Source organism: Myotis yumanensis, unplaced genomic scaffold, assembly GCF_028538775.1.
Source record: "Myotis yumanensis isolate MYYU_CA2020_CCGP unplaced genomic scaffold, mMyoYum1.0.hap1 SCAF_1, whole genome shotgun sequence".
NCBI classification, from domain to species: domain Eukaryota; kingdom Metazoa; phylum Chordata; class Mammalia; order Chiroptera; family Vespertilionidae; genus Myotis; species Myotis yumanensis.
Window position 1 is genome coordinate 93,382,401 of NW_027223752.1, and position 72,089 is coordinate 93,454,489.

Sequence of the window (72,089 nt, forward strand, 5' to 3'; positions counted from 1 at the left end):
GAGACACTCCTACAGAGCAGGACTATCTTTTCACTGAGTGGCTCTTGTCACCTCCGATAGCCCTGACCTCTCTGACCCATCAGACTCAGTGTACTTATTTACCCAAGAGGTCAGTAGCCTTCCATATGGGAAAAGTTCCCATCTGGTATTTTTAGAAAAAAAAGAAGAAAGAAAAAAGTTCTGGGCCTTCCACATAACTTTGACTTCTACTCAAGGTATCTCTTAGCAGATCATCTCACCTGGGACCTGGGGAAAAAGATAAACCACAAATATCCTGGGACCTTGAAAATCAGCCTTTGTCTGGCTGAACCTCTGAACAATCCACAGGGATAGCTTCATACCCCCAGAAAATGATACACCCAGGGCCCTTTGATTACAGAAGGCTGCCCTGTACACTATGCCCACTCAAATAAGAAACTGCTTAGGGCTGAGGACTGGTGTCCATACAGTCAAAGCCACTAGAGCAATCCCAGACCCTAACTCCAAATTCTTTTCCCAACCAATTTGGATTTCAACTTTGACTTGCCAATCAAGCTGCAGCTTGTTCTGCTCAGGTCCTTGACTCTGTTTCTCTGAGCATGATCGCTGCCTGTCTATTCCTCTCACTTTGTTGGGGTCATGTCACTTTCCTGAGACACAACTCCCTCATGAGCCCTTGTCTTTAACCCTTGCTCACTCTGTACCCCATCTCCATCCCATACATGCCTATTTTGTTCACTCCCAGCTGCAAAAATCCAAATTCTCTGTGGATGATCAGGCTCTGTCTGCCTCCCTTTCTCACGTTCTCAAACATCTCTACCCAAACACAGTTCACTCAAGCAGATCTTTAAAATAGAATATATTTTATTTGCATTGCAATTGCCTCTTTCTTTTTCCACTCTTCTCTCCCACTCCAACTTGACCTCTGCAAATATATCCTTCTGAGTGGGTTTTTGAATGATGATGGGAGAAATAAAATAGGAAAGATGACATTGAAAATCAAGAAAAAGAATTTAGAGAGTAGAGTAGATTGGAGGTTCTGTTTTCTGTTGGATTCAGTGAGACAGATGGAAGCACTAAATATTGTCTCTTGGCCCTCAGCATCTATTTCCACCTCTTTCTATGGGTCATGGAGGCTGGAAGGATTTAAACCACATTTTCCTGACTCCTTTTCTGCTAGGGTTTTAGATGTGATTTATCTTCTGCCATTAGAATGTACTCATGTGCTATCTGGCATACAGAAGGAAGTGGAGGTCATTCTTTCTGGGGCAGTGGTGACTGATGAACATGCTCCCACAAACATGACCTTTTGCCATTGGCCAAGATTCTACACTCCACTGTCTGATGGCCCATCTCATGGGTATTGGGCCGCTGTCATTCTGGCAACAGTTTCCTGACCTCTGGGTAATAGTTGAGAATAGATAGAAAAGAGAAAGAAGTCTTATTGGATTCAGTAAGATGGAGCAAGGCACATGCCCTTGGCTAGAAGAGTTCCAGTTTCTTACCCACTAACCTATTCCCCCAAAATAGGGCCAAATAACTGAGACACTATTCCTTATAAATGAACTTTAAAATCAGATAGTATTGAAATGACTGCTGTTCACAGGATGCAGGGTTCATTCATTGCTAAAAAAGCAATCAATGTAACAGACCATATTAATAAACTAAAAAGGAAAAATCATGTGACTGTATCAATTTATGCAGAAAAAAAGCATTTTATAAAATTCAATAACTATTCATGATTTTAAAAACTCTCAGAAAACTAGAAATATCAGGAAACTTCCTCAATTTGACAAAGGACATCTACAAAAAAAATCTACAGCTAACATTATATTTAATTGTAAAAGATTGAATGCATTTTCCCTAAGATCAGATACAAGGTAAAGATGTCTGCAAGGATGTCTGCTCTCACTACTGCTCTTCAACTGTGATCTAACCAGCTCAATAAGGCAAGAAAAGGAAATAAAGATATACAGGTAAGGAAGAAAGAATTAAAACTACCCCTTCCTTGCATATGTCATTATGGTCTACCTAAAAATCCCAAGGAATCTTAAAAAATATTTCTTGAACCAATAAGTAAGATCAGCAAGGTTGCAGATACAAGATCAACATACAAAAATCCATTGTAATAAGAGAAAAAGGAGTTGTGTTTCTATATTCCAATAGTGAAACAAATTAAAATATAACATTATTCATAATCATCAAAAAATATAGCAATGGAGTGAGTGCTGTCCATGGGTCTTTTAGCCAGTTCTGAGGTAAGGCACCTCTCCATTTTGACTCTAGTAAAGAGGTCAGGAAACCTTGAGTAAAGTTGCAGGTATTAATTTTGGGTAGTTAATTACATTCTTTCAGCATTCATCTCCCTGAAGTTTTCACTGGGCAAATCCTTTAGGAGGACATCCCCATTAGCTATTCATTTTTCTTTCTCACTGACTGGAGAATGAAGTGATTGTTGGCTGTGTCACACAACTCGTTGAAATTCACCCCTGGGTGAAGTGATCCTCAAATAATTATCAAATGTAGTTCAGGTAACTGAATTAGTGAATTACACCAGCTCCTTTGAGATGAAAGACTCTTTAGGAATGTGAAATACTTTGGCTCTTTGTTATTAATAACCTGAACGATGAAAGAACCCAAAGTAGTACTCAATATGCTCCAGGAATGGAAAGACTAAAATTAAAGAATGCAATTGATTTTCATTTTCCATACTTTTCATTTTCTCTCCTTTTCATTTCAATAGTCAAGACTGAATATGACAAGTCATCAAATCCCCTCTGATGTTAATAAAGCATCAACTATAGAGCTCTAGCAAGAGAAAAATTCAGCTGAAGTGTGGCCAGTAGGTGGTTTTCCTCCTTTCTATAATTTATTACAATTTCCTCTCACCCGCTCTATTACATGCTCCACAGATGAAAACTCTTTACATTGACCTGCTTCATCTTCTGCCTTAGTCTAATTTTCCAAAAGAAACTGTCTCAACTACTCCTCCACCCTCAGACAAACAATTGCAGTCATCAATTGTGCCCACCAGAGGAATGTAGGATTCCATAACCTTAGTGCTCCAGCCTGGGTGTGAAGAAGACAGAAGCATAGAGAGGAATCCCTGGCAGATAGCTTGACCTTGGAACAGGGGGAATGGCAACTGGAGGGGAGGGGGATAAGGGCTGGCAACTCTCTACCTGAGGATGGTAGAGAGCTACACATGGATGGAAATGCTAGGCCCTCCTCATGCTTGATAGGGGTGTGCTGCATTTATTGAATCAGATTTGCATTGAGAATTTTTCTATTTCTCTTTCTTTCAAAAAATCTTTTTGTACGTGTTATTTATTTATTTTGGAATTGGAATAGGTGATACACTGAGTGGCCAGATTATTATGACCACCTGACGTTTGTAGGCAAATTAGCTATAATTTCGCGCTGAAGTTGCTAGAGGGCCAGACCATTATAAATAGGGAAGCAGGTTGTTTACCATGACAGTTACCCAAGCACAGGAACACAAGGATTGGACAGTCCAGCAATGGAAAAAAGTCACGTGGTCTGATGAATCACGTTTCCAGTTGCATCATGCAGATGGCAGAGTGAGAATTTGGCGGAAACAGCATGAAAGCATGCACCCCACATGCATGAGTACAACCCTTCAAGCTGGTGGGGGCAGTGTTATGGTTTGGGGCATGTTTTCCTGGCATGATTTGGGCCCTTTAATTCATGTGGAACAACGTCTGAATAGCACAACATACCTAAGTATCATTGCTGATCAAGTTCATCCTATCATGTTGATGGCGTATCCCAATGGATATGGCTTCTTCCAATAAGACAATGTGCCATGCCACAGTGCTCGTATTGTGCAGGAGTGGTTTCAAGAACATGAGGGAGACTTTACCTTGCTTAGGTGGCCCCCGCAATCACCAGATCTCAATCCAATTGAGCATTTGTGGGACAAAGTTAAAAGAGCCATCAGGCAGCTGGTTCCACAACCATCAAATCTCACAGAACTAGGCAGTGCTATTCATCAGGCATGGTGTCAGATCCCTCGCATCACTTTTCAACATCTCGTGGAGTCAATGCCAAGAAGAATCGCCACAGTATTGAAGGCAAAAGGTGGCCCAACGAAGTACTGATGGGGTGGTCATAATAATCTGGCCACTCAGTGTATATTGATAAGTCATAAGTCAAAGGCATACAATTATATAGTGATGTCTCTCTCTTACCCACATGCTCTAGCCATGCAGTACCCCTTCCAGAGTCATCAATGTCCTGATTCCTACTTTTCCCACAGAAATATACAAGTGAATTTGTATAAGGAATCCCCTGCCATCTTTTTTTACACAAATGTCAACTCACTATTCTGCTCTGTACTTGCTTTTTTCACTTAATGTATATTAGAGATCATTTCACACAAGTACACAAAGAGCTCCTCAATCATTTTTATGAGGACTAGTAATCATTGAATTAATGTAGCATTATTTGTCTAACCTCTCATTGATGAACATCTCCATTATTTCCAATTTTTTGATACTGCAAACAATACTGCAATTAGTAACCTTGTTCAAAAAGTGAATTCCACATATAGGTGTATGTCTATAATCCTATATAATAAAAGCCTAATATGCAAATATTCCACTGGGAGTTTGACCGCTTGACCAGTCGTTATGACACACACTGACCATAAGGGGGCAGGCACTCCAACCAGTAGGTTAGCTTGCTGCAGGTGCTGGTAAGCTGGACTGGAAAGTGAGGTGTGAGGTGAGAGCCCTCAGGAAGCTCCCAGGGTTTGACCTGAGCCAGGAGGGACGGGATGGCACGGGAAGCTGCTATAGGTGACCTGAGAGCCGTGGACTGTGCAGCCCTCTGCAGCCTGTAGGGTTCTCAGTGCTCAATTTATAATCTCCAGAGCTGCTTCTTTTTATTTGTTAAATTTCACTAACTACTCCAGGAGAGTGGGTAGCACATTACAGGGGGACGGGCCAGGCAAGCCTGCCCGAAGCCAAGGGGTGGTCTTGGGCTCCTGGGGATGAAGCAGAGAGGGGGATGGGCTAAGTCGAAGAAACCGAGTCCAAAACTTGAAAGGAAGCAGGAGGCAGCAAGGTGCAGTGGGCGACAGCTGCACAGGGGCCTAGAAAAGCTGCTGGGTGGGAACAACCGAGGAGCCCGGTGCCTCTCCCACTGGACAGGCTCCACCTCCCTCCATCCCCTCCCCCTCCTCCTCCCCGTGACCCATCACCCCAGCTATCCTCCAAGGCCCCACCTGGGCTCACCCCGCACAGCCTTTGGGGAGCTCTGCCCCTGGAGGAGAAAGGGCGGGGGCTACAGACAGGAGGTCGCAGGAGGAGGGGGCAGAGCAGGGCCCACCAAGTTAGGTGGAATGGAGGGAGGGAGAGACCCCACAGGACTGGGGACAGAGATGGGCGGGGAAGGATGGCCGTGCAGAAGCATCGTCCTTGATTGAAGTAGAAATCCTGACCCATTTTACAGACCCCAGCAAAGTGTGTGTATGTGGGGGTAGGGTGCGAAGACAAAAGAGTGTATGAGGGGACTGGATGGATGGAGGTTCGATTCATGGCCTATTTATTTTTATTTTTGTTAATATGTTTTTATTGATTTCAGAGAGGAAGGCAAGAGGAGAAAGAGAGAAAAACATCAATGATGTTTGTGGCAATTTGTTAAGGCAGCCCTAAGAAATTAGCACATTGTTCTATATTTGAATCAAAATCAGGCAACTTGTGCTCATAGGAAAAGACACCCACTCTGGTTAGTTCAGGAAGAGAGAAATTTATTTTCAAATGCAATCTCCCAGAACACAAAGGTAAGCCTCCTGCTTCTGGAGCTGGAAACCAGGGTTGGGAAGGGAAGTGACGCTCCATTTCTAAGAGCCACCTAAATTCTCTCTGAGTCGCTCCTTCCCCTTTCTCACCCTCTCTCCTGGCTGGCTTCCTTTGTTTCATATGCTCTCTGGGTAGACATGGCTCATCAAGATAGCCCACGTCTCTATTAACTTGAAGCTCACTCCCACATCTGACTGACTTTGTCTTTCAGCATCCTGATTATAGATTTTTCAGATAAGAAACTGGGTTGGCTCAGCTTAGAGTAACCCGAGGATTGGACTCCTGGCCGGCTATTGATGCCCACCCATCTCTGGCCCAGTTATCCCACATGAGAGGTGGAGTCCTGTGTCATGGAGCACTGCCCCTTCCGCAGGCTATGGGCCAGTCTTCCCCTGGAGCGGCCACAGGAATATGGTTAAAGCTTGGCCTCTCTGATGTAATCTGGTCATTTTTTGCCTCCCTTTCCTGCCTGTGAATCCCTTGAGGACAGGAAATTTAAGTTTTATTGTCTTGCTCTGTTCTTATTCATAAGTCTTCACTGAATATGGGTCTCAATGCCTGAGACCATATAGATATTTCAAGATGTTTGTTTAATTAAAGTTAATTAGTTGTGCTTTATAGAATTGCATCTATTCAGCAGACCAAGAAAAAGGTAAACGTTTATACTGCTTGCTTTATTCTTTCTTGACAAAGTGGTAATTTTAAAGTTGACTTCTTTCCTTTAGGTCATTCTTGGAAATAGCAAAGAGACTGGAAATAGCAAACAGTCTATCTCTATATATTTTATCAAAATGGCATTCATAAATCCACACAACCTCACCATGGTCCAGGATCCGTGTCTCCAAGATAAACAGTTCCCTGATCTATACTCTCTCTTTTGGTGTCCAAACTTCCATACTCTGGCCCACATTAAGTTCCTCCTTGACACACAAAGAGGCTATTTGGACCATCTTTTCTGCCTGTAGTTAATAGTTTCCTTTAATTTCCTTTTTTTTTAAATGCATTCTTTTTCCCCCAGAAAAAAAATCTTATTTTGACAAAAACAATCTGATGAAGTTTCTTTAGGAGCCTTTTTAGCTTTCTAGAAACTTCCTTTGCTTTAGCTATAGCTGGTGTGTTCAGGCCCTTTCCAAGTAGCCTCTCTTTTGGGTTTAACCTTCCCCAAGTACACAGGGCTGTGCTAGGGCCTGTTGGAGATCAGAAATTAAAAGTGGCTAAAAGACCTACCTCTGTCATCACAGAGCTCACAAAGTCTGAAGACCCTGCTGGGCCACCACGCAGAGAGGACCCAGGAAACATCAGTGCCTCATCAGAGTGAGATTCGCATACCAAAGGGTCGGAGCCTGAGAAACCATCTGTCAGTCTGGTGGGAGGAAAATGATCATGACAGTGCTAATCACATGGACAGACTTAGCCATGGGCAGCAGAGGAGAGAGAGGCCAATTTCTGAAACCATTCTCTTTCTTCCAAGTCAGGAATCCCTCTTGCCTCATATAAAGACCTCACAAGGTACTATTAACGCCAACCCAAGGGAGAAATATTAGGTAGAGAGCATGTAGAGACTGCTTTATATCCTGTAAGGTGCAGACATCATAATTCCTTCTGTGATGAATTAGAAGTGCAGAAACCTAAGTCAAATACTTTCTGTCCCCAAACCACAGCTGTTTCTAAATTTAAATGTTAATAATCTCCTCTCCTCTTTATATGTAAGAGTCCTGGATGCTGTCAAAGGGCTATAGAAATGGTAAACCCCATGCAAGGTCAAGACATTATTGTAACCCTCACTCACAGTTGTGTATACACACACACACACACACACACACACACACACACACAACGTATACACACATATTGCCTGCACCTGTCCAGAGAGATGAATGGCTCAATTGCCCAGCAACCCGTGCCTAAGTCCAGTTCCACGCTGGCTAGATTTCGAGAGAGCTAAAACCCCTGACCACTATTAATAATGTGTTCACTTCTTCATTTACACCCTTAGTTCACCGACGAATGCCTAAGGGAGACTGGGGTCCCCTGCATTTGGATAAGGGATAGTTGCCAGGGTCCTATCAGGTACTGAGTAACTGTGAATGAGTGGACCATATGAATGAATGGGGCCAATGGGCAGTTTGACCAACATTAGGACAAAGTCAAAACATTTTGTTCTGGAGTCATGGGCATCCACCTAAGGGCCTACGGCATGGGCAACCGAGATGGGATTTGGACCTCTCCTCCCTGAAAAATTACCCTTCCACCCTCACCCAGCCCTTTCCCAATTCTCCCCTCGCTCTGGTGAAAACTCCCAGCCAGCCCAGACAGGGTCCCACCTACTCCAGCTCACTTCCCATTCATTTGTTAATTAATTCAACATACATTTAGGCTCCTACTGTGTGTCAGTCCCTGTGCCAGGCCCTTGACATACAGGCTTAACAGATAGCCCTGCTGGGGATGGGGTAGGAGTGTCCCTCTGTTCCTCTCTTTCCAGGCACATTCCACACAAGGTCATCTCTTCAGAGAACCATGGCTTCTCCATGTCTTCTTTCTGAGGCCTCACCCCAGTGCAGTAGCAGTGGCTCAGAAAATCTCCGTCCTTCCACTTGCATTATAGGATTTTATTTTTACAGCAGCAGCAGGAGTGGCAGGAGCCTTACCTTCCAAGAAGCCTGCGGCTTAGGCTAATATTTACATGTATTTGCATTTTCTTTGTACACACGGGTTGGGAAAGGATGGGGAAGGGAGTTTTGCCAAGGAATGAAAATGCACTCTGGGCCAATCCTCAAAGTGCTACTGCAGTTGCCAATTTAAAATCAAGAAGCAACTTGTTTAGCTAAAATTCAGGCAAGTTCTGTTGCTCCCACCCTGGCTCTTCTTCCCCTGCAAGCTCAAGCTCCTTAAATGGCCTGCGCATCTGGTCGCATCAGGCGGGTGAGCTATATTTTGTCTTGGTCTTACATGCACTGGAAATTTTCTCTCTCCTCTGATTTTTCAGGTTTTGGTCATTTTCAGAGAGTGCCATGGGCACCCTCTGGTGGCGGACTAAACATTTTACCTGCAAAAATGGTAGTTTCACAGGAATGGCTTGATTGTGCAGTGGGGCTCTTTAGTCAGATGTTAAAAATTGTAAGTTTATTTGCTGTACTTTGTATCACCTCTTTCATCACAGGATACGTGGGCCTGGCACAGTAGCTTGGCCCCTCAGGGGGAATGGTACCTTATGGAAAGGGCAGAACCAAGAAACAGGCCATGATCTGTGGGTTGCAGCTTTTCCAGGTCATCCTGTGTGAGGAAGATGAGGGAAGCCCTTTGGGTTCTCAGAGGACTCACCCGCAAAGGAAAACCTGCTGTGTTCCCAGAGCACACCAGCTGCTCTGAATGGTTTTCTTCCCAGAATTCCTGCTCCTCTACCAGCTGAGGGTACCAGGCAGATATTCCTGAGAATCTTCCTGGTCTCTGGAGAAGGGTGGGGCCAGGGAGGGAGGAGTAGAGGCAGGAAGGAGAGCCATCCACCTTAGGGTGCCCCCCAGGCCCTAACATTAGAGGATCTGATGAGCATCCCTTCTCTGCCACACAATAAATGCCACCAGCTGCTGTTCCTTAACTCTTTCTCCAAGGATCTCTTTAGTCTCAGGATACTCCCCAATTCAGTTAATGTTGCCTTCATTTGCAATTAAAAAAAAAAGGCTCAAGGAGCTTAGAAGTACTAGTGGGACTTTACTCAGCCTGTCAGCACGGCCAAGACCAGAGTTTTCTCTCCTTCTGGGCGGTGCTCCAAGATATATATCAGTAGCTGCTGTGGCTCTCAGCCGCCTCCCCCACCCCCTGCCGTTGACTAGCGGATGGAGCAAGCCAGGCTCGAACAGGCAAATGATGAGGAGACTTTTGTAAGGCTCAGTGGTTTAGCAATGTCACAAGTGGGTTCCAGAAGCTGGAAAGAGGACCAGGTTGCTCAGATTCCACAATCTTGGGCCTAAGCCTTATCATTTACCTGGAAACAAAGAGGCATTGTCAACCAGGAGCAGTCTTCTTTATTGCCACCATTTTTCACTTGCTTTATTTCACAACCAGGCCGCAGGGCAGAAGGGAAGCCCAGCTCCTGGTGAGCCATTAGTCACCCCACATCACAGTGGCAGCCTTCAGCTGGCTGGGTCTGAGAGTGTCGCTGGGGGACGTGGGGGTGGGGGGCAGAGGGGGGTGGGTGAGGTTGGGAGACATTGTCTTTACTGCGCTCCCAGAAGCTGAGATATGACTGGAGCAGAACAAAAACCAAGGAGGCCAGTATGACCACACCTGTGGGAACAGACAGCTCAACTACCCACAGAGTCTCCAACCTGGAGGCAGGGCAGTCCGGGGATCTCCTTCTGAATCTGAATTGAGCATGTCGGTCTCTCCTTCTAGCCTGTGCTCCCAGCAGAATGTGATACTATGGCAAGTTACTACATACCAAACGCCCACGCTGGAATGTAGCAGGCTTCATGCTCGCTAAGTGCAGCCACCACCCACTCTAAACTCTTTACATAGATCAACTCCTTAGTCTTGGTGACAACCAAATGAAAGAGGTGCTGCCATTACCCCCAAAATAGAGGACACCAAGACAGAGGAATTAAATAACTTGCCCTACATCAGTGATGGCGAACCTTTTGAGCTCAGCGTGTCAGCATTTTGAAAAATCCTAACTTAACTCTGGTGCCATGTCACATATAGAAATTTTTTGATATTTGCAACCATAGTAAAACAAAGACTTATATTTTTGATATTTATTTTATATATTTAAATGCCATTTAATAAAGAAAAATCAACCAAAAAAATGAGTTCGCATGTCACCTCTGACACGCGTGTCATAGGTTCGCCATCACTGCCCTACATCATATCGTCAGCGGTGGAGTCAGGATTCAAACCCTAGCCATCTGGCTCCAGAGCAATGGTTCTCAACCTTGGCTGCACATTAGAACCACCTGGGAATCTTTTTAAAATGCTGATTTCTGGGCCTCATCCTCCGGAAATTCTGTTTCTTTGTTATGGGGTGAGTCCACAACATAAGTAACAAAAAAATAGAATTTCCGGAGGGTGAGGCCCAGAAATCAGGATTTTAAAAAGATTCCCAGGTGATTCTAATGTGCAGCCAAGGTTGAGAACCACTGGTCTATGGTATGAGCTCATTACCCTTCACAAAAGCTGCACATGTGTACTAGTCTTCCCATTTCACTAATGAGAAAACTAAGTCATAAAAGAGTTAAATAAGGTTAGACAGCTGATAAGATACAGAGCCAGAATTTGAGTCTAGGTAGCTAAAGTCCTGACCCCCAGCTCTAATAACCATCTAATCATCAATCCCACCACCCTGTAAGCCAGGGCAGTTTCCAAAACTTCCACTCAGTAGGTTTTGCAAAATTCCTGCTGGACATGGGTGAGCACCACTTGGCTTTGCGGCTGGCCCAAAAGCCCAGGGAGTGGCCTGCTGCCCTGCAAAAGGCAGGTCTGAAGGGGCTCCTCTCTCTCTCTGTGTGTACCCCTCCAGGGATCTCTTCCAGATACTAGTGGGTTCATTGCCACCAGCCTCTGACAAGCAAGGTAACACCAGTCTTCATTCTGTCCAGTCACCCAGAGAGCTTCTATCTCAGGCTACCAGCCCTCTCTTCCTTAACCAAATTATTCCAATTTCCCTGGAAGCACAAATATTTATTTTATGGGATGTAAAGGCATATCATGCTCCTCAGACAGCCACTCAGGAAATTGGGGAGTGGAGAGCTCAGTCCTAACGCCGCTCCTGAGGGGCCAGCACTCATAGGTTATTACTGCATCTTACAGCCTGCCATAAGATGCCTTACGCAAATTTTTCTCCTTTCTGGCTTATTAATCAACTAGAGGCTCAGTGCACAAAATTTGTGCGCTCGGGAAGTCCCTCAGCCCGGCCTGTGCCCTCTCACAGTCTGGGACCCCTCAGGGGATGTCCACCTGCTGGCTTAGGCCCACTCCCCAGGGGATTGGGCCTAAGCTGGCAGTCAGACATCCCTCTGGCAGCCCGGGAGCCCTCGGGGGATGTCCACTTGCCAGCGGGGAGCAGGCCTAAGCTGCAGTTGGACATCCTTAGCGCTGCTGAGGAGGCAGGAGAGGCTCCCACCACCACTGCTGTGCTGGCAGCCATCAGCCTGGCTTGTGGCTGAGCAGAGCTCCCCCTGTGGGAGCGCACTGACCACCAGGGGGCAGCTCCTGCATTGAGCGTCTGCCCCCTGGTGGTCAGTGTGTGTCAGAGTGACCAGTCATTCCCAGTTGTTCTGCTGTTAGGGTCAATTTGCATATTACCCTTTTATTATATAGGATAGAGGTCTGGTGCATGGGTGGGCCGGCTGGTTTGCCCTGAAGAGTGTCCCAGATCAGGGTGGTGGTCCCGCTAGGGTGCCTGGCCAGCCTGGGTGAGGGGCTGAGGGCCGTTTTCAGGCTGGCCACACCCCCTTCAGGGTGGAGTACCCCACTGGGGTGCCTGGCCAGCCTGGGTGAGGGGCTGATGGCTGTTTGCAGGCTGGCCAAGCTTCCCAGCAGGGACCCTCACCCCATGGGGGTGTGGCCAGCCAGGGTGAGGGGCTGAGGGCCATTTTCAGGCTGCCCACAGCCCCTTCGGGGGGAGGGGGTCCCACTGGGGTGCCTGGCCAGCCTGGGTGAAGGGCTGATGGCCATTTTCAGGCTGGCCATGCCCCCCGGCAACCCAAGCTCCCAGCCTCTCCTTTTTTTCTTTTCTTTTTTCAGCGCCTCCTTGAGTGGAGGCCAGGGTGGGCTGGAAGCAGGTATCTGTGATTTATTTATCTTCTATAATTGAAACTTTGTAGCTTTGAGTGGAGCCTAGGGCCAGCCAGGGCAGGTGGAAAGCTTGGCTTCCTCCATCCCTGGGAGCAACCCAAGCCTCCTGCTCACTCCAGCTCTATGGCCGCCACCATCTTAGTTGGGTTAATTTGCATACTCACTCCTGATTGGCTGGTGGGCGTGGCTTTTGGGTGTAGCAGAGTGGTGGAGTGATGGTTAATTTGCATCTTTCTCTTTTATTAGTGTAGAATGCCTGGCTACCTTCCAAAACTGACACTGGCTTTTGTCACTTAAGGTTTGTGTTCTACTGTGCTGAGCAGTTGAGTTTTATCAAATGGGATCAATGCCATGACACCAAGTTCAAATTGCCTGGTGGCAGCACTGGGTGTCTTCCATTTGTCCCTCCAGATGGGGTATCCCCTTCACACTCTTCCCGGGGGCTGGCCTACAAGGACAGCATCAACAGGTCCCTTGTCTGGCTTTCACTGGGTTCATCCAATGGAGGCTACTGGCAGGAAATAAGCAGGCAGGAGGAGAGAGGCATGAGCATTTGTCCTGACAAGTTACATGGTCCTGCCAGATTATCATGGGTTACCTGTGTCCCTCCACTGGGCCGATAATGCAGATATCCTGGTATCTGTTGATCGGTAAGAAACTACCTCAACAATAATCATTAATTTTATTGATGAACTCATCACTTGGACAGGGCTTGGTGGCAGCTCATCTCTGAGCCATGTGACATAAGCTGCGCACTTGACTGGTGCTAGAGAATCCACTTCCAAATGACTAGCAAGTTAGTGCTGGCTATCACCTGGGTGAGTTCTTTCAGGCTGGTGGCAAGACCTTCAGTTCTCCAGGAGGGCCTCTCCGTGGCACAGTTAGACGTCCTCCCAGCAAAGTGAGTGATCCCAGGGAAGCTGCCAGCCTCCCCAGGCCTGGGCCTAGAACCCGGCACAGCATCCTTTCTGCCACGTCCCATTGGTCAAAGGGGACTCTAGTCACCCAGAGAGTTTCTATCTGGGGCTTCCAGCCATCTCTTCCTTAACCACATTATTCCAATTTCCCTGGAAGCACAAATATGTATTTGATGGGACATAAAGGCATACCATGCTCCCAAGGTCTCCCCTGGCTCTGTATCTTGTTAGCTGTATAACAAGCCCCTCTTGACATAAGGAGTATCAAAGAATGTTAGACCATCTTTAATCCACTACAACTGAAAAGTGGTCTCCCCTACAGCTACCCTCTCCAGCTTCCAATAACTACTCTCTCCTCTTGCTCCATCCAACATGGGGTAGAGCAGCCACCTCCTTATTAGTGCTTCTCTCAAGGTATAGATTTGATTTAACTACACCCAATCATATATTTGGAATATTCTCTTTTAACCCCCCACCCCTTCAAAATGTCCCATTTCAGTGTGCCCAGGTATTTTCTGGGACTCTGGCAACATTTCTCTGCCAAGTTCCTACTTGACCCCTCAGGAATATTCCATGAGACTACCATCCTCAAATCCTCTCTTCCCTAATCCCACCAGCCTCCAAACTTCCCACTCTCCAATCTCCTCTTAAGTTTGCCTATCGCTTTCCTCTGGCCTTTGGGAGATCTTTGCTCAATCAGGAACAGCTGGTTAACTTATCAAAATAATTCATGCTCCCAGGGTACGCATGGCTTCACACCCACCTCACCCAGAAAAATGACTCTCAGGCCTTCAATAGGGAACTGTAACTGGTAAGTTCAGGGCCAAGGCAAAAGGGTATATTTACTGTCCTAGCTGGTTTGGCTCAGTGGATAGAGCATCAGCTTGCGAACTAAAAGGTCCCGGGTTTGATTCCGGTCAGGGGCACATGCCTGGATTTCGGGCTCAGTCCCCAGTGGGAGGCCAGCAGGAGGCAGCTGATCAATGATTTTCTCTCATCATTGATGTTTCTATCTCTCTCCCTCTCCCTTCCTCTCTGAAATCAACAACAAAAAAATTTTTTTAAGGGGGAATATTTACTGCCCAATGCCTCATTTTATTCAAAGACAAATATATTTCTCCAGCAGGGAATAAAGGAGCAAAGTTATATTTTTATGACATTGCAAAAAGAGTGATTTCTGGGTTCTTACCTGGGATTCTGATACTTATGGTATCTGCCATGCACTTAATCAGCAGATTCAGAAAAGGCAGCATCGAACATATTTCTGAAGCATTTTCTTGTTTTCTAGTACTTCCAGAACATTTTTTTTGCACTGTGTAATTGTTTTATTTTCTGCATGTTAGTGTTTTACCAATACTATAGCCATTAAGAACACAATTCCAGGTACTGTACTTTTTAGTTTGGGGATATCAGCCTACAGACTCATCTACACTAATAAAAGAGAAACATGGTAATTAGCGTATGACCGCTACCCTTTTCATTGGCTAATCAGTGAGTATATGCAAATTAACTGTCAACCAAGATGGTGGCCGGCAGCCAGGCAGCTGGAAGCGAACATGAGGCTTGCTTGCTTCAGTGACTGCAGACTCCAATGTTCCCCGCCTCACTTGCCGGCCTCTCAGCTGCAACTCTAAGCAACTATGTACTATGTTGCAAATAAGAAGCTAAACAAAACCCCAGAAACCGGCTTTCATTCAGCCGGGCTTTAGCAACATTGTATCGATGTTTTCATCGGCGAGGCCTCAGAGCTAAAGCTGGCCCAGAATTTAAAAAAGGAGCGGTTGGAAGCTTCAGTCACTCGCTTCTGGAAAAGAGCCCTCAGCCCCTCACCCAGACTGGCCAGGCACCCCAGTGGGGACCCCCACCCTGATCCAGGACACCCTTCAGGGCAAACCAGCCAGCCCCCACCCATGCACCAGGCCTCTATTCTATATAGTAAAAGGGTAATATGCCTCCTGGCACCAGGATCAGCGTGACAGGGGGCAGCGCCCAAACTCCCTGATCGCCCTGTGGCTCTGTGTGTGACAGGGGGCAGGGCCACAACCTCCCTATCTGCCCTGCTCTGTGCCTGATAGGGAGGAGCTCCCCAATCCCCTGATTGCCCTGGGGCTCTGTGTTTGACAGGATGCAGCGCACCAACCCCCTGATCGACCCTGCTCTGTGGGTGACAGGGGGCGGTGCCCCAACTCCCCTATCGGCCCTACTCTGTGAGTGACAGGGGGGAGCTCCTCAACCCCCTGATCAGCCCTGCTCTGTGTGTGACAGGGGGCAGCACCCAACCCCCTGATCGGCCCTGCTCTGTGCATGACAGGGGGTGGTGCCGCAACCTCCCCATCGACCCTGCCTTGAGTGTGACAGGGGGCAGTGCCCCAACTCCCCAATCGGCCCTGCTCTGAGCCCGACCAGGGGCTGCACCTAGGGATTGGGCCTGCCCTCTGCCACCCAGAAGCAGGCCTAAGCCAGCAGGTCGTTATCTCCCGAGGGGTCCCAGACTGCGAGAGGGCACAGGCCGGGCTGAGGGGGCCCCCCCTCCCCCCGAGTGCACAAATTTTTGTGCACCGGGCCTCTAGTTTACTTATATTAGATAAGATTAACTTCTTTCAAAACTAATTGCAGTTTATAAATCCATATAAATACAGAAGTTGATGCAATTAAACAAAAACTTCAGGATCTCATTTTAAAAATTCTTAGATTATAACTGTTATTGCAGGCTATAATTACCTGTCCCATGATCAGCAATTGTTATTGTTCAATTTAACTACGAGTATCAGCCTTTTATATCCTTTAAAAACATGTCAGTGAAAATTACAATTTCTTACCAAAAGGTTTAGGATTTTCCAAATTTCAAATATTTGCTCCCCCCCCCCCCCGCCCCCGTCAGTTATTTGACATTTCAAATAAACTAAAATAACCACATCTCACCTGCAACATTCAACAGCAATCACTTGATATACTAGTATAAAATTTTAACTACGCCCCATTATTTTAAGACACACAAAATGGCTGCCTATCCACCTAACTCCTAAGTTAGAAATACTACATTTAAGAATTAACATGAGGGTTTCAAGTTTCCTCCAGTTTAAGCATTTATACCATTGTTCTTGTCTTGCTTCACAATGTTATTATAGCATTGATATTTGTATTACCCATGTATGTACCTTAATGTAATCACTTAAAACACTAAGAATTAATTTATGGTGGAGCCTTGGGAATCTTAAAAGCAACTAAAATGTTCTTAGATGTGGCTCCCAGCTTCATGTCTAGAGTTACATCTACTAAAGTGAAACTGAGAATTTTATACTTTTGTTGCATTTTTAATCAAAAGAGAACTTTTTAAAATTAATTCATTACAGAAATACTTATTTGAACACTTATTGTATGCAATGTACTAAGCATTAGGCATCATAATAAGCAAAATCTGATGGACTGGAAGATGCATTACTCAGAGAATTACACAAATAAATGTGAAATGACAAATGTGATGCCAGTTTCTTTGCAGTGTGTATAATAGGGACATTGTCATAATGAGGGAGGTCAGGCATAGGAACCTGTCACCTTTAAGTCCCACTAATGCTTTCGCCCTCTGCCAAGCTCATTCCCGCCACTTACCAGCTATGCGCTAAAGTGAAAGTCAGTCCCTTTTGCTTACAGCCCTGAGCTGTTGAGTATTAGGGACTTCCACCTACAGCAGCCCTGTCAGCTCTCTTGTCCAACCAACCCATCCTGAGATATCAGGAGCTCTGGGACACAATGGAGGGGTCTGGAGTGGGTGTTGATAGGAGGCTTCTTCTAAAACAGAGTGAACCTTGTCTCATGGTGGCGTGGCCAGGTATTCTATGATACCTACCAGTTGCCTTGCCAAGCTGCCCAAGGACTCTACCTAGCAGTCCCAACCCCATCTACTAGGATGCCTCAAAGGCAATGTTGCTGAGGTGTCAGTGGGGTATCTGGCTTAGCTCTTCATCTACATTTTTTAAGAGCTGGTTTCTGTACCTGTGCTGAGTTGATGTGCTACAGGACTCTATGGAACTCTTCCTGCCATGTGTCTGGGTATTATTTCTTCATATTTACTTTTAGTAGCTTCTTTACTTATAACTAATCATGGGGGAAACTACATGTTTAGTCACTACCCAAGGTTCTCTGTGCCCCATGTTCACTCTGTTTTCTAATGAGAGCCAAGTGCCAGTGACAGCCCCTGGGGACTTCTGTGCCCTCCAGAAATCCCTGTCACTAGAGCAGACACCCCAGCAAGCTCGGCCTTCCCGGCTCCTCCCTGCCTGTACGTACAGAACGTTGCCTATCTCACAGCTGACACCCACATGTTAGAACAAACATTCCCATTTGAGGATGCTAGTCTGGTCAGGCAACAAACAATAGCCGAGGTAAATGTGACTCAGAATTGAATTTAGATGCAGGTTCTGCCACTTGCCAGTTATGTGCATTTGGGCAACATATTGAAACAGCCTCAGTTTCTTCATCAACAACCAAAAAAAGGAGGTAATTTTCACCTACCCAGAATAAATAACAGCAGCCGTAGTCCAGTTAGTGCTTGGGAACCCAGAAAGTGCTTGACAAATGTTAATTTCCTTTCTGTCCTGACAAATCTGCTATGGCAAAACATCCTCCAACGCAGCCATCTGCTCGGAGACAGAGCAAAGGTACAGAATATTTGTTGCCATAAAGCTAATTTGCTGAAATAGAGCCCTCTTTCCTGGAGAGAAGGACCATATCCTGAAGAAGGAGAGACAGAGAAATCAGATCCCACAAAGAGTGGATGGTAGGGGCCAGGCGAGGCTTTCAAGGAAATCAAAATCTGGGGAGGGGGTGGGGATGTTACCAGAAAGGGGACCAGGCCCTGAGCAGGTCTGCCTAGGGCCAGCCAGTAGTGTGTGGGTTCTTGACTTCATGCAGGAAAGATTTCACAATGTGAGTCCAGGTGGTTTTTTGAGGATGTTTATTAAAGAGGAGGACTGAAACAAGGACGGGCCTAGGGTAGAAGGTACAGGAGAGGCACTCAGTGGGAAAACGAGCCTAGGCTGGACTGCTTGGTCTCACTAAGAAGTCGGAGAAAAGGGGGCCTTGGGGCCAGGTTCTGGGGGTTAGGTTAGGTCCAGCTGCCACTGCCCATTACTCCCTGGTTGCAAATCTTGTGGGGCCCCTTAGAGTTTCAGAGATGCATGCCTGTGGGGGAAGAAGAGAGGGAAGGGAAACGTGTGGACATGCGCTTGGACCTTCATTTTGAGAGGTTTTAAAGGCTGGAATTTTAGGGGAGGGTTTAGGGGAGGATCTCAATAGAATATTCATCAGTTTTTTGCTGGTGTGCCATAAAAGATTTATTCCCTGAACTTCATCTGTCCTTAGGTGTGGTTGGCACAAATGGCACTAATTGGATTTCTGCTCTCTATCTCCCTGAGTAGGGTGACTTACACCATTTACCCTCTGGAGGGGGAGAAGTATAAAGCACTTACTCTAAAGTGTCCTTGGTTATAGAAATAGGATTGTTTTTATTGACTAGGTGGCTATAAACTGCTTAGTTGTCTAACTACCTGTCTCAGTTTCCCTATTCCACTTGTCCTGGCTTACTAGCCTGCCTCCGGGAGGGCTACATGGTCTAAGACCGTGGTCGAGAGCCACATGCTGCTCTTTGGCCCCTTGAGTGTGGCTCTTCCTAAGCCTTAGGAGTACCCTAATTAAGTTAATAACAATGTACCTACCTATATAGTTTAAGTTTAAAAAATTTGGCTCTCAAAAGAAATTTCAATCATTGTACTGTTGATATTTGGCTCTGTTGACTAATGAGTTTGCCGACCACTGGTCTAAGAGATTCCTTTAATCCTGAGGGAATAAGTGTGGGTATCGGAAAGGTTTCAAACAGAGCCAGCCCACTGCCCTAAAATGCACAGACCTGACTCAGACCAGTGACTCCATGCCAAGCCCCATTCCATGAGACTAGAGGAGGGAGTGATAACTGCCAGGGACTCCGTCTCTAGAAAAAGCAAGCTAATACCTCCGAACTGCTCCAGTCAGAACAGGGTCTGTGAAAGGACCTGATGTCACCAATAGTGCCATGCACGAATTCACAACCCCTCCAAACTGAGGCAAGAATTTAAGAGACGCCCTCTGCCCAGCTTGGAAAGAGGCTGTGACAGTGTGCACAGGGCTCACTGCAGCCCTGACAGCCTCCAGAGTGTCTGAATAAATGCATGTTGTTCTACAAGCCCAGAGGACAAGACTGCCTCTCCTTGGGTGACCTTGCTGGCAGCAGTGGCTTGGTTAGTGTGTGGACTTTCATCATATTCAAAAGATTCTACATTTTAAAAGAGTTAAGCTGGAGGAGGCTGGGAAAAAAGGAGTCAGAGAAGCCCCACTGGGGTAGCATAAGCCTTCAACTATTTGTCAGTTGGGGCCTGAGTGGGTAGTCACAAAGAGAGCTTCTCTCTCACACATACTTCTCCAAACACAAGGGGTTACCATAGTAATAGTGATAATCCCATTTATTGAGAGTTGACCATGTGCCTAGAACTCTCCTGAGCACTTTATATCTGTCCTTTAGGAGGTGGGTATTATCTCTGTTTTACAAACAAAGAAACTGAGGCGCAGAGATGACAAATCACCAGCCCCAAGTCAAAACTGTTAACAAGTGGTAACGTAGCAATTCTCAATTTGTGAAGAGCAATAAAGAAAAGTGTGTCAACTTAGAGTTCCTCCAGGAAAAGGGCTTCAAAGTAATATACTCTGTGGATTAAAAGGAATCTTCAAGACAACTCATTCCCTCACCCCAGGTTTCTTTGTCTACCATTCACCAAGGGTAGGAGGAATGAACCCCTGGGCCCTCAATGAAACATCAGCTCTTCCCAGCGAGCATTTGGCACATGCTATAAATCGTGCTGCGGAGGGTTAAGGCCCTTCTCCTCAGAGCCTATGAAGAATTTCTTATTTAGGAAGGTCAGAGCCCTGTGACCTGTGAGTCACTCAAGGCCCCTTGCTTAAGAGAGTACCATGCTTCATTTACTGCTCTGCTATGCTGCCTGGAACTATTATTAATTTTTTAACAAGGGACCCTGCCTTTCTATTTTGTAATTGTGAGACAGGCCAGTAAGCCAGGACACGTGGAATAGAGAAACTGAAATAGAGAATTAAACAAGTAGTTTGCAGCCATCTAATAAATCTAGATGCCAAGCAGTTTGCAGCCAACTAGTAAATCCTATCTTCCCTAAACCAAGGACACTTAAGAGTAAATGGTTTGCACTTCTTCTCACCAACCAGAGGGTAAATAGCTTAAATCACCCTACTTGGGGAGATAGATGGCAGAAATCCAATTAGTGCCATTTGCCAACCACACCCAAGAATAGATGAAATTAAGGGAATCTCATTTGGGCACATCAGCATAAAGCTAATGAATATTCTGTTGAGATCCTCCCCCTAAGATCTCACCTAAACTCCCAGCCTTTAAAGCCCTAAAATGAAAGTCCCAGTGTGCACTCTCCCTCGGAGTACACCGTGCCTTTCCCCTCCGTCTCTCTTTTCTTCCCCCACAGGCCTGCATCTCCTACGTTCTGAGGGACCCCAGGAGGCTTGCAACCACGAGCAATGAGCAGTGGCAGTTTGTCCCATGAAAACCCTTAACTTGTCCCCAAAGGCCCCTTTTCTCTGACTTCTTAGTGAGCCAAAGCAGCATTTCCCCAACTAGTCCTTCTCCTGTTATCCTCGGCCCTTCCCTGTTTCACTGTCCCCAGCTTTAATAAACGTCCTCTGAAATTCACCTGGACTCATGTGAAATTTTTCCTGCACAAAGTTAAGAACTCACACCCTACTAGCTGGCCCTAGGCAGACCTGCTTAGGGCCACATCCTCTGACCGGTAATAACTGTAACTCTGCAGACTCCATTTCTTTAACATGACCCTTTCTCCTTTCTGTCATTCCACTCCCTCTCTTAATCATTAAGTCCTTAGGATTCTAATCAATATCAAACTATCTAAGAACACAGCCTCAGGTCTACTGACCACAGGAACAGAGTTTCAGTCAAGCTAAAGATAACATCTTGACTTCAGTTGCTTTTCAGCCTCAGGCCCATGAAACCAGGCAGACCACACTCTCAGGAAGCTAGACCTAACAATACCATGACTGACATTAGGACCTGATGTCCCAATGATAAACTACTCCCTACCCTGGCCCCACCGAATCAGTAGAGCCCACGACCCCAACTCCTTTAGCCACCATGATTAATGATTCCCCCCTACAGAGCCCATGTCCTGGAAGCCATCAGGTCTTTCAGCACTAGCTTCCTTGTGATTCCAGGGTTGGCATCATTTCCTCAACTAATAAACCTCTACTTTCTTTGATGCAAACTCCTGTTCGTGTTTGATTGGGCTTTGATGCCCGCAGGTGAACAGACCTCTTTAGTTCGGTAATGTAATGAGCCTCACAAATTCTGTAGCTGGTCCTGAACAGAGCTTTAGGGCTAGGGCAGGGAAAGGCAGCCAATCAAACTGTGGCAGGCAGTTAGACAGACAGGAGCACAGCAAGGACGACGGGCCAGGTATAGAGGGTCACCAGGGTGGAAAGTCCCTGCTGCCTAGCAAAGGACAATTATAGGGTTACCATAGTAATAGTGATAACTCCCATTTATTGAGAGTTGACCTTGTGCCTACCCGAGCACTTTACATCTGTCCCCAGACTGACCTTTCCTTCCCTAGCACATAATTGGTCATTCAGTTTGGACCCTCTGATCTTTCCTCCCTCGAGATAACATCTAGGCCTCAATTATGTTTCAGCTTCAGGCCCAGAAAAAGAAAGAAAAAATAACAACACAGCAAAACCAGACAAGTGACCCCACAGCTGACCTCAGGACCAACTGCACGGGATAATGACCCCCTGTCCTGGCAACAACCAACCAATCAGTGGAGACCTAGACCCTGGAAGGACACACCTGGAAATCTGCTGAACCTCCCCTAAAATCTCCACCCTTAAAACCCTTAGGATGGAGGACCCAGAGCTCTCCACCCCAGCAGCGCGCCAGTGCCCTTCCCTTCTCCCTCCCACTCCTCCCTCCTCCCAGGTGTTATTATTACCTTCCTCATTCTCAAGCTCCAAGTGCCCTTCCTTTTCCTATACCTTCCTTGTTTCCTCAGCCCATTTCTTCTATGAATTACTTCTACCTCTGTGATTTTATAAATAAATATTCTCTTATCATTTGAGTCTTGGCTCCAAATTCTTTCCTAGCCAGAACTCAAGTGTCAAGGTTGCTAAACCCAGATCCAGTCTGACCCCATCTGCCTAACATCTGGTGCCATTCCTGCAGCCTACAACACTATCACCTGGCTAGAATGCTGCACTTGATGGACCCCAGAGAGCACTGATAAACTCCAACAAGTGCAGGTGAAACAGTATTTAAAATTTATCAATATTGAAGAATTTCACTGGTGAATGTGTTTTTTCAAAAATGTAACTGTGTAGTACACAGTACCAACTACTAAAACTGGCCACTATCTATTTCAGGTGCTGGGGAGGAACAAACTTTCCTCTACACTCAAGGTTTGCCTGGCTGGTCTAATAATACATGAGATAGATTAGCAAGAGAAAATAACCAAATTTAATACATACATGTGTGTGAGAACCCCACATATATGACAGAGTCACATGCAGGAGAGAGTCAGAGATAGAAAGGGGGATGGAGGTATATAAGACATCCTGAACTAGGGATGAGATAATGCACTTTGGGGTCTTCAAAGGGTCATGGCAAAATGATAAGAAGAACAGATGTTTAGTAAATAAAAGTTTTCCCTGCCAAATAGGTGAGTCCAAAAAGTTATCACTGATAATCTCTTATTATGGGCCAGGCATCTCTTATTATAGGCAAGGCCCCTAATTCAAGTTCTTCTAAGTAGTTGGAGGGGCAGAAATTTCTCTTGAGCCTGTGGCTAAGGTTGCCTTTAGCTCAAAACTTAATAATTGCCTATCACAAAGACACATCTTGGAGTGACTCATTCTGGACCCCCACACAGGTTTTATTCAATTTCATAAAAACAGCAAAGAGCTTCTCACTCATTCCTCATCATTGCTGAGCTCAGGAATTTCAAATGCACAATCATAGCAATTACTACAATTTTGCTCAGATTTCCACAGCAATACAGAGGATCATAAGGAAGAAAGGGAGCATTGTTTGCTGCCCAATTAAGTGGCACATGTAGAAACAGGGTTGTATGTCCTGATGTCAAAAGCCCTTGTGTTTACCATAACCTGTGCTTCAGGTTATACGTTAGTGTACAGTGGTCAGGAGCCAGATGCCTGAATAAAGGGACACCAGGCCTTACTCATTTTTCTAGGACCTAAAGACAAAAAGAAACATTCAAGCAGAGTATCTGTGTTTGTGGCGAATCAGGCTTCTCCAAATCTTGAGGTAGGTATATGAGCCCCAGTAGATGTAAAGTACTAAACTAAATCAAAATTAAGTTTAGTTTCCAAGGTGTTTTTTTAAAAGAGAGGAGAAACTATTTTGACATATTGGTCTATTAATATGTAAACCACACACTACAATTTTCCTACCTTCAACTAAAGACTAGAGATTTTTTTCCTCTCTAGGTTTAGGTGCTGGAATAGCTGACACTAGTGATGATTATTCCAAATCATCATTCATTCATTCATTCATTCACAAGGCCAAGTAAAAAAATGTGGGTACCCTGAATAAACTAATAAATTAGCATCCCTTTCACCAATATACTTTTACTATTTGTTCAGCATCTATTTAGTGGAGGTAGAAAACCTGATTTGATATTAATAAAAAAATTTAAATGTCTGTTTATAACTCACATATCAACTACCCTCTCATCCTCCTCTCTGAGTATTTTCAAAGTAAACCTCCACTTGCAGAAGCACGTTGGTGAGCAATGTAATTTACTGACACATTGAAGCGGTGATATAGAGAGGTAATGACATTGCACAGCAGACAGTATTTCATTTTTAAAAAAGAAATCTCAATACCGGATGTGTAGGACACCAGGTAGACAAAAAAGGTTCCTCGAGGCAAGAAAAAATATGTTTAAAATAAACCTGCTCCTTTGTCCTCACTTTTTTTATTATTACTATTCCCCTCACTTGTCTTCTTGTCTTCAAAAAGTCTTCCACATACTAGTATTAGGGGATCCTTGGTTAACCCAGCCAGTATGACTGGGAGGCAGAAAAAAAGCAGCAACCTCTTCCATGACCTTTGTGAGCCAAGACTGGCAGTCCCAGGGTGCTGGCAGCACCTATAGTAGGCTCTCCTCTCCTGCACATCTTTTCCACCTTCACACACACACACACACACACACACACACACACACACACTCATTGACCCATTCATTAAGACAACCCACCTCCCCAAAGGCCCACTTTCACCAGAAAAGTCAGACTTTGACGAGTCTCTTAGTGTAACTCAAAGGGAATGTTGCCTATCTTGTAGTTGTTTGAACCTCCTCCATCAGGGTCCCTAGGGACCACTTTGAAATTGCTTCTAAAAACTAGATGGATGATTCTCTCTCATAGCTCATCTTCATGTGGGATCTCTTCATTAGAAGGCCTCCTGGGATAGAAGACCATGAGTTCTGAAAATAGAAGATGGAGAGCTAGAACCTAATCGGGATTCTCTGGGCACCAGGGAGAAAAGCCTCCAGCTGCCTGTAGGAGTGGGGATAGAGACAAGAGTGATGTAGACAAATCTAGGAGGAAAACCTCCTGAGAACAGACACATGGCAGGTAAACAGAGAAGCTGTTAGAGCTACTACTCCCTCCTCCTTCCCATTCCGGAGCTCTCCTGAAGAGTCTTCTAGGATGTGCAGTAAGTGGGTAGTGAGAGTTTCTCGCTCCAATTTACTCCTTGAACAGTTTCCTCTCCTATCCATAGAGTAAGATACTCCTTAAGCCTTTTTTATTGGGAGTCAACAGTGATTATTTTTTTAAAAAAAAATCACTAACCAAGCCTCATAAGGAAGACACATTATGAGAACATTTAAATATCTTCAGGAAGCCCACAAAGTCCTCTTCCTTATGTCATTTATATTGAAAGGCTGTTACCTCCAAACTTTAAATTATGTTAATATACCTTTCAAGTTACTTTCCTCTCTGTTTAAGCCCTCTATTGAACCAACCCTATCTGCCATCCTTATCACCATTGCTGATGCCCTTAAACAGTACCCACTCTCCCCACCCCCACATTCTAGTTGGAGGGAATAGAGCTGAGTGGCAAAGATTGTGAGGCAAAAGGAAGATCTACCAGAGAAAAGTGAATTCCTTAGTCCAAAGTACTTTGTTCATTCAAGATGGACACTCAAGACAGTGGTGTGCTGGTAAATGTTTCACAATTAGATCTGATTTGTAGACTTTGCCAACTTTTATGATGTAAATACTTCCTCCATGGCCCATTTCTTCTTGTTGGTTTGTTTGTTTTGTTAATCCTCTCCTGAAGATATTTTTTCCATTGCTTTTCAGAGTGGAAGGGAGGGAGGGAGGAGAAGAGAGAGGAACACCAATGTGAGACACATTGACTGGTTGCCTCCCATACTCGCCCAGACCCAGGCAGGGGACTGACATGCAACCCAGGTATGTGCACTTGACCAGGAATTGAACCTGAAACGCTTTTGTCCATAGCCAACACTCTAATCACTTAGCAACATTGGCCAGGGGCCATTGCCCATTCCAAGCTACCAACATGATATCACTGAACACATAGTTGGAAAGACACATGCAAAACTGGCTCTCCCCAAGCAGGTACACGTTGGCTCAAGCACACTACAAGATCTCTGATTCCTACTACTTAAAGGTAGTCAAGTTTCATTAGCCCCAAGCAGCACTTTTCAAAATGGAGATGAACTGATACAGAGAATCAATCAGCCTCATCAATGCCTGATGAGCTGTTTCCATATATAGAATAAGGAAGTTGGCCTACATTTAGTATTGCAATTCCCTGAATACTGTTTATAATATCTGGTCTTAGTATTCCCTTAGTCTTAGTATTCCCTTCTGTAAAGGGAAGGGCATTTTATCAGCCTCTACTCAACCTTTTGGGCTAAAGACAATGTGCACCAGCCCAATCTACACGGTCCCCACCTTTGCTGATCCTCTGATAGCACCTCCCTAACTTCTCTTTGGATTTTCCTGACAGCCCATGTGGGCCACCTACTGATTGTATCCATTCATAGTGCTAAAATGGCCTGGTAACCTGTATAAATATAACTCCTAGAAATAAAAATACCTCAGGAATCTCTGAACTCAAAGCTTTTTTCATGCTGCACAGAGAAGTGGGAAATATCAGAAACACAGTTAGGGTCCGGGGCACAACACTTATAGGAAGCTCGGGTTTCCCTGGAGACCAGCATTATTCCACTTCCCTTGGATAGCCAACTACAAAAAGGATGCTACTGTATGGGTCAAGCCACAGCAACACTTCAGGACCTATTGCCAGTGCAGGTAAGGTGGTGGGAGGTGACTGGGTGGGGTAAAAGGGAGCCTATGGGGTGGAGGTGAGACCGTGTCTCTAGTCTTTGAGTCTTATATAAAGGATTTGTCTTCCATCCACAGGTTTAAGTAGAAAGGACTGAAAGTAAACATTTCCTTCACCCTCTTCCAGTTGGGAATGGATATATGTAGGTTTTCTCAGAAAACAAGATAAGCTAGAAACAAGATGTGAAGGTCCAAAGATATGTCCAAAATTAATGTGAATATATATGTGAATATATATGTGAATTTTTTTCTTTTTCATTCAAATCCTACTCCCAATTATTTTTTAAGACCTTGGTTATTGTACAATTGGAAGGAAACATTCTAGGTGGCTGTTCTGAGACCTAGTCAATAAATCCATTTATAATTTCTTGGAGGGATTTGAACTATACAACAATTCTCTCTTTCTCTTGGCCTCTACACTTTGCTTTCCAAGTGAACTGAACTAAATTCATTATGAGAGATTTTATTGTATTATACTCCACGTTGCTAAATACCTGACTGATTTCATTGTTTTCTCAGGCCGTGTACCTAAAAACCTAATTGACAGAGGGATGTGTGTTCTCTTTGAGTTGCACATTCGTCCCACTTGAGGGGTTTCTGAGTGTTTACTACCATTCCAGAGTCCCTGCTTATTGGCCTGATGTCGCACAATTTTCCAGTAACGATCTTAATCACGCAGACATAAGTTAGCTGAGAGTCTTCCTGAATATTCACCAGGTAAGAGATGCAGGTGGCTTCTTTGACTAGAAAAGCCTGCAGGCAGTCGCATGCCATGTTGGAAAAGGAAAGAGATTTCCACTGGGAGAGCTTATCTTTCCTTAAATATTTATGTTTGTTTTCTGTTATAAAATTACCACATCCCTCGCAAGAATTCCACCAAATATGTCTATTGTCTGAAGGGACTGTTTTTTTCTTTTACTACAGCTTTCAAGATAGTACATACATGACTCTTTTTAAACTCACTGTGAAAAGTCAGGGGGCTCTCTTTTGTCACAGGAGAGATATGGGGGTTCATCAATTTCTTTAATGTTTCTCTTTTTCATAACTGCATGAAAACACTACTATACACATTCTCAACACTCTTCTAGGAAGCACAGCTATGACAATAAAAATAACTTAATATATTTTTTTAAAATATATTTTTACTAGAGGCCTGGTGCATGAAATTCATGCGCAGGGGGGTGAAGGAGGAGCAGGGGCATCCTTCAGTCCAGCCTGCACCCTCTCACAATTTGGGACCCCTTGAGGGATGTCCGACTGCTGGTTTAGGCCCGATCTCTGCCTGCCTGCCTGATCACCCCTAACCACTCGCCTGCCTGCCTGATGGCCCCTAACTGCTCGCCTGCCTGCCTGATCACCCCTAACTGCCTCTGCCTCAGCCCCTGTCAGGGCAGCTTCGTCCAGAAGTACGTCCAAAATGACGTTTGGCTGTCCAGTCTAATTAGCATATTATGCTTTTATTATCATAGATTGATTTCAAAGAGAAAAGGGAAAAGGAGAGAGAGAGAGAGAGAGAGACCAATGATGAGAGAGAATCATTGAATGGCTACCTCTTGCACACCCTACACTGGGAATCGAGCCTGCAACCCAGCATATGCCCTGACCAGGAATCAAACCATGACCTTCTGGTTCATAGGTTGATGCTCAGCTACTGAGTCACCAGCCAGGCAAGAATTTAATATTAAATATACCTCATACTTATTGTTTATAACCGTTTTCCTTCTGTTACTTGGAGCAAACTCTTAAGATTTCTGAGTCAGATGAATTTGTCTGACGTGACCGTCACAATTTATTTTGCTATAAGAAAAATGGAGAGAGACATATCTGCTCCTACCCCACAATGAAGAAAGAATGGATAGCTTGGCTTCCCTGAGGAAAGTGGCATTCCACAGAGCACAGGGTAAGTGCTGGTGGAGATGGAATAAAAGGTCCTCCTTCCCAAGTAACTTACAATCCGGGAGCCCAAGATGGACCAAAGTCTGTACAAAAGCTCAGAGACAAGTCCATTTACTTACACTCTAGGATAAGACCTCCATCTTCCTTGCTTAATATCCCAAAGTGCTTAGCACATTTTTATGTCCAATAAATGTGGTTGACTAACTACATGAAAGATGAACAGTCAGCTTGATTAGTGTCTTATCTTTGGCTGACATATTTGGTCCTTCAAAAACTGAAATGGAACGTTTGATAACTTTTGCTTTGAATTATAAAATGCCCAAAGATCCAAATGAAAAGCAGCTTAACTAATTTTTTTTATTATACAGTGGGGCCTTGACTTATGAGTTTAATTCGTTCCGTGACGGAGCTCGTAACTCAAATTACTCGTATGTCAAATCTTAAAGTCAATGAGTGAGACACGTGATGCTGGGCTGATGTTGTGGCGTTCACTGTGACGTTTGCTGCGCCAACTAGCGGTGGGGTATCTGAAGCTGGCTCGTAACCCGAATTTTAGCTCGCAACTCAAAGCAAAAAATCGGCGGAGACACGGCTCGTATCTCGAAAAACTCGTTAGTCGGGACACTCATAAGTCAAGGCCCCACTGTATCTCAATTTTATCCCATTAGAGAAATCATCCAAAATTATTTTGAGGTCTCTTCTCTAACCATTTTGGAGACACCTCCTTAGCAGGGTAGGTTTCTTAATGACCAGAGAGCTCCCTGGCCAGGACACTAACTGGATTCTTGTCCATAACCCTGATAGGACATGCAAAGCCCCATTTAGGCTGACTATATCAATACCCTTCAAATGGGAAGGTCTCACCACTGAAAGCCTAAGACTGAAGTAACACATTGCCCAATTTCCCAGGAAGTCTGCAGCACCACTCTAGCATTACCCCTCACCTCATGCTTTTCTTTGCTTCTAAAGATTTTTAAAAGTCTTCCCTATTTCTACAGACCTTTGAACTGGATGAAACCCTGCCTTCTTTGAATACTGTCATCAGGTAAGGTCACAAACGTCACAAGTATTTAATTAATAGCTGATCAAATTTCTCATGGCTTTGCCCAAATCTAGTCATAGTTCTGGGATGTATGCCCATGACAAATCTCAGGTTTTCTCAAGGTCCCCTGATGGGGGACAGCCACAAGGAATGATGGTAGTGATGGCAGAAGGAGCAGTAGCAGTAGTAATCACAGGAGCTATTAACAGATACAGAAATCAGGGCACAAAATGGCCATGTCATGAGCAGCCATAATTCCAAACTTCACAGACAACAACTGGTTGATGCTGATGCTTATATTCTAATCAGTCCACGGTCCACTTCAGTGAATGCATCCTTTGTGAAATGTGTCTTTTTAAAATTGACATTCACACTCATCTTTCATACCATGCCTTTCGACTTCCAGCTGACAGTGGGCATTTCAAGGTATTGCATGGAGCTACAGCAAACCCACCAATGGTTTCCTTTTGGCGCCATTACCTTCTTTGAATGGTTTACTGCAGTGGTTCTCAACCTTCCTAATGCTGCAACCCTTTAATACAGTTCCTCATGTTGTGCTGACCCCCAACCATAAAATTATTTTCTTTGCTACTTCATAACTGTAATTTTGCTACTGTTATGAATCATAATGTAAATATCTGATATGCAGGATGTATTTTCATTGTTACAAATTGAACATAATTAAAGCATAGTGATTAATCACAAAAACAATATGTAATTATATATGTGTTTTCCGATGGTCTTAGGCAACCCCTGTGAAAGGGTCATTCAACCCCAAAGGGGTCGCGACCCACAGGTTGAGAACCGCTGGTTTACTGTATAATAACTTGTTTGTTTGTTTGTTTAAGAAGAAAAAAATGAAAAACAAAATACAAGTGCCAGTGATGCAAAGCACATATTTTATAAACTTAGTCAAATTTAGTTCAAGATAAAAATTATTAGTGATGCCAAAAACAAAAACAAAAACCTCATAACATTCAGCTGAAAGTCTCCTGAGCACTTGAGGAAAAGAAAAAAAAAACTGTTTCTAATTCCCAGCATCCTAGACAGACTACCAACCTTGTCGAAGGCTGCTGGTTTGGGCCTAGTAGGCCACAATCAATTAAGCTCAGAGCAATCAATTCTCTATCTCACCCATCCACAGAATCCTCAGGCTTCCTCCCCTGGAAGGAACCCAATCCCAGAAACCAGAGAAAACATTCAAACAAGCTCCAAAATTTCTTTTGAGCCAAAATTGTATGGGTTTCCCCCCTTCAAAATCCAAATTAACTGGGGGACTTTCCACGCCTTCCTTCTGCAAACACAGGCTTTTTGAACTCTTTGGAAGCAGAGCACCTGATAAATAAACCATAACATAATAAATTAAATTTGTATCACTGCATCTATCTCCTAGTAGGAAAGGAGCTCCTGGTCTTATTCTTTAAAGGTTTATATTTCAAGGCAAAAATTCAGCGTAATTTAGAAAGTTCCTTTTCTATTGAGTCAATTTGCTGTTTTGAAATATTGTACAAATAACTCAAATACACTGTGTTGGTGGGTGAATAATCTATCTTTTGATGAAAAGCGTAAGTTCTTTTTAGAAGGAATCATTTATTTCTGAACATCCCCAAGGCAAAAACCTCCCAAGATAAAGCTAGGACTCTTCCCCTCTCTGACTTATTTGACACTATATTTATAAAATAAATTCTCTAAATCAAATGATTGTCAACATATGATTTTGGAGGTTTGTGCTCTTCACCTCCTAAAGAAAGCTTTTTGGAAATGTTTATTCATTCATTCAATCAATCATTCACTAGACAGTCACCAGCAGAGCACTGTGCTGGTGGTGGCACTAAAGGATGGGGATGAATAAAAAGATGAATAAGAAAGAAGCCCTGTGCATTGGGAGTTCAGAAGCTTCTAATACATGAACCAAGAACTAAATACAAGGAGCAACTAAGAGTCAGTAAGCTTCCCAAATATGGTTGCACACCAAGATATTTGAGAAACCAATTAAAAATAAAGATCCCTACCTGCTGGGCTTGGATCTACTAAATCAGAGGGGCCTACAAGAACCTGAGAACTTGTATTTTTATAAATACAAGATGTGAGGCTTAAATAATATTCTAGTGGCTAAGAAAGCCCACACAGCCCCTACCACAGCCACCAGAAGCATTTTGTTTTGTGCTCACAGTCAAGATCAGGGTCACTGAGATCTTCATTTTGCAAAGGCAGGAAGCTAGCCTACAATGAATGGTCTGACTTGCCCAAAAAGACTATCCAGGAAGAGAAGCATCTTTGACAAGGGAGGCAAAGGTTTCTAGCTGTCACTATGTTGTTAGGAAGTCAAATACCTATTTTGGCAATATGCAAGACTATTCCCATGGAACCTCAGCTCACCAGAGCTAGGTGAACCTTAGATCAGAGTTCACAAACTGAAATGGTTACAGGGCCCAGGCAGTAACATATGTGATTGAAGCATGCTGGGGGAACAGAGGCTAAAGGAGTTGCCTGGTACTCCATTCTAGCTGATCCTGGCGGAGAAAGAATGTGGGCCCACTGTGCCAAATTTTAAAGAGAAGCCAGAAACCTCAATATGAAAACTATTCATGCAAATAAAAGACACTGCAGACAGAGTCAACCTAATTCCTGGTCTAGCCCATAGTCTTCATTGACATATGAGAAAATAATCTTGTCCTACTCCTCATCTCTTTTCAGTTTGTCCAGCCATAGAGAGGAGGGAGAGTTGCTATTGAATTGTTTTGCTTTTTTCCCCAGGTGTGAATTTTTCAATTGTATTGATTGGTCTAGATGTTCAGAGGCAAGTCTGCTAAAAGCCCCATGCAGTATGTACTATGCTATGCTGCCCAGAACCCCATTACCCCTGTTGGCAGGTCTCAGCTCTCAGCCATCTCCTGCGGTTGCCTTCAGCTGCCTCACTCAAGGGTATCTCTCCGCCCCTGGACATCAAGCATCCAGTGACTGAAGGATACTCATGCTTTACAAGACCAAAATTTTCACCCAACTCAGGACAACTCTGCAGGGCCATCCCAGCTTCAGAGCTCGCCGTGGCTTCAGCTAAAGCCTTGTTGTGGCTGCATCCCAGCCCAGTTTCTCCCCATGCTCAGTCCTGCTTCTCCTATAGGTGTGGATCCCAGAGTGCTCCCCAGCACACTTTCTGCACAGATTCTCTGTCTTCCAGTATGTTTGCAAGGAACCAGACCTGCACCAGTAGAGCCTGGAAAGGTTGAGGATGTTTGTACTGATGAGGGCCAGTGGATTACTGCTTCAGTCTCCTGGCCTTCGGACAAGTCTTTATGGCAAGGCGCTCCCATTACACACCCTGACGTGGACTTTGCTCTTCCCTGTCTCCCTCTCCCTACTCCTTCACTCCTCTTCCTGGGATCATGTTCCAAATCAACTACACAAGTCCTCCTCCATGGGCTCAGCAGTAAGTGGGACCCAGACGAAGACAGCCGCATCCTCAATTTTTAAAAACTCAACAATACAAAAAAGTCTAAGAAGAAGGAAAAAGTCCATTTTGAATCATCCCTCCAGTCATATTTCTATGTATTAATGCCCCCTTATAGGTAACTTTAAACAGACTGGATCAACACGGAGACTCTGGTAACTCTGCAGGTCCCTTCAAATACTGGTCTTACTGAGTACATTTAAAATTACTTCCATAGCCTGGCCCTGTGGACTGAGGGGTCAAGGGACAAGGGCACACACTCTCACCACTCCTGTTCAACATAGTACTGGAAGTATTAGCCATTGCAATTAGGCAAGAAGAAGGAATAAAAGGCATCCAAATTGGAAAAGAGGAAGTAAAACTGTCCTTATTTGCAGATGACATGATATTATACATACAAAACCCTAGAGACTCCATCAAAAAGCTACTAGACTTAATACATGAATTTGGCAATGTAGCAGGATACAAAATTAACCCCAAGAAATCTGAGGCATTTCTATACACCAACAGTGAACTTTCAGAAAGGGAGATCAGAAAAACAATCCCATTTACCATCGCACCAAAAAAATTAAGATACCTAGGAATAAACTTAACTAAAGAGGTTAAAGACCTCTACTCAGAAAACTACAGGACGTTGAAAAAAGAGATAGAGGAAGACATAAACAGATGGAAGAACATACCATGTTCTTGGATTGGTAGAATCAACATCATTAAAATGTCCATACTACCCAAAGCAATCTATACATTCAACGCACTTCCCATTAAAATACCAATGGCCTTCTTCAAAGATCTAGAACGAACTCTCCAAAAATTCATCTGGAATAAAAAAAGACCCCGAATAGCTGCAACGATCCTGAGAAAGAACAAAGTAGGTGGGATCTCAATGCCAGATATCAAGCTGTATTACAAAGCCACTGTTCTCAAAACTGCCTGGTACTGGCACAAGAACAGACATATAGATCAGTGGAATAGAATAGAGAGTCCAGAAATTAGCCCGAACCAATATGCTCAATTAATTTTTGACAAAGGAGGCATGAACATACAATGGAGCCAAGATAGTCTCTTCAATAAATGGTGTTGGGAAAATTGGACAGACATATGCAAGAAAATGAAACTAGACCACCAACTTACACCATACACAAGAATAAACTCAAAATGGATAAAGGACTTAAATGTACGACAGGAAACCATAAAAATTCTAGAAGAATACAAAGGCAACAAAATCTCAGACATATGCCAAAACAATTTCTTCACTGATACAGCTCCTAGGGCAGTTGAAACTAAAGAGAAAATGAACAAATGGGACTACATCAAAATAAAAAGCTTCTGCACAGCAAAAGAAACCATCAACAAAACAACAAGAAAACCCACCTCGTGGGAAAACATATTTGCCAACGTCATATCGGATAAGGGCTTAATCTCCAAAATTTATAGGGAACTCATACAACTTAACAAAAAGAAGATAAACAATCCAATCAAAAAATGGGCAAAGGATCTAAATAGACACCTTTCAAAAGAGGACATTCAGAAAGCCAAGAGACATATGAAAACATGCTCAAAGTCACTAATCATCCGAGAGATGCAAATCAAAACAACAATGAGGTACCATCTCACACCTGTCAGAATGGCCATCATCAACAAATCAACAAACGACAAGTGCTGGAGAGGATGTGGAGAAAAAGGAACACTTGTGCACTGCTGGTGGGAATGCAGACTGGTGCAGCCACTATGGAAGGCAGTATGGAGGTTCCTCAAAAAATTGGAAATGGAACTCCCATTTGACCCTGTGATCCCACTACTAGGAATATATCCCAAGAAACCAGAAACACCTATCAGAAAGGATATATGCACCCAGATGTTCATAGCAGCACAATTCACCATAGCTAAGATCTGGAAACAGCCTAAGTGCCCATCAGTAGATGAATGGATTAGAAAACTGTGGTACATCTACACGATGGAATACTATGCTGCTGTTAAAAAGAAGGAACTCCTACCATTTGCAACATCATGGATGGAACTGGAGAGCATTATGCTAAGTGAAACAAGCCAGTCAATGAAGGAAAAATACCACATGATCTCACTCATTCATGGATAATAAAGACCATTACAAACTTTTGAACAATAATAGATACAGAGGCAGAGCTGCCTCAAACTGATTGTCAAACTGCAGTGGGAAGGCCAGAGAGAGTTGGGGGGCAGGAGGGAGGGGAGTAAGAGATCAACCGAAGGACTTGTATGCATGCATATAAGCATAACTAATGGACATAAGACACTGGGGGGTAAGGGAGGGTAGTGGTTTGTCAAGGGCGGGGGGGGGGGGGGGGGAAAGGATACTTATGTAATACCCTTTGTAATACTTTAAGAGGAAAATAAAAGAAAAAAAAAAAAAAAAAAAAAAAAAAAGGGACAAGGGCACATACCTGGGTTGCAGATTCAATCCCAGACCCTGGTCAGAGTGTGTTCTAGATGTTTCTCTCTCTTTCTCTCTCTCCCCCCACCACCCTGTGTTCCACTCTCTCTGAAAAGAAATGGAAAAAATATCCTCAAGTGAGGATTAACAAAAAATATATAAATAAATAAAATAAAATCACTTCTACAATTGTTGTTGTGAAGGCAATTCAGGGTGGCAATCTAGGCCTGTGCCCAGTCAAACCTGCATTCTAGTGTGTATGTGTACCAGCCTATAATTAAGCCCCAAGCCCCTTTCCGCTTGTGTCCTAGCTAGCCTTGCAAACCCTGTTTCCCTGAATGCTTATCTTAACAGGAGCCATAAACCACACACAGCCCCACAACGGGGTCTGACTGCCAGCGCCAGACGGGGTCTTGGTAGCTGTCTCACTTCCCCCCTCACAACCATCACAGGGGCTACAAAAGCCCGGGAAAAGTCCGGAAGCCTAGTCCATATTTGGGAGACAAAGAAACTAGGGGGATAAAAGGGAAAGCCCCGCCACATTCAGTGCTCAGCTTTGGGTACCGATTCCCCTGAGCCAGCACCGGTGCTTCCTGTAATAAAAAGTGCATTTTCTCAATCTTCTGAGTGCCTGGTTGTCTGTCTTCCTGCCGCTTGGACTTTGCCATAGCATTGTATTCAACCATCCATTCATTTAACAAATGTTTGTTGCAGGCCTTCTATGTGCCAGGCACAATGCTAAATACTGTAGATGGAACAAGGACATGGCCCTTGCCTTTAGGATGTTTATATTCATTTTTTATTGAATTTTTCAGGAGTATATTGATTGAACAAATTAAGGCACACCTGTTTTCTAAAACCACATTAGGACTCTGAAATCGAATGCCGTAGGCTTTAATTACTAGAGTTTTCATCCAGGTGGCATGTACAATAATGGATTCCTGGGTTCAAACTTTGACTCTGCCACTAAGCAGAAGTGTGACCTTGAGCCTCATTTTTCTTTTATGCAAAAAGGGAATTAATAATAATAACTTTCATAAATAGTTGCAAGGATAAAATGAGATAATCAATATGGGAACTTGGCATAGTGCATGACAGAGTAAGTACTCAACACATTTTCACTATAATAGCAACTAGAGGCCTGGTGCATGAAATTTGTGCATGGGAGGGGTCCCCTCAGCCCAGCCTGCATCGTCTCCAATCTGGGACCCCGTGGGATCAGGCCTAAACCAGCAGTTGGACATCCCTCTCACAATCCTGGACTGCTGGCTCCTAATCGCTCACCTGCCTGCCTGCCTGGTCGCCCCTAACTGCCCCTCCCCCGCCAGCCTGATTGCCCCTCACTGCCTCTGTGTGCTGGCCTGATCACCCCTAACTGCCCCCCTTGCCGGCCTGGTCGCTCCTAACTGCCCCCCTTGCTGACCTGGTCACCCCTTACTGCCCCCCCTGCTGGCCTGGTCACCCCCAACTGCCCACATCTGCTGGCCTGGTAATCCCTATGTGCCCCCACACCCGCCGGCCTGGTCGCCCCCAACTGCCCCCCTGCTGGCCTGGTCGCCCCTCACAGCCCCCCGCCAGCCTGGTCGCCCGATGCAGCCTGCTGTTCAGTCATTTGGTCATCCCTCACTAACCCCCCTGCTGGCCTGGTCGCCCCACGCAGCCTGCTTGTTCAGTCATTTGGTCATCCCTCACTAACCACCCTGCCGACCTGGTTGTAGGCAGCCATCTTATGAGGGCGTGAGGGTTAATTTGCATATTACCTCTTTATTATATAGGATTATTGTATTCATCTAACATTAACCTCAGGTCCACCGTGTGTGTACCATGGATCAAGTCACCGTGGGAATTGAGCAAAACAAATTAGAACTCAGAATATAAACTGTCCAACACTGTTCCACTCAGCACAGTTTTATCAGCTCGTAGTCCTGTCACTGTCACTGGGGAACTAAGGGACTAGGGAAGCATCAGGTTCACCAGGCCACTCCCTGGAACCACAGAGAGATTGGGCTCACCTGTGGAGTTGGTACCAGTGCACAGCTGCAGGTGCTGATTTTGCCACACCTGGAGTTTTCTCCAGGCTCCTGCTTCCTGCACACAGTATTTACCAGTCCTGTAGGGAAAACCCAAACCAGAAGAATGCAGAAGGGATGTAAATACCAGATTTGCTCAGCTGCCTGAGCAAATATCCTGCTGGCATAGGAATTCATTTGCATTTCAACTCCTCAGGAAGTATTAGGTCAGGCCTTCACTCCCTAAGACAGGCTGTGCCCTCAATCTGAGGGGCATGTTCACAAGGAGCTGCTGTCTTCTGTCTTCTGTAGTCCTCCCAGCATTCAGTATAGCCTTAATCCTCCCAGATGCTATTTGTCCACTGACTGACGGAGTGCTTGTGGATCTCCTTGAATCTTATCCTGGCAGAGAAGGAATCTAAGAAGCGTGGAGAACACCTGACTCTCCCAAGACTTCCTGCTGATGCTTTGGAAAGTGCTTTGGGAAGAGAGCAAGCACACACAGATAAAATCAAATCAGCCTCACGACGCAATTGTGTGTCTCTAGGAGGGAGTGGAGCAAGGGTGAAAGCAAGAGCAGGATATCTGCCACTCCATGCAAAAAAAGTTTTGTTTGAATTGTTCATGTGTATGACAACAACAAAATATTGTATTAGAATTAAATTAGAAACACTAGAAACATCAGGTCAAAATTCTAGAAGGTAATTATACCTCCGTGAAACTGGAAATTGCTTGCTCTGCTCTAATTTGTCTCTTTCCTCTAACTGGGATGCAAATGTGATGGTTTCCAGTTACCGAGGCCCAAAGGAATCTGAGTCTATCCCTGACATAACAGTTGGCCTTCTCAACCTAACAAACTCTGCCCTTTGAGAAGCCTATTTCCTATGACTACCTCCAAGCATGTGTTAGAAGCATTGCCTACACAGATTCTATACCTTTTTTCAAGCATATAAAGCAGCACCAGAAACCTGCTACTGTGGAAAGGCTGCTGGAGAGGATTTCAGACCTTCCTGCCAAGTGAGACAACCATGCCTGGTACTTGCTCTTTGCAGAAGACTTTACAATGCGTGATCTTAGTTGATTTTTATTTAATACTAGAGGCCCGGTGCACAAAAATTTGTGCACTCGGGGGGCAGGGGGGAGGGGGGGTCCCCCAGCCCAGCCTGTGCCCTCTCGCAGTCTGGGATCCCTCAGGAGATAACGACCTGCTGGCTTAGGCCTGCTCCCGGGGGGCAGAGGGCAGGCCCAATCCCTAAGTGCAGCCCCTGGTCAGGCTCAGAGCAGGGCCGATTGGGGGGTTGGGGGCACCGCCCCGTCATGCACAGAGCAGGGCGGATCAGGAGGTTGCGATGCCACCCTCAGTCACACTCAGGGTAGGGCTGATTGGGGGGTTGGGGCACCGCCCCCTGTCACACTCAAGGCAGGGTCGATGGGGAGGTTGCGGTGCCACCCCCTGTCACGCACAGAGCAGGGGCCGATCAGGGGGTTGGGTGCTGCCCCCTGTCACACACAGAGCAGGGCCCATCAGGGGGGTTGGGGCTCCGTACCCTGTCACACACAGAGCAGGGTCGATCAGGGGGTTGAGGAGCTCCCCCCTGTCACTCACAGAGTAGGGCCGATAGGGGAGTTGGGGCACCACCATCTGTCACACACAGAGCAGGGCGGATCAGGGGGTTGGGGCGCTGCACCCTGTCACACTCAGGGCAGGGCCAATGGGGAGGTTATGGCTCTACCTTGTCACACACAGAGCAAGGCCCGTGGAGGGGGATTGGGGCGCCAACCTCTATCACCCACAGAGCAGGGGCCGATCAGGGGGTTGGGGCACCACCACTGTCACACTCGGGGCAGGGCCGATGGAGAAGTTATGGCTCTACCCTGTCACACACAGAGCAGGGCCCGTTGCGCGGGGGGGGGGGGGGGGGGGGGGGGGGGGGGGGCGCCACACCCTGTCACACACAGAGCAGGGCTGATCAGGGGGTTGGTGCGCCGCACCCTGTCAAACACAGAGTCGCAGGGCGATCAGGGGGTTTGGGCGCTGCCCCCTGTCACGCTGATCCCGGTGCCGGGAGGCATATTACCCTTTTACTATATAGAATAGAGGCCTGGTGCACGGGTGGGGGCTGGCTGGTTTGCCCTGAAGGGTGTCCTGGATCAGGGTGGGGGTCCCCACTGGGGTGCCTGGCCAGTCTGGCTGAGGGGCTGAGGGCTGTTTTCCAGAAGCGAGTGACTGAAGCTTCCAACCGCTCCTTGTTTTCTTTTTTTTTTTTTAATTCTGGGCCAGCTTTAGCTCTGAGGCCTCGCCGATGAAAACATCGATACAATGTTGCTAAAGCCCGGCTGAATGAAAGCCGGTTTCTGGTGTTTTGTTTATCTTCTTATTTGCAACATAGTACATAGTTGCTTAGAGTTGCAACTGAGAGGCCGGAAAGTGAGGCGGGGAACGTTGGAGTCTGCAGCAAGAAAGCCTCATGTTCACTTCCAGCTGCCTGGCTGCCGGCTGCCATCTTGGCTGACAGTTAATTTGCATATACTCACTGATTAGCCAATGAAAAGGGTAACGGTCGTACGCCAATTACCATGTTTCTCTTTTATTAGTGTAGATTGTGAGATAGATGTGTCATATAGAACTATTATTACCATCATTCTCCTACTTCACAGTTGAGGAACCTAAGGTGCTAAGAAAGCAAATGACATACTCAAGGTCATCTGCTGAGGCTTGAATTTGTGTCTCCAGGTTCCTAGTCAGACTCTCTCCTCTATACCACAAGATGCCATCTGCTTCTGTACCTGTGAGGGAAGATTTTAAATGGCTGACACTCCCTGGAGACAGAGTAAGTAATGAGCTTGCCATGTCTTTTGAATCATTTGTTAAATTTATTTCATTCATAACACTTTGTATAAACATTACAGAAATTGTTTCAGCAACTTCCTCTTCAACTTTGGACTCTAGCAAAATTTGCACTGTCAGTCCCAATTCTGTCTGGGAAGAGATTCAAGTTGACATAAGTGAATCTTGATGCAGCCCAGTTCCCTCCCATATACAGCCTGCTGTGGAGACATTTGCTAGTGACCCAAGGTCAAACTGGTTGGACATGATGAGCTCATGGTGTGTGCCACGCCTGGGTCAGTCCTTTGTACCTCCACAGTGTTTGCTTTTCATTAGGAGCCTCAAAAATGAATGCAATAATTCAATGAATGCAGTCAATGTTCACTAGTGCTGATATATTCCTGGTGCTTTGTGTAAAATGTCTCACTGAAACCTCACAGAAGCTCTGCAAAGAAGGGATTATTCTCAATTTAGTCAAAGTATTCAAGGTTCTACAGCTTCAAGTAGCATGACTGGGATTCAGAGCCAAACCGATCTCTCTCCAAGGCCTGTGGACTTCATACTGGTCCACTAAGCCTCCTAGATGAAGGACCTGATGGGAAAATGAATATAGATCAATAATAATCTTCTTAAAGCATTGTGCAGTCACCTTTCTGAACGAAACTGTTTTCTCAGAAATAGGAAGGAAGGACAGAGATAGAGGCAGAGACAGACAGCCAGTGTAGCTATTGATTAGAACACTCTATAGATGGCTTAAGTACCTGAAGACATGTCCTATGTTTTAATAGCTACTGGTCAGTGCCCAGGTCTGAGCACAGACAGGCCCTGGGAACAGCAGCCAAGAAGTGAGAGGAAAACTGGATCAAGGTGACCCAGCACCATGCCAGAGAGGAGATCCTGGCCCTTCCGTGCCAGCACGGCCAGCCTACTTAACAGATTGCTCTCAGCTTTTCATTTTCATATAATGATTAAGCACTTTAAAGATTAGCATTTGGAGCTGAAGGTAAAATGCTAGATTTTTTGCTTAAAACAAAAATAAACTTGCTTTTTCCTCTTCCTCCTAAAGTTTGTCCCAGGCTGCAAGTGCAAAGACGCTTGGCCCCTGAGGCTCAGGTGGCTCCTTTCACCTACTATTTGCAGGAAGGAAATGACAGCTCCACATGAAAGCAGCCCTCAGCTCATCTTCCTTCTTGGCTACCAGCGTGCATTTCCAGCTTCACCTCACAGCCACCTGTGAGCTAAGCCCTGCTGCCCGGAACTGCCTCTGAGCCCACATTTGCAAGTCAGTGTATGTGTACGTGAGTCCCTCCTCGTGCTGCTATTAAAACTCAGAGCAACTACTATTTTCAGCCTGAGCAGCTGCCAGATCTTCACAGCCGGGTTGGTGGAGGTGGCTCTTTCTGGCCATGCTGCCTGGTGTGAAGCATGAAGAAAGCATCTGAGGAGGTCAAAGCTTTTGGGAAATAGGAGTTTCAGATACTGCACGTCAGTGATGTCCCTATACAAATAGACATTTTCCTTATTGTCAAAGCCCATTAGAAGGAGCCACTAGCAGGTTGTGTCATACACAGGTTTGCTGAAGTGCCAATGTGATGGAGGGGCAGCGGTTAGGGTGTCCCCATCCTGTATATTTATATACAGGATGCTAAGGGGAGAAATCAGCACGCAGAATATGGTGGGCTCTAGCTCAGGGTCCCAGCCCAGGCAACAACTGTGACTCCTAGAGCAGGACTCAAGATGGGGGACAACTTTGACTTTAAAGATATGACTCAAGTCACTAAAGGACCAGGCCTGATTTTCCCTTTTGCGCTAAGATGGCCATAAGGAAAGAGTGAAGGTCATTGAGTTCAGAGATTCCTCAGAAACAAGTGTGGACTCAACTATAAGGTTCAAGTCAATGGAGTCCCCTGCCTGACCCAATCAATAGGGTCGGCTGCCACAAATGCTTTGCCTGGGTCATGCTGACCCAGTCCACATCTGGGGTGGGACGGAAGGTTGTGTGCTTCCCATAAAAGGGTGTGAAGTACAGCACGGTAGTGAGAAGATGGTCTAAGCCAAGCCATGATGTACCTGGATCAGCAACCTAAGTTCCACCCCAAAACCAAAGCTGCGTTCATGCTACTCCCAATGGTGTTCTCCTCCCAGCAGAAACCCGGGAGTCAGTCTGACAAAACAGAGACCCAGTCTGGGCCAAGGCCACCTCGCTGCCTGTAAAAGGGAAGGGAAGCAGAGGGGGCGGATGTGAGGCAGGAGTGGGGAAGGAGGGTTCATTTTGAGCTCCATGAAGAAGAAGGCTGGCCTCTTTGTGCACAGGCCATGTCCTCCACGCTGCTCTCGGCACATTCTATTGCCCCAGCCCAGCCCCTGGGATTGCCCAGGGTTCTTTCTTTGGCTACAAGTCTTGGTCTTGCTCAACTTAGGGATGTCAAGAGAGGTTCAGTAACTCACACCAGGCAACCTGACAGAGCTGGCTCAGAGCCCGGGTCTCCTGACTTCTAGCCCAGTGGTCTTTCCCACCGGGACATAGATGACACTGTTAACAAAAACATCCCAGGACCTCTAGTTTCCTTCAGTAATATTTATAATCATTCCTTGAGCTGACTGAGATCCAACTCCAAGGACACATGGTGAAGGACATCCATCTGACTCCTCTCCCCTTTATAAGTAAATTATAGAGGAAAGAACACCTTCCCACTTGGCAGAGCCAGCTGAAGCAAGAGGTCTGAAGTGACTGGGCCAAAGGTCACAAAATCCATTGAAGCTGGAGATGAAAGGTGGCAGACAACTACCACACCCCCAGATCACAGCGAGCCTCACCTCTCACCCTGCAGGCAGCTCTGCAAGCCCCGTCTTCCCTGATCCTCTGAGCACCCAGCCAGATAGCCTTTCCTCCCCCTGTTTAAAATGTACCATCCTGCCCTGGCTGGTTTGGCTCACTGGACAGAGCGTCGGCCTGGGGACTGGAGGGGTCCCAGTGGGGGGTGTGCAGGAGGCAGCTGATCGATGCTTCTCTCTCATCGATGTTTCTAACTCTCTAACCCTCTCCCTTCCTCTCTGTAAAAAATCAATAAAATGTATTTTTTTTTTAAAAATGTACCATCCTGACCCTGCAGGGGGACCAGCCGGCTGATGCATTTAGTAGACTCTAAGGGGAGCCAGACTTTTATCTTCTTGTAACATTCGGGTCAAAGTTTTAATCCGAATAAATGTTGCCAGGACTTAGAAATTTCAGGGTAAGTAGGAGAGGAAGACTCAGCCCTGGCATCTCCTGGGAGGCTGGGCTTGGCTCCACCGGGGCAGGAACTGATGCTGGGGACTCGTGGCTCACAGCTTTGCAGGGGGCTCTGTCCACAGGCCCGGATCACCTCCGGACATTTCTGACCAGCAGTGAACTCCTTTGCACCTAAGCGTGGCTTCTTGAAGTGCAGAGCGAACCCTGCTGCCTGACACGTCCGCCCTGGCTGTTTGGCTGCTTTGCATGCCTATGGGGCAAGTAGGCTATTTTTGAGCAGATTTCATAATTCCCTTTTGTAGCTGCTGCGGCTGCTGATTGCACATGTGTTTCCAGCGCCGTTCCTGTGGTGAGGATGTTTAACAGAGACGGCGCCTTGTTAGAGAATGTAGAGAAAGCAAGATTGAGAGATTAGGAGCACAATTTCCATGTCTAGACAGTTTGCACAGCTAGCATCTGCTCCAATCGGGGTCCCCGGAATTTAGCATCTTGTGCTGTCACTCTCTGAACCAGCCATCCTATCCCCAGAACCTCGCTATGAAATCTCCGAGGCAATATCAGGGAGCGAGGAGGGCTCTCTGGCCTCCTTCCTGAGAATAAATCCAGGTGCACTTTGCAGTGCTGTGGGAGGAAAGCAATCAAGGTATTAGGAAAGTCTGTAAGAGTCTGCATACATTTTTCTTTGTGGTCTTTCATCTCAAGCCCAATTCTAGACTCTGTGACAAGCTGTCTGGCACTGTCTCGGCTGGGAGGGCTTTCTTCATCACTACGGTGGTTACTCATTTATTTACCCCACTCTGCTTCCTCCCCCTTTGCTTACCTTCTCAGTCCTGTCAGCCTGGTGACAAGCCTGCTCGCTTATTTTGTTTTTAATCATCCCTCGGCTCCTCTTCCGCCTTCGCCCAGTGTGCTCAGTCAGAAAGCACAGTTGCCCTGTTACACTCAGCTTTCACTCGGAGCCCCAGCATGTTTGAACAACTAACCGGCCCATGGCTTCTCTTTTTGAAACGTTGATTCCATTTGTTACGTGTCCCTTTCACCCTGTTCTTCTCTCCTGGCTCCTGTCATGTCCTGTGTCACGATTGCCCGTCATAAGCTACCTCGGGGCAGGATATGTGTCAACTTACCTTTATCACCACCCTCACGGCTTTCTGGGATGGTGTTTTCAAGAAAAATAACACCAGCCAAGAGTTGAGACCACACAGCAAGCACAGAACTAAGGCTCTACATGCACTTCTTTATTCTCACTTATTCCTCATAACATCCTTGGAAGAGATGGCTGTTCTTTTCCCAACTTTACACCTAAAGAACCTGCAGCCTCATTTGCCCAAGAAAACACAGCTAACTAGTGGCAAAACAAGCTTCAGATTTAAGTCTGCTTGACTCTGGAGGCCAACTGCTTAAAAGTTCTTGAAAGAATTTAGGGATGAATAAATGCATTTTCAAGATCCCCAGCTTTCTGGTCATTTTGTTTCGCATATTTGTTTCTGGTTCTTTTCTGGCTTTCTAGGGAAGTAAAAACCAAGAGAGTTCTAGAGTCTCAACTCAGAAACCAACCCCCATTTCCCCAGCAGCAGCTGGGACTTAATGTATCTTTCCTCATGCAGCCGGCAGCACACAGACTATGGCCTCTGCTGAGATCCTGCACCCGCCTCCCTGCCCTCCTCACGGGTCCCCCGAGCTGGGCACACAGCCAGGGCAGGCCTGGCTCCAGGCTCAGGGGAGCATGCACAACACAATCACTGCTGAATGTGGGTAAACTGAGGCAAGACCATGATTTCCCCCAAAAAATCAGAAGGGAACCCAAGGAAACCAACAAAGATAGAAACAAAGTTCCTGAAAGAGCCCGTGCTCCTCCCATTTACAAAATAATGAGCCCATTTTCTGAAAAAGTGACTGCAGAAATCTAACTTTCTCTGAAATTCTTCCATAAATCTGACTTCTGTGAGCTAAAAAAAAAAAAAAAAAAAAAAATGAAGCCAAAAGCAAGCAGCTTCTTACAGTTGAGCCACCAGTCTGCTAGGATAAGAGCTTAAATTCTAATCTTAACCCCACACCCATCTCCTGCCAGAGTTTTCATGCTCCAACAGGGGAAGGCCTCCCAGTCCTTCTTTGGAGGCCACCACCAGCACAGGGGCAGGGGCGGGGGCATGGGGTGGTGATGTGAAAAGGATCAAGGACGCCTCAGGGACACCCTCTGCTGTCATCCTCCTGAGCCCACCCCAGCCCAAGCGATGGCCTGTGTGTGAAATGTGCCTTGCTGACCCTGACTGTGCCTTGCGCCTGGTTCCTCAGTGTCGATTCTATTTAGCAGAAGTGTCCCCAACTCCTCCAAGGTGCCCATGCCAGTACTGGTCACTTCAGGGAACAGAGAGGCAAGATATTGAAAAAGGCTATAAAGATTAAGAAGTCAATACTCACAGTGTCTCTACTCCTTGCTATATAGAGAATCCTGAATTCCTACAGTTTTCCCCTTCCTCCTCCCTCTTAAAAAGGAAGGATTCTTACTTTCTACAAAAGAAGCTAAGTGATGTATGTACTAAAAGGAAGAGGGGAAGGAAAGAAGAGAAAGGAGAGAGCTGGGGGGAGGGAGGGTGTGAGATGGTCCAGAGTAGCTTCCAGAGGCTGGAGGACTGGAGAGAGATGGAAACAAGTAAGTCTCATCCACGTGGCTTATGAACTGGATCATGTTTAGTACTCTTAGAGAGATCCAGCAAATAGCTTGTCTTTAAAATAACATATTTTAGTGGCACTTCTGTTGAACTCTGTTGCTTTTGATGTGGTTCCATGCAAAAACAAAGTCACATGCCTCTACTTTCAAAAAATATGGAAGGAAGTGTTTTGAACTCCTTGATATCTTTTTTAAAAATATATATTTTATTGATTTTTTTACAGAGAGGAAAGGAAAAGGATAGAGAGTTAGAAACATCGATGAGAGAGAAACATCCATCAGCTGCCTCCTGCACACCTCCTACTGGGGATGTGCCTGCAACCAAGGTACATGCCCTTGACCGGAATCGAACCTGGGACCTTTCAGTCTGCAGGCAGATGCTCTATCCACTGAGCCAAACCAGTATAAACTCCTTGATACCTTTAATACAGAAAGATGATATTCAGTATGCAGTCATGGTTGCCCTCTTGAGTCTGATTCCTTGCTTCTTCCCTTTCCTCCTCCCTAATTAGATTAAGAGTGGAGGAGAATGTGGCTCCTTGAGGACAAGGAAGATTTCTGATCCACAGTGGTGAGCCCAAAATATAATGCAAGTTTATTGAATTTAATTAAGAATTCAAGTGCCAAATATTTCTTATTTTGAGGCGCTCACAAGATTATGTCAGCCCTAACCGGTTTGGCTCAGTGGATAGAGCGTCAGCCCTTGGACTGAAGGGTCCCAGGTTCAATTCTGGTCAAGGGCATGTACCTTGGTTGTAGACTTTATTCCCAGTAGGGGTTGTGCAGGAGGCAACTGATTGATGTTTCCCTCTCATCGAGAGAGAAACTCTCTATCCCTCTCCCTTCCTCTTTGTAAAAATTAATAAAATATATTTTTTAAAAAAGATTATGTCTTCTAGCCCTAGCTGGTATGGCTCAGTGGATAGAGCATTGGCCTGTGGCTAGATTTGATTCTAGACAAGGGCACATAGCTTGGTTACAGGCTCCTTCCCAGCCCAGGACCTGGTCAGGGCTCATGCAGGAGGCAACCAATCAATGTTTCTCTCACATCAATGTTTCTGTCTTTCCCTCTCTCTTCCACTCTCTCTAAAAAATCAATGGAAAAATATCCCAGAGTGAGGATTAGCAAAACAAAAAAAGATTACATCATGTAATAAAAGAACAATATCAAATGAGTTATATCATATAATCTCTATTTTCAAAAAGGAAAATATGTATGTACCCACATCCTTCTATACTAATAAAAGGGTAATATGCTAATTAGACCAGACATATTCTGGATGTCCTTCAGGACAAAGCCGCAGCAGCTGCCTGAGCCTTGGCCCTTGCAGCCAGGCTCAGGCAGCTGTGGATGGCGGCTGTTGCTGTGAGGGCCGGGCCGAGGCTCAGGCAAGCCACAGATGGCGGCTGCAGCTGCGAGGGCCGGGCCGAGGCTCAGGTAGCTACAAGGGCCAAGGCTCAGGCAGCTGCGGCAGCCAGCAATGGCAGCAGCAGCAGTGTGATGGGGGCATCGCCTTCCCCTGATAAACCCAGTCACCTCCTGCAGAGGGAGGTAAGACTGAGGCTTAGCCGTCAGTAGGACATCCCTTGAGGACTCCCAGACTGTGAGAAAGGGCAGGCCATACTGAGGGACCCCCCCCTCCCAGTGCATGAATTTTCATGCACTGAGCCTCTAGTCCTATCTAATAATAGACAAACATAGTAATTAACCATACCTCCAACATGCTTCCCATTGGCCAATCAGAGTGATATGCAAATTAACTGCCAACCAATATGGCAGTTAACTACCAACAAAAATGGCAGCTAATTTGCATACTACAGGAAGGGTGGGACAGCACAATCCCACCTGCCCCACTGCCATCCGGGCCTGCTATCTGCGACCCTGGTGGCAGGCAGCCCGCATGGGACCACAGCAAACCGTCAAAGGTCACGCCCACAAACGGCCCTCCTGTGGGGATCCGTGGCTGGCAGGTGCTAATGCACCCATCAGCCACCGGCTGCACCCACAAACGGCCTTCCCTGGGGATCCCGGATTGGCGGGTGTTAATGCACCGATCAGCCACCAGCTGCACCCGCAAACGGCCTGCCCGGGGATCTCGGGTTGGCCGGTGCTAATGCACTGATCCGCCAATCGCAATGCCCTCAAACGGCCCTCCCGCAGGGATCCCAGGTTGGCGGGTGCTAATGCACCGATCAGCCAATGGCCACGCCCACAAACGGCCTTCCCGTGGGGATCCCAGGTTGGAGGGTGCTAATGCACCCATCCGCCAATGGCCATGTCCACAAACAGCCCTCCCGCGGGGATCCATGGCTGGCGGTTGCTAATGAACCAATCAGCCACCGGCTGCGCCCACAAACGGCCTTCCCGTGGGGATCCCGGGTTGGCGGGTGCTAATGCACCGATCAGCCACCAGCTGTGCCCACAAACGGCCCTCCTGCGGTGATCCCAGTTAGCGGGTGCTAATGCACTGATCTGCCAACACGCACACCCAGGCCGCCTTTGCCCTGTGCATACTATGCAGCTGGGAGAGGGGAGTGGGGCTGCTGGGAGCAGGGCAGGAACTGCCCAGGGTTTGCGTCAGGCAGCCAAGAGCAAAGTGCAAACTATGCAGCCAGGAGAGGGGCGAGGAGCCGCTGAGAGCAGGGCAGGAACTTCCTGGGGTTTGCGTCAGGCAGCCCAGAGCGGAGTTCGAACTATCCCAACTGGTAGCTGCTTGCTCATTCACTTACTTGCTCATTCATTCACTCATTCACTCGCTCATTCATTCACTCATTCACTCACTCTGCAAACCCTCTCAGGTCCCTGGCACCAGGCCAGGTACTGAAGTTGAAGCAGGATAAGACAGAGCTATGTCCTCAGGATGTTAGTAATTCAGTAGGGCGAAGCAGGCACATGAATGAGGCAGTTGTATGCACAGATGCACTGTACTGGGTTCAGTGAGGGTTGTAACTAAAGCCGACTTTGTTCTCTTGATAAAATGGGGCCTCGGGAGCCAGGCCACCCCAAGCCTGTAGGCCTGTGCCTAGGCCAGGAGTGGCCAGGGTCCAGGAACATGACAGAGGGTGCAGGTCGGGCTGAGGGGTCTTGCCCCACCCCTCACCCTCACCCCCGAGTGCACAAATGTTTTGCACCGGGCTACTAGTATATAATAAAAGGCTAATATGCAAATTGACCAAATGGCAGAACGACCATTGCTATGACATGCACTAACCATCAGGGGGCAGATGCTCAACACAGGAGCTGGCCCCTGGTGATCAGTGTGCTCCCACAGGGGGAGCACCACTCAGCCAGAAGCCACTATCACGGCTGGCAAGTGCAGTGGTGATGGCAGGAGCCTCTCCCACCTCCACGGCAGCACTAAGGATGTCCAACTGCCGGTGAGCGGGTCTAAGCCATCAGTCGGACATCCCCTGAGGGCTCCTGGACTGTGAGTGCACCGGGCCTCTAGTATACATATAAAAACAAAATAACCAAAATAATAACAGTGGAGTTTTTAGTGGTTATTTGGTATTTTTGTTCATTTATAGATTATCCAAACTTTCTACAATTAGTGTGCAGTTCCCTCCCCCCCCCCCACCCCCCCAAGAAAATACTTTTTGTTGTTGTTGTGTCACAAGAGAGAACAGATGTACCATTCCTTTAGTTAGGAAAATATTTGTTGTTAATCTCATGAACCTATAAACTTCTCTAAACCTGAAGAAATATTCCTCTTCAGAACAACCATAACATTTGGGGGATAACTTTTGTGACATTTATCACTCTCTACTTTGCATTGTAGCAACTCATAGGAAAGACAACAGGACTGAAATTGGAATCAAAATATATAAATTTAGGATTTGCTCTACCATTTAATAGCTCAGGAACATTGAGCAAGTGATTTATCCTTTTAAAATCTCACTTTACTTGTCATTCAAGGAATGATGTACAATAAGAATTATAAAAAGGAAAGGAAGAAAGAATCAGAGCCAAGAAAAGGCAGGAAGAACAAGTAAGTTCCTTATGAGGACTAATAGTGCTTTTGTGTTTGAATATCAATTTGATTCTGTATTTCCTGCCCTCTGTTTCTGTTGCTATTCAGCCCAACCATCCTTTCTATTGGTTTGCTAATCTTCCTTTTGGAGACTGCCTCATTTTCTTAAGAGTGGCTGTCCCTCCTGCTGTTATTATTTTGGTTATTTCATTTTTATATGTATACTAGAGGTCCGGTGCACAAAATTCCTGCACTTGGGGGGTTGTCCCTCAGCCCAGCCTATGCTCTCTCACAGTCCAGGAGCCCTCGGGGGATGTACAACTGATGGCTTAGGCCCGCTCACTGGCAGTCGTACATCCTTAGTGCTGTCGCGGAGGCAGGGAGGTTCCTGCCATCACCACTGCACTTGCCAGCCGTGATAGTCGCTTCTGGCTGAGTGGTGCTCCCCCTGTGGGAGCACACTGATCACCAGGGGCCAGCTCCTGTGTTGAGCATCTGCCCCCTGGTGGTCAGTGCATGTCATAGCAACGGTCGTTCTGCCATTTGGTCAATTTGCATATTAGCCTTTTATTATATACTAGAGGCCCGGTGCATGAAAATTCATGCCCTGGGGGGCGGGGGGTCCCTCAGCATGGCCTGCCTTCTCTCAGAGTTCAGGAGCCCTCAGGGGATGTCCTACTGATGGCTAAGCCTCAGTCTGGCCTCCCTCTGTGGGAGGCGACTGGCTGATCAGGGGAAGGCACCACCCTCATTCCCCCTTTGCTGCTGCTGTCTCTGGACTCCTTCTGTGGGAGGCGACTGGGTCAATCAGGGGAAGTGTGACCATTCAGAAGGTTCTCTCAGGATTTGAATCTCAAGTGAATGATCCATCATCATGGAGGCAGTTGAACATCTTACTCACCTTGGCCCAGCAGCATGAGAACCAGTGTCTGTGACCTCACTTTACAGAGCACCTTTGATTCCTATCTGTTTTCCAAACTTGGCCTTTGGGCATTCCATCTACTTAGGGTGCTCCACTCTGATTGTGCAACATACCTTGAACGGCAAGTAAAATAAAATATGAAAAGAATAAATGACTTGTCCAGTGACCCTAAGCAAGTCAGTGATATAACCAATCTGAAATGTACATCTTTTTACTTAAATATCTTTTCAACAAATTCTTCTTTTTTTGCCTAAGACATCTAGAATTGATTTCTATGGTTTGCAACCTAGAACCCTAGCTTACTCATAGAGTAGAAATAGGAACATGATAAGTTACTAAATTCTCATATCTAAAAAGAGGATATAGACCATTTCTCACAGAAGTCAAGGTTTTCTTGGGATTAAATTCAAAAAGTTATATCTCAAGGGAGAACACACACAGGGGGGGTGACATTAAATAACATAAAAGATTATATCACTATGATGACCAGATACTCTTTGAGAGCCAAGAAACTGGTGTTCTACCAGTATTTCTGTTGACCTACAGTGCCTTGTTCATGATAATACCCAGTATATTTTTGTTGAACAAAAAAATAAGTGAATGAGGTCACTCTCTAGAAACTTTTCTCAGAGGGCATTCACCATTAGTGTTTACCACCTTTATCTCGGAAAGACATGGGGTTTTCATAAAAATGCCTAAGAACCTCTTCTTCCTCTACTCCCATACATACCTACAAGTATTAGCAGGCCCTACATGATTACCCACACAGTGGGTACTTTTCATATCTCCTGATGCTTCATTCTCTCTCTCTCTCTCTCTACCAGCAAGAATACAACCTGCCTGTCAAATATTATTCTTTGTGTTTCTGTCCTTTCCATTATCCTAGTCCAAAGCCAAATGTGGAAGTCAACCTGAGCTAGCAGAAGGTCATGGAACTCATCCTTGATGACTACACAAAGGGCATGTTGGGATGCTGAGCAAGAAGACTCGATGGATGGGCCCTTTCCCTCAGCCCAGGAGTTCTTTTCCTATATCTGTGACTTGTTTGATAATGAGATCAAACATGATTTTTAATGCCATCCAAACAACTTCACAATTTTAGAATGACTGGCCAGATCTATGGTACAGAAGACTGAAAGCTACTGTTCAGTGAGGCCTCTCAGTTCCATCTGCAAGAGACATGCGGGTCATTATTCTACTAATACCTTGCCTTTTTCCAATGGCGTTGCTTAAGAATGTTTTCCTCTTTCTATATTGTCCTATTGTTTATCCGATACCTATTTTCTTAAACTTTTCATTCAAACTATATAGACTGTGAATCTTGCAAGTTAGACCAGTAATCTAATAGTATTTTCCAGAAGAGCACTTTTCCTCAGGAGAATTTGGTAGTGACCATGAATAGTACCTTCTACTCATCCCAGATAAGCCAGTCTCTGGAGTCCCTAGCAGGCATTGGATTCCTGACATAAGTTACATTTCCTCAGATACCAGGAAAAACCAGAGTGTGAAAAACAGCAGTCTGGAAGACAAAAGCATTACCATCCTCTCCCTTCCTGCTCTCAGTTTTCCTGGCAATCCATATGCAAGCAGAACAACTTGCTCAAGTAAAACCCAAAGTAAGAAACAGGGAATCCTAACAGGGCGGTTACCTGCCACACCACAGGGCTGTTTGCATTGAGAAATGCCAAAAGGGAACTTCTACTTAGGCCTGAGGCCAATCTCCAGAACAGAGTCAAACTGTTCCCATCATCTCTGATGCAAAGCATCAGGGTCAGTGCAGAGTGGCTAGAGAAGAAAGGGAAGCAATTCAGCTTGGTAGAATTTGCATTTCACCACCTCCCTCTTATGAAGTAATGTAAAAATATGTTTCAACAGTATTAGGAAAGCAAATATTACAGGACATCTGAATTAAAAGCCCAGGGCCATCTCAGCTCATTAGCATTTTCATGGATGGCTGGGCAGGTTTCTTCCCCTTCCCACAGCAAGAGACTCATTGCCATTGCTTGAGCATTGCTTACCTAATCAAGGCAGTTCTGCAGGAAAACAGGGCAACTAATGAAACAATGGAGATGGCAACACAGAGCTTAGGCCACCAGTGGCCTTCAGTGGAGCCTGGAAGGTTTGTCCCTTTGCTTTTCCTATTAAGCACTCATTGAAACTGAGATTTACATGTTTGGCTTCAGTCCAAGGACTAGCATTTTGTGAAGGAGCCTGAGTCCAGACTATTTTAAGAATATAATAATGAAAACTTGAGCTACTTTTTGTCTAGGATCTTTCCTAGGAAATGAGAAAACATATACTTGCTTTGTGGCCCGAGGATGCAAACTTACCTACTCAGTCCCCAACGCTATTACTTTCACATATTTCCAGGCATCCCTCTCAGTAATAGTTTTCAGGAAGCAAATCTTTAAACAAATAAGGGTAACAAGCTTGCCTGAATGCATGGCAGCTTTATAAACGCTGAGTTATGTGAGCTCTCAGGTGTCTGGGAAGTTGAGTATACATGGCACAATGCTCAACAATCATGTAGCTGTGGGTTTTCTGTCTGAGCCAAGAGATGACAGATGTCTCCGGGCAGCATTTATGTGGTTACTCCGATTTCTGCTCACACAAAAATCACAATGAAAAGACAAAATGACATTTTAAGTGCAGTGTTTGACAGGGTTGGGGAAGATGGAGTGGGAGTGGAGGATGGCAAGGAGGGAGGAATAGAATTATATACCTAAACACAGGGTCGGGAAGCACTTGTCTTTGCAACCACTTTATCGCTCGCCCACATGCATGGCCATAATAACCACTCAGTGAGCCGGAAGAAGAGCCAGAACAAAAGGTAAACCAAAAAGTGGGGCCCAAAGAGCATTTCGGGCTGAAATACTTCACATGTGAATGTTCCTCTTTAAGAGCTTTATCAGGATGCTTCCATCTTCAAAGAAAGCCGGAATTATTGTCACAATCCTAAAATCAGTGTGCAGTAGGCACTTGAAGCTGTTTTTGGGATGAGAGGTGTGTGGTTTGCTTATCTTTCCCTATTGGCCGAGTTTGGGTTTTCTAAAATACTCTCCTACCTTGAAGGCAAATTTCAAATATGGTCAAGTTACACTTCTTTTTTATTCTGATCCTCTCTCTGCTATATACAAAAATAGATAGCATCCTGTTCAAATGGCAAAATGGGGGAATGTGGCTGGAATGATCAACAGGACTACAACCTGGAAGTTATGGGACAGGGAGGGGGCAATCCTCTCTTTCAATACCTCTTTGCTATTCCTTATCCTGTGTCCATGACACCTATCAAGTTACACAGATTCACTGCAGCTTCTCCTAAAGCTGACACTTTAACACAAAGATTCAAAAATTATTTTGAGAAATATCCAGTAGAATTAATGCATTTTGGATTGGATACTTTCAAAAATAAGCATTAAAACAATATAGGTGGCCCTTACACTTTTATTAATTCACATAATTCTCGCACCCTCGCTGAAAGTGGGTATCTTCCTGCCCAATTGAAAGATCATGAACCTGAAACTGGAAGAGGTGGACTTTTTAGCTAAGCACACACAATCAATATATGGCAGAGCTGAGCTTGAATGCAGGCTTTCAGGGCCTTTCTACTGTATTATAATCATCTCTCAAATTTGTAATAGAATACTCAAATCTAGGGACTGTTGCAGTGCAATAATTATCACATTGCCTTACAGGCTCAACAACTACATCCAAGGACACAAAGTCAAAAGCCACCAGGGACCAAGCCATGTGGAGCCCAGAGACCTGCAGAGCACAAGCTCCATAGAAAGAGGCAGCTGATGCACAATTCCACCTCAAAGTTGCCATGAGAACAGGGGTTCTGTGTCATTAGGGATTCCAGTTTTTAAGAGATGCTAGCAATCTGAATGTGTTTACATGTGTGTATGAGAGAAAAATCACCTCCTTTGTTTTAACATGGGCAACAGATGCACACATTTTAAAGCATAGTACAGACATAACAAATATGTCTTTAGGATAAACCTGGTCCCTGGGCCACCAATTTGAGAGAACGTCAGGTATAAAGCTATCCTTGCTTGAGCCAATTATTTCCCTAACAGAAAAGCCCACCTCTACATTCAAGATCCTTCAGATTCACTTCACTGCCTGAGATGGTCTGAATCCTGAAGTTCTCACAGCTCACTGCTCAGTCCACCTTTTTCAGAGGAGGCCCCTCTAGTGCAAAGAGCTCCAGTCCTGTGGTCGGGAGACCTAGGTTCACTGAACCCCTATAACCTGGCTAAGCTTCAGTTTCCTCAGCTGAGACTTATGATTCAAACATTAAATTGATTTCAAGATGGTAGAGTAGGTAAATGCTGTACTCACTTCCTCCCATGACATCAAATTTACAACTAAACTACCATTAGGAATTGCCTGAAGTCTAGCTGAACAGAAGTCTGATAATAAAGGATATCAGGAGAAGTACATTGACACTGGTAGGAGGGAAGAAGATGCAGAACATGCTGGTCCCACATCCAGGTGTTGGGACTAAAAATCTGAAGAAATATCTCAGCTGTGGAGGTCCCCCTGAGGAGCAAGGAGTCCCAGGCCTACATCAGGCTCCTAGCCCAGGGTTCCAGTGCCAGGAAGAGAAGTCCCCATCACTCTGGTTGTGAAAACCAGCTGAGAGTGTGGTTGTGTGAAATGGAGGGCATCTAGAGTCCCAAGTGTGGCCCTTAAAAGTCCTGTGCATGGATTTATTCGGTAGCAGACTCACTCGCTCTGAGTTTCAGCACTGGGGCAGCAACTCCGAAGGCACCAGAGACAGAAGGGAAAGAACTGAATTGTCTGGCTTCAAGGTGAGGACTAGAAGGGCATCTCGCTCGCAGACAGAATTGCTGAAAGGAGCCACTGTTTCATTGTTGAGTCCTCCCCCCACCACACCTGCATGAACAGGTGGGCACCGTATCTGAGTTTCCATCAACCTAGCTAACAATATTCCCCCTGCCCTGGTAATTCTCTGAGACTCCACCTCATCTAAGCTACTTCCAGTGGCTTTTCCATAAAAATGGTATGTCTTGGCTCATGCTGTCAACTTTCCTAAAATCTCTCAAAGGTTTACAAACCCCCCAAACAAGCATCATCTGCCCTCAGCATGACCCATACCTCTTGCTAAGCAGGCCCAAGCCCAGCACGAGTAGCAGCTGGCCTCGGTTCATTACTTAGTCTCTCCTAGGCACCTCCAAGCCTAGAAGAAGTGGCAACCACCTTCAGATCACTTTGTAGCTCATACCAAGTGGCCCCGGGCAGGACACAGGCAGCAACTGACCTTGGCCTGCACCTCCCAAGGAGCCTCAAAACCATCACTCCCAGTGGCAAGCTTCAGACCACACTACAGCATCACCTAACCACCTCCACAAATAACACACTCAAAGGGAAAACTTGGCAGACACCAAAACCCCACTATAGTGAATCCTGCTGTATAGGGTCAGCCACCAAATAATAGTTTCTCCACTGTAGTCACCACCAGTCCTTACAGCCAGTCATCTTGAGGGCCAATCCCTCCAAACAGTAATCAAGGCTCAACTACAACAGGAAGGCACACACAACCCAGACCAGTGATAAACCTGGAGCATCTGGCTCAAGTGACCAGGGTCACTGCACCACTGGACCCCACAAGATACCTACTATAAAGACCACTCTACCAAGATGTATCAGTACTACCTAATACATAGAAACAAATGCAGGGAAGTAGCCAGCATGAAGAGACAAAAAAAAGTGTCCCAAATGAAAGAACAGAACAAAACTCCAGAAAAATAACTAAACAAAATGGAGACAAGCAACTCAATTGTCTGGCTTCAAGGTGACAAAGTTCAGATGCAAAGTTCAAAACACTTCTTATAAGGATGTCCAGTGAACTTAGGGGAAGAGTAGATGAACTTAGTGAGAAGTTCAACCAAGAGATAGGAAACATAAAAATTGAAATAGAAACATAAAAAAAGAACCAATCAGAATACAGAATTCAATAATTGAAATGAAAAATACATTATAGGGAATCAACAGTAGATTAGATAAAGCAGAGGATCAAATCAGCAATTTGGAAGGTAAAGTAGTATAAAACACACAATTAGAAAAGAAAAAAAGAATTTAAAAAAATGAAGATAGTTTAAGGGGCCTCTGGGACATCATCAAGCATACCAACATTTGCATCATAGGTATATCGAAGGAGAAGAGAGAGAAAAAAAAATTTTTTTTGAAAACCTATTTGAGGAAATAATAATGGAAAACTTCCCTAACCTGGCAAAGCTAATAGACATATAAGCCCAAGCAGCACAGAGAATACCAAACAAGGTGAACCCAAAGAGGCCCACACCAATACACTTCATAATTAATTTTGTATCCTGCTACATTGCCGAATTCATTTATTAAGTCTAATAGTTTTTTGATGGAGTCTTTAGGGTTTTTTATGTACAATATCATGTCATCCTCGAATAAGGACAGTTTTACTTCTTCTTTTCCAATTTGGATGCCTTTTATTTCTTCTTCTTGTCTAATCGCAATGGCTAATGCTTCCAGTACTATGTCAAACAGGAGTGGTGAGAGTGGGCATCCCTGTCTTGTTCCTGTTCTTAGGGGAAATGGTTTTAGTTTTTGCCCATTGAGTATGATGTTGGCTCTGGGTTTATCATATATGGCTTTTATTATGTTGAGGTATGATCCTTCTATTCCCACCTTGCTGTGAGTTTTTATCAAAAATTGGTGTTGGATCTTGTCAAATGCTTTTTCTGCATCAATTGATATGACTATGTGATTTTTATCTCTCAATTTGTTTATGTGATGTATCATGTTTATTGCTTTGCAGATGTTGTACCATCCTTGCATCCCTGGGATAAATCCTACTTAGTCATGGTGTATGATCTTTCTGATGTACTGCTGGATCCGATTTGCTAGGATTTTGTTGAGGATTTTGGCATCTATGTTCATGAGGGATATTGGCCTGTAATTCTCTTTCATTGTGTTGTCTTTATCTGGTTTTGGTATTAGGGTGATGCTGGCTTCATAGAATGAGCTTAGAAGTGTTCCTTCCTCTTGAATTTTTTGGAATAGTCTGAGGAGGATAGGTTTTAGTTCTTCCTTGAATGATAATTAAAATGCCAATAATTAAAGACAACGCAAGAGAAGCAATTAGTTACTTGCTAGGAAGCTGGGTGAAAAAAGTGAAGACTGTCAGCTGATATCTCAACAGAAAATTTTCAGGCTAGAAGGAATTGGGATAAAATATTAAAAGTGGCCGAAACCGGCTTGGCTCAGTGGATAGAGCGTCGGCCTGCGGACTGAAGGGTCCCAGGTTCGATTCCGGTCAAGGGCATGTACCTGGGTTGCGGGCACATCCCCAGTAGGAGATGTGCAGGAGGCAGCTGATAGATGTTTCTCTCTCATCGATGTTTCTAGCTCTCTATCTCTCTCCCTTCCTCTCTGCAAAAAAGTCAATAAAATATATTTTTAAAAAAAATATTAAAAGTGATGAAAAGCAAGGAACTATATATAATCAAGACTACTTTATCCAGCAAAGATATTATCTATAATTGAAGAAAAGATAAGAGTTTTCCAAAGAAGAAAAAGCTAAAGGAGTTCATCACCACCAAACCAGAAGTACAAGAAATGTTAAAGGGACCTCTTTATGAAGAAGGAAAAATAAAGATTAGAAATATGAATAGTAAATAGGCAATAGCTACATATCTATCAACAATTGCTTTAAATTTTAATGGATTAAGTGCTCTAAAAGACAGAGTGGCTGAATGGATAACAAAACAATACCCTTACCAGCTATCTACAAGAAACTCACTTCAGATCGAAAGACACACACAGACTAAAAGCAAAGGGATAGAAAAAGATATTTCATAAAAATGGAAACAAAAAAAGCTGGGGTAGCAATACTTGTACCAGACAAAATAGACTTTAAAACAAAGGCTATAACAAGACAAAGAAGGACACAATAATTCCACTTCTGGGTATTTATCTAAAGGAACCCAAAATAGTAATTCAAAAAGATATATGCATTCATATGTTCATCGCAACATTATTTACAATAGCCAATATATGAAAGCAACCTAGGTATCTAACAATAGATGAATGGATAAAAAGTGGTACATATATACAGTGGAATAAAGAAGAATGAAATGCTGCCAAATGCAACAACAAAGATGGACCTAGAGGGTATTATGCTAAGTGAAATAAGTCAGAAAAAGAAAGACAAATACTATGATTTCACTTATTTGTGGAATATAAAAAACAAAATAAATGAACAAACAGAAACAGATTCACATATACAGAGAACAAACTGATAGTTGCCAGATGGGAGCAGTGTTGGTGGGCTGGGTGAAAAAGATGAACGAATTAGAATGTACAAATTGGGAGTTACAAAATAGCCATGGTGATGTAAAGTATAGCCTAGAGAATATAGTGTATAATATTTTAATAAGTATGTATGGTGTCAGATGGGTACAAGATTTATCAGGGTGATCACTTCATAAATTATATAAATGTCTAATCACTACGTTGTACACCTAAAACATAATATGTCATATCAACTGTAATTGAAAAAACATTATTTTAAAAAATAAATAAGTAAAAAATAAATAAATAAATGAGGCAATGTGGTTTGTAAACTTTGTAGTGTCATACAAATGACCACAACTGAATTTTATCCATTTCAGGATTCAGGTGTGTCACACAGGAAACTCTCCCCGACTCTCCTAAACTGTTTAATGTTCAAAATCTATGCCATTCACTAGACATTATCCACAACCTGTCTTGTGTCACCTGGCATTGGTATTAACTCTCCTGTTTTCACTCTTCATACAAAAGCTTTTTATCTTCCCAGTTAGATTGCAAACTCTGAAAAGCAGAGATTATCCACTACATTACCCAGCACCTGCGCAATGTGGTCATCACCAAAAATGTGCTGACTAAAGTAAGTAGATGGTCTACAGATTCTTAGATGGTCTGCATTCACCTTTTACTCCTTTCCAGTCTCCAAAAGAGAATTAGGTTTGTTGAGGGTAGAGTCAGGGGTGATTTATAGGAAAACTGAGGCATGCTTGATTCAGAAAAAAAACAAGAAAGGAAAGAAGTTCTCATCCTGTAAAGGCCTCTGACTGATACTACTGGAAAGTGACTTCAGGGGACTTAGCAAAGGTGATGAAGACATAGAGATGAAGTAGGAATTCTGGAGCCAAATAACAACAGGAGAAATAGCTTGTGTTTCTTCCCAGCCTACACTCTCCTCCCACCATTTCCTCACATAAGTTAAGAAAACAAACAAACAAACAAAAAACACCAAACCCAAAACAAATAAGAAGATGAAGCAGGGAAATTCAGCCAGAGGCAAGCTCAAGATGGAGGGAGGAGGGAAGAGAAGATGGCAACAGAGCTGGGTCCCTGCTCCTCTGATGTTCCCTGCTTGCTACCCTGACCTTCCTTGGTGTCTGGGAGGTTGACAATTCTGTTGCCCTCATTTTCATGACCCCATAATTCTAGTGTACAGAGGAGAGAGCCTTAGTGTGTTGATCTGATGCCCAACATGATGTGGGAAAGGGAAGATCAGTCACGCACACACCCGTGGTTACTATGACACCCTTGGATGCGGGCCAGTTAGAAGCATCTTCACACGAATGCAGTGACTACAGCTTCAGATTACATGTCAGATAGAACTGGCTCTGCTTCCTGTTTTAACTTTATAACCTAGATAATTACCAGGCTCCTTAAGTTCTTCCTTGTTGGCTGGAGTCTTGGGCTTTCCCAACTGAATTTTTGTTTTACTGACATTAAAAAAAAAGAAAAATCTGATGAAGCTAAGTGTTTCAGTAGTTTCGCCATTCTTTCCAACCTCAGGTTTGAGAACTGCAGAGTCAAACATTTTACTGCATCATATGTACCTCTTTTCCCATCTACCCCTTTGGGGACAGCTCAGTGCCTTCTATACCTCTCTTCTTATTCTTACCTCTCTTCACAAATCTCTGATAAAAGATTTGGATCTAGAAATCTACAGTGGAAATTTTTATATTTTTCTTGTCTGTGGTCTAATATTGACAGGAAAATATTGTAAAACTCCTTTTACAGAACAAATAAACAAACAAATGCAATTTCCTGAGAAAGTAAATGGCTTCTAAGCCATTGCTCTTCCTCCTACTCCTCACTGAACTCTTAGGAAGCACCATCAGATCCACTTTTAAGCCATATCCACTCAGAGTAGACAATTCCAACTGCAGTTCTAAAAGGAAAAATGAACAGGGGACTCCTAATACTCAGAGGCTGCTTTGCCCTTGCTTGTGCCAACTGCCCATCCATCCATCCTCCACTCGCTGCTGGCTGTTGATTCCTTATAGTGGGTTTATAGTGGCACGCTCCACCCCGACACCCCAAAACAAAGTAGTGAGAGGAAATGCTGGCTCTAGCTTCATAAAGGACAACTGAAATTTTTTTTTGTAATTTTTTTTTATTGCTTAAAGTATTACAAAGAGTATTACATATGTCTCCTTCCCCTCCGCCCCGCCCCCCCCCCCCTTGCAACTGAATTTCAACAGGAGGATACACTACCCCTAAAGAAAAGCAGAACCTCATGAACTTGGTCATGGATCCTCCTTCCTCATCCTGTATACAATGCTTCTCTTCTCCCTTCCTAATCAGCTTTCTGGTCTTCCAACTTTTTGTTTTTATAAATATATTTCCTTAATATTTTTATTTATTTGATATTTTTAATTTTTTATCTTCTTATTTTCATATGTCCTATTTTTAATCTTTCGTTCCTTTCAGTATTTTAACTTTCTGGTCCATGAAGGATATGTATTTTGTCTTAAAGATTTTAACTTTTTTTGCTTTAACCTCATTGGCTTATGATCTATCTTTTTTTAGCAAATTGAGGAACAGAGAGATTAAGCATATTTTTATATGTTTTTATTGATTTTAGAGAGAGAAAGGGAGAGGGAGAGAGAAATATCAACATTGATCTGCTGGGGATCAAGCCTGCAATCCAGCCATATGCCCTGACTAGGAATCCAACCAGTGACCTCTTGGTGTTTGGGTTGATGCTCAATCACTGAGCCACACTGGCCAGGATGATCTTTTACTTTAAATCTCACCCATTTTATTTTGTTATTTTTTAAAAATTAACTTTTTATCTTTATTGTACTTCTGAGCTTAGTTTTTACTGCTCTTTACCTCTTTTTTTCTCTTACCTTACACTCTATTTTTTTTTAAATATACTTTTATTGATTTCAGAGAGGAAAGGAGAGGGAGAGAGAGGTAGAAACATCAGTGATGAGAGAGAATCATTGATTGGATGCCTCCTGCCACCTTCTACTCGGGATCAAGCCAGCAACCCAGGCATATGCCCTAACTGGGAATTGATCTGTGACCTCCTGGTTCATAGGTCTATGCTTAACCACAGAGCAACACCAGCTGGACATTACACTCTATTTTTTTAACAGCTTCTTAAATTTCTACTCTACCTTTATTTAAAAGTCTTCATTGGTTTTAATATTAGTCAACAAGAAGTGTAATAGGGGAGAGCTCACTTCATAAATCTATTTTGAAGGGCTTTTTCCCTTTGGCTTCCTACCACCACCCCTGACTTTCCCTTAAAATTATCCTCATTTTAAGGATGACTTTTAAAACACAGCTCTCATGAAAGGAGTTACAAATATGGAAAGGGAAGCCTAGAATAAACATCATGATGCTAGATTACAATCAGATGTATTAGTATGAACTCATGTCATATGTGTACATATGCACACACATATATTTACATATACACACATATATGAAATATATAATATCGATATACATGTTCACAATCACACATATATATTTATTTCATAGGTTTGTCTGATGACAAAGCAATAAGACCTCAATAGCAATGAGCACACCTGATGCCCAGAGCTTGGTCTCTGAATACTGTTCTTCATTGAAAGGAACCAATCCCCTTGGAGAAATCAATGATTACTTCTAGGACTAAAGCAAGGAAAGCACAAGATGAACCTGAAATATTGTTGTGTCCAAAAGAAAGTTCAAATAATGATGCAGACGTGTCACCTGGACTCAGTTTGGAAGAGATCCCAGTTGCCAAATCTGTGACATTTGACCATCAAAATAAATGATGATAGTAATAAATTATAAAAGAACCTATGAACCTTTATATTCATACATACATGATAGAAAGCTCCTCCTTACAAGTAGAATGCCAACTAATACATGTAGAAAAATGATCGTTAGAAAATACTATTTTGCACCTATCATAGGAATAATTGATTCAGACAAGAACCATTAACAAATGTTAAAACTAGTGGGTAAAAGGTTGATAGAAGCAAAATATATACATAGCCTCAAAACAACTCTCTACAAATCACTTGTTTTATTTTTGTAAGTATATTTTTATTGATTTCACAGAGGAAGGGAGAGGGAAAGAAAGATAGAAACATCAATGATGAGAGAGAATCATTGATCAGCTGCCTCCTGCATGTCCCACACTGGTGATGGAGCCCACAACCCAGGCATGTGCCCTGTCTGGGAATCAAACCTTGACCTCCTGGTTCATAGGTTGACGCTCAACCACTGAGCTATGCCAGCTGGGCTACAAATCACTTAATATCAAGAAGAAAAGTAGTAACTTTACAGTGGGGAAATCTAGAGGACACCAGTTTAAAGCATGTGTTTTCTCCCCTGATGCTGTGAGAAGAATACATCACTTCTATAACATTGCTACTTAAAATACATAATCTGAATCTAATCATGTGGTAAAATCAACTAAATTCAAATTGAAGGACTTTCTATAAAATAAATGGCTGCATTTTTCCAAATATGCCAAGGTCATTGAAAACAAAGAAAGGCTAAGGAACTGTTCCAGAGTAAAATATATTTAAAAGACTTGATAGCTAAATGCATTGTGTGATCCTGGTTTGGATCCCCAAGAGAAAAATTAGTGATAAAGGACACTATTGGACAACTGAAAATTTTTAACATGGACTGTGGGTTACAAAATAATAATTTATGAATGTCAAATGTTCTGATTTTTATTATTATTATATTGTGATTATGTAAAAGAATGACCTGGTTCTTAAAAAGTATACACTGAAAAATCTGGGAATAAAGTCTATAATACCTCAGGAGCCAAATCTGGGACTTTGGTGGCATCAAAATAAACAATGATAGTAATGAATTATAATTCACTGAATAGAAAGAGAAATCCATGAATCCATGTAGATATAAATAAGTACGTAAAGGAAAATGGAAAGTCCTTTTTTACAGTAGAATTACACTCAAAGGGTGTGTGAGTGACAGCACACACACAAAAGACATAGCAAGCGGGAATGAATTGTACCAACAGGAAGTGCTTAGATGAAAAGAAGGTGGATTGATAGTGGGAAGAGGTTAGGTAGCATTGACTCTTCACTTCACTTCATTCTTGTGGAAAGAAGACAGTGGTGGATTCTTTTAAACTATAGCCATCTATGAATATATTTCTTTCCAGTTATTCCCTGCCCCCGCCTTCAGCAAGGTCAAAGGAGAAAAAGTCAAACTCATATAAAATTCACTGCTTTCTTTATCAGAGTTATTGCTGGACAGAATGGGGATAATTTCAACTGTTTAAAAAGCATCATCAACTATGCCTTTTCTGGTCAGTTGCATTATGCAACGTAGATCCATAGAGGAAATCGGCGAAGCCTGTTTTAATCCAGATCGTACGCCAATGTAATACCCAAAATACTTCTCAGTGTACAAGAAAATGGTAGCTGAGGCAGGCTGTCTTAAATCCTCTATCTGGCTTCTTTAAGGAGAAAAAGATTATGTTATGGAATAGATGGATCTTATGGACAAGCCAATCATACTTCAGAACATTGGTTTTAGTGACAATGCACCTTTCCTCCCCACCTTTCTTTAGATCCTTTTGTAAGATCCCAGTGAGGCTCATTGTACCTCTGTCATGCCCAGTTTCAGAAAGTGATTTTCCCCTTGATTCTTCCTTGACTAAGAAATGAGATCTGCAGGCCACCCAAACCTAATGGTGTCAGATGTCATCTTCTGGGGAAATTCTTGACTCCTTTATTAAATGACTCATCACTGAGCTCCACCCTGGTACCAGTGTCCTGACCCCAAAAAGTCTGAAGTGAAGTGTTCCTTTAATTCCAGAAATTGGTTGGTGCTCCACCTTGGACTGGATGAGCTTGACTTACTAGATGTGCGGAAAGCCAGGTCACCTGAAGAAACAACTTACCTGGGTGATACATTCTAAGTCTTCAGTTGCTTTTCTTTGGGCTTGGTAAGGTTCCTGGTGTTTGTCCCTGAGTGAGTAAGAATCTTCTCCTAGAAATATGAATGTGGCAAACAAGGAATTGAATATATTGGTTTTTAATATGGATTCTAATATCTATACGAAACCTGGATTTTAAGACATTAACCTTTCTATATTAGTGGTTTAAAGTTGGCAAACTGTTAGAGGAGAAAAAACAAACAAATAACCTCAAAATATTGCTCCACACATAATACTTACTAATTATAAAGAGAAAAATTGTAACTTTACAATGGAGACAGCTGTAGAATACCAACTCATACCATGTGCCTCCTGACATGATGTTCTGGGAAGAATACAATAACACTCCTGTAAAGTTTAGAAATAAGGATGAGTAAGACCCTCCTTCCACCTACTTCTGAATTGATCTTGATCTCCATCTTCAATACTTACTAATTCCTTTGGAAGCTGAATATAATTTGTCTTAACACATTTCCCAAACTCCTCCGACCTACCTCAAAAGTTCACATTGTTTGCCTCCTATATGGTCTTTGGGGGGAGGAGAGGTAATTTTATTTTTCAATTACAGTTTATATTCAATATTATTTTGTAATAGGTTCAAGTTTATAGCGTAGTGGTTAGATAATCATATACCTCACAAAGTGCTCCCTCCTGTATTTTCAGTACCCACCTGGCACACCATACTTAGCTATTACAATATTTTTTACTATATTCCCTATGCTGTGTTTTATATCCCCTTGACTATTTTTAACTACCAATTTGTACTTCTTGAACCCTTCACCTTTTGAACCCAGTCCCCAAATCCCTCTCCCCTCTGACAACCATCAGTCTGTTCTCTGTATCTGAGTCTGTTTCTATTTTGTTTATTTTGTTCTTTAGATCCCACATGTAAGTATTTGTCTTTCTCTGACTGACATATTTCACTTAGCATAATACTCTCTAGGTCAAGCATGTCAAACTCAAAGGCTAACACAGGCCAAATAAACAAGGGTTAAGTTTATGTGGGCCGAAAAAAAACAAACGCTTCAATTTTCATAGGAACGTAGGTTTATTTCAATAGAGACATGCTGAATACAAAGGGCTGAAATGAATGAGTAATTGTTACATAAAATAATAGAACATTCTAATAAAAATTAATATTGTTTCTTGAACATTAACTTATCAGACACTGAATAACTGCACAAATTAATAAGTATAACGCAAATAAACCTATTTTTCTTGTTCTTCGAAAGCGAACTATTTCCTGTTGCGCACACCAAACAATTTGGTTCAAGACTAATGACATGGCAATCGGCTGCTAAAATATTCGCTGCTAGTATTAGTGGAGAAAAATGGTGCGCCTGCGCGTAAGGCGTGTAAGGGAAATGAATGCAACATGATTATAGTAATCAATCATTAGCGAATGTTATAGTTCGTTATTAATAATTATGTATAAAAGGATATTGTAAAAATTAAGTTATGAAATTTTTATTAAAGCGTTTCTTGCATACCATTATATTGGCTGGGCTGCAAAAATATTCATTATGGGCCACAAGTTTGACATGCTTGCTCTAGGTCCATTCATGCTGTCTCAAATGGTAAGATTTCATTCTTTTTTATGGCCAAGTAATATTCCATTGTATATATGTACCACCATGTTTTTATCCACTCATCTATCAATGGGCACTTGGGTTGCATCCATATCTTGACTATTGCAATGAACATAGTGATGTATATATTCTTTCAAATTAGTATTTTTTGTTTTTTCAGATGTACACCCAGAAGTGGAATCACTGGGTCATAAGAAAGTTCCCTTTTTAATTTTTGAGGACCTTCCATGCTGCTGTCCATAGCTGCACGAATTGGCATTCACGCCAACAGTGCATGAGGTTTCCCTTTTCTTCACATTCTCGCCAACACCTGTTGTTTATTGATTTATTGATTATAGCTATTCTGGCAGGTGTGCGGTGATATCTCATTGTGGTTTTAATTTGGATTTCTCTGATGATTAGTGGCATTGAATATCTTTTCATATGTCTATTGGCCATCTGTATGTTCCCTTTGGAAAAGTGTCTCTTTTCCAACTTTTAATTGGATAGTTTGTTTGGTGTTGGATGTTAACCCCTTATCAAATATATCATTGGCGAATATGTTCTCCCATTTAGTGGGCTGTCTTTTCACTTTGTTCATGGTTTCCTTTTCTATGCAAAAACTTTTCAGTGTGATGTAGTCCCATTTGCTTATTTTTTCTTTTGTTTCCCTTATTCAAGGAGATATATCGGAAAAAAATATCGCTAAGAGGAATGTTGAAAATTTTACTCCCTGTGTTTTCTTCTAGGAGATATATGATTTCCTGGCCTACATTGAAGTTTTTCATCCATTTTGAATTTATTCTTGTAAATGGTGTAAAAAGATGGTCTAGCTTTATTTTTTTGTTATTTGTATGGGATTGTTTTCCCAACAGGTTTATTGAATAACGATCTTTGTACATTCTTGCCTCCTTTGTCAAATATTAATTGATCATATAGTTCTGAGGTCATTTCTGGGCTCTTTATTGTATTCCATTGATCTATGCATCTATTTTTATGCCAGTACCATGCTGTTTTAATTACAACAGCCTTGTAGTATAGTTTGAGATCAGGTAGTATGATTCCTCCAACTTTGTTCTTCTTTTTCAAGATGGCTCTGACTCTTCAGGGTTTTTGTGGTTCCATGTAAATTTTTTGGATTATTTGTTCTACTTCTGTGAAATATGTCATTGGCATTTTGATAGAAATTGCATTGACTCTATAGATTCTTTGGGTAGTCTGAACGTTTCAGTGATGTTAATTCTTCTGCTCCATGAGCATGGTATATGCTTCGATTTATTTGTATCTTTACCAACTTATTTCTTTAGTATCTTAAAATTTTCTGAGTACAGGTCTTTTACCTCCTTGGTTAAATTTATTCCTAGGTATTTTATTTTTCTTAATGCAGTTAAGTATGGAATTGTTTTTCTTAGTTTCCCTTTCTTTTTATTTTATTTTTTAAAATATATTTTTATTGATTTCAGAGAGGAAGGGAGAGGGAGAAAGAGAAACATCAATGATGAAAGAGAATCATTGATCAGCTGCCTCCTGCATGCCCCCTACTGGGAATGGAACCCGCAACCCAGGCATGTGCCCTTGACCGGAATTGAACTTGAGACCCTTCAGTCCGCAGGCTGACACTCCATCCACTGAGCCAAACCAGCTAGGGCTTAGTTTCTCTTTCTGATAGCTCATTCTTGGTGTATGAAAATGCAACTGATTTCTGAAAGGTTATTTTGTATCCTGCTACTTTACTACATTCATTTTTTCAGTTCTAGTAGGTTTTGGTGAAATCTTTAGCATTCTCTATATACAGAATCATGTCATCTTCAAATAATGGTAATTTTACTTCTTCCTTTTCAATTTGGATGCCTTTTATTTCTTCTTCTTGTCTTATTGCTGTGGCTAGGACTTCTAGTATGATATTGAATAAGAGTGGTGAAAGCAGACATTCTGTCTTGTTCCAGAACTTAAGAAAAATTGTTTAGGTTTTGCCCATTGAGTATGATGTTGATTGCGAGATTGTCATATATGGCCTTTACTGTGTTGAGGTATGTTCCCTCTATTCCCATTTTGCTGAGAGTTTTTATCGTAACTGGGGGCTGGATTTTATCAAATGCTTTTTCTATATTTATTGATATGATCATGTGAGTTTTAGTCTTCATTTTGTTTATGTGGTGTGTCACATTTATTGATTTGTGGATATTGTACCAACCTTGCATCCCAGGAATAAATCCCACTTGATCATGGAGTGTGTTCTTTTTAATGTATTGCTGAATTCAAATTGCTAATATTTTATTGAGGACTTTTGCATCTATGTTCATCATAATTATCTCCCTTTGTAGTATCTTTATCTTGTTTTGGAATTAAGATAATGCTGGCTAATAAAATGAACTTGGGAGTCTTCTTTCCTCTTGAATCTTTGGAACAGTTAAAACATAGATGTTAGTTCTCCTTTGAATGTTTTGTAAATTCACCTGTAAGCCATCCCAACCAGGATTTTTGTTTGTTGGGAAACTTTTTTATTACTGCTTTCATTTCATAACTTGTAATTAGTCTGTTCAGGTTTTTTGTTTCTTCTTTATTCAGTTTTGGAATATTTTATGTTTCTAGAAATTTATTTCTTCCACATTGTCCAATTTGTTGGCATACAGTTGTTCATAATATTTTCTTAAAATTTTTTGTATTTCTGTGGTGTCAATTATAACTTCTCTTTCATTTATTTTATTTATTTGGGTCCTCTTTTTTTCTTGATGTGTCTGGTTAAAGGTTTATCAATCTTGTTTGTGTGTTGTTGTTGTTTTTATCCTCACCCAAGGATATGTTTTGGGGGTATTTTATTTTAGAGAGAGGAAGGAGAGAAAAACCTCAGTTGGTTGCCTCTCATAACACCCCAACCAGGATCGAACCTGTAACCTAGGTATGTGCCCTGACTGGGAATCGAACCTGCAATCTTTTGGTGTACAGGATGATGCTCCAACCCACTGAGCCACACCAGCCAGTGTTTTTTAATCTTTTTGAAGAACCAGCTCTTGGTTTCATTGATCTTTTGTATTATTGGGTTTCTTTTTTACTCTATTTCATTTATTTTCACTCTGATCTTTATTATTGCCTTCCTTCTACTCACTTTGGGCTTTGTTGTTCTTTTTCAAGCTCCTTTAAGTGTAAGGTTAGATTGTTTATTTGAGATATTTTATGTTTTTTGCAGTAGACCTGTAATGCTATGAATTTCCCTCTAGGATTATATATACTGTGTCCCATAGATTTTGGGTGTTGTGCTTTTATTTTCATTTCTCTCAATATATCTTTTGATTTCTTTCTTGATCTCATTGTTAACTCATTCATTGTTTAGTAACATGCTACTTAGCTTCCATGTTTCTGTGTTTTTCAGGGTTTTTTCTTGCGATTGATTTCTAGTTTTATATTATTGTGGACAGAGAAGATGCTTGATATGATTTAATCTTCTTAACTTTATTGAGACTTGTTTTGGGGGGGCTCTGCGATCAATCACCCCAAAGAGGAAGGCCCAGGCCACCCTCTGCCAGCGATTGATCATGGAGCCCTGGCCAGGTGGGCAGGGCCTCCCTCTGCACGGTGATTGATCGCCCTGCAGAGGGAGACCCAGGCCACCTGGCTGGCGACGCTGTGGTGGGTGGGCGGTCCAGGCAGCAATCGCCTCATAGAGGGAGGCCCAGGCCAGCCGAGCAATCGCACCCTATGCCTGTCACCCGCAGAGGGAGGCAACCGGTGGTGGGGGCTTCAGGGGCAGTGCCACACAGATGGCAAGCAGTGGCAGCAGCCAGGGCAGGGTCAGCTGCCCTCAGCCAGGGGAAGGAAAGCCTCAATAGGTCCTGATCACCGGCCAGGCCTAGGGATTCTACCCGAGGGGTCCCGGATTGCGAGAGGGTGCAGGCCAGGCTGAGGGACACCCACCACCATCCCCTGCATGACTTTTGTGCACTGGCCTCTAGTATATATAGATTCCTCTGTTGTTTTTTGCTTTCTTCTTCTAAAAGAAGTCCCTTTAACATTTCTTGTAATACTGATTTGGTGGTGATGAACTCTTTAACTTCTCCTTTTCTGGAAAGCTCTTTATTTCTCCTCCCATTTTATTTATTTTTCTAATTAATTTTTTAAAATATTTATTGTTGAAAGTTTACATTTTTTTTTCCCCACCGACCCCCTTGAGCCCACTCCATCCCTCACCCCAGGCCCTCACTACCCCACTGTCTGCATACATGGGTTATGCATATATGCGTACAAGTTCTTTGATTGATTACCTCCCATTCACCAACCCTCCCCCACCTTTGCTCCAAGAGTCCACCTTCTGTTCTATGCTTCCATGTCTCTAGTTCCACTCCATTCATCAGTTTATTTTGTTAATTAGATTCTAAATGAGTGAGATCATGTGATACTTGTCTTTATCTAACTGACTTATTTCACTTAGCATGATACTCTCCAGGTCCCTCTATGCTGTCTCAAAGGGTAAGAGATTCGTCTTTTTTTACTGCTGCATAGATTTCCATGGTATAAATGTACCACAGCTTTTTTATCCACTCATCTACTGATGGGCACTTAGGCTGTTTCTAGATCTTAGCTATTGTAAATTGTGCTACTATGAACATAGGGGTGCATATATCCTTTCTGATTGGTATTTCTGATTTCTCAGGATATATTCCTAGAAGTGGGATTACTGGGTCAAATGGCAGTTCATATTTAATTTTTTGAGGAAACTCCATACTATTTTCCATAATGGTTGCACCAGTGTGCATTCCCACCAGCAGTCTACTAGGGTTCCCTTTTCTCCATATCCTCACCAGCACTTGTCACTTGTTGATTTGTTGATGGTGGCCAATCTG